Genomic DNA, 72,089 nt, shown 5'->3' on the forward strand with positions numbered 1-72,089 from the left:
TTGTATTGTGGTTGTGTGTGGTATTGCAGCTAAGCCCCTATTCAAGTATAAACTGTAATACCAGACACAGCCTATGGACAAAAGTGGCACTGTTTTTGGGGGAAAAAAAGCATACCCTTTTTTGTAATCTTTTTGAGTCAAGGCTGGCTGAATAATTGGGCACTTATTTAGTTCAGTAAGATCTGTCAGCTGAGGGTACCTACAGGCTTCTATTCCTCCCCGGGCAGATGAAGAGTCAGGTGGTGTTCTCCTCCTCAGTTTCTTAGAAGAGCCGTTTTAATTTCTTCAATGGTGACCGTTTTGACCCACACAGTCAACTGGACGACCCCTATTCAAAAGCAAGCCGTCTCAAGTGATCGCTGCAGGTCTGGCTACAGAAATCCCTGGGGATCAGGTAATGTTGCCAGGGGAAGCAAATAGGTGACCATTCAGGATACCCATGCAAATTAATGATATAATATGATGTAATATATGGTCGCATCAAGTCCAATAGGGAGGGAGACACACTTTGTAGTGACTATCCCTTATAGCTTATAGAGGATATCCCCAAATCGCAGAACATTTGTTACCCCACCCATTCCACCAAGGAATGCCCTAAAACAGTCAAAAACATCACTTTCACTGCATCATTTGCATAAACCACCAATTTTTTGTGGGCCGATTCATGACACAGTGTAGCAAAATTCAGGACTGTTAGGTCACATGACTAATAAAGTTACATAGTTGCATAGTTGACAAGTAAGAACACACAGGTCCATCAAATCCAACCTATAAGCCTACAGTGTTGATCCAGAGGAAGGAAAAAACCCCAATGGGGTGGATGCCAATTGCCTCACATTAGGGGGAAAATTTATTTCCGGACTCCAAATATGACATCACAATAGATCCAAGACTCTCATATTACAAAAAAACAAACAAACAGCTGAGAGGTAAAACGGAACGGTCAGCTTTCCTGACATGTCTATTTTAGTAAATACTTGTATTTCCCATTAAATAATAATTCTTCCTGGAAATGTATGAATAAATTAAGAAGTGGGTGTTACAATTTCCCTTGTCAAATGGGCGTGTCCCTACACAATTTAACATTGTCCAATCAGTGCTAACACTCTCAGACTGTGTAGAGACACACCCATTTGACAAGGGGAGTGGTAACGCCTAGTTGTCAATTTATTCATACATTTCCAGGAGGAATAACAGAGGAAAGGCACAATTATAGCATTCTAAAAAAAAGGTTTTAAAAAATCAGATATTTCAGGAGAGTGTACTGGTCCGCTTTACAAATGAAGGTATATTTTAGTTGATGATTAGGCTTACATGTTAGCTCTGCTCCTCTAAAGCTTACTGCTGATAAAGTGTGATGCAGCTCCAGAATGTCAATAACCTGTAGTGAAGAGGTTCACATCTTTACTTTAATCTTATTATTTGCTTTTGTCTTTCAGCAAAGCATAAAGTTAAGACGTCTTTCGAATGCACTATCCTGAGAAATTCAACGTGTATTGGTTGTGGGACCTGCTGAGAGGGAACTACGGAGTCCAGCTGTTATTCCGACTGCTTGTGTAGTCTCATTGTCGGCGTCCAACGCAAGTCAGAACTGAGGTTAAAATACTGTTTATAGACCTACATCTGCTCTTGCATTAATACTCAAGACAAATATCATCCTGATATCCGTAACTGTCCATTGTCTGTTAGCCAAGTCTAATACCTCATAACAGGGGCCTCCGACTGGGTGCTTTACAGCCGTTGCAAAACTGCAACTCCCAGCATGCTGACAGTTTAGGCTTTGCAATGGCTAGAGAGCCACCGGTTGAGGTCACTGTATTATAATATGCTTTATTATTATATAGGGAAAATGATGAGCTACATGCTACTTTCCCCAGTAATAACAGCGGATCGGCATTAGGGGCTCTTTCTTTCAAAAAGGGATTTTTTTTACTTTAAAGGGTCTGTCCACTTTCACAACTTTATTGCATCATTGCATCTAAACTTAAAAAAAAGATGCAACTTCGCAAAAGTCTTAAATTGTTGTACCGTTTAGTGTATACAGCTACTATGCAGACCTATGTGTCTCCATAGTTACAGACTAAAAAACACAATGTATTTCGATCCTCACTTCGTCCCATCTATCCCCCACTGTCACACTTTCTACCATCTGTAACCTACGGAAAGTTCTGAATCCTCTACTGTAGCTGAGGAATAGTTATAATGGAAGGGTTCAGACTACACAAGTTTGGTTTGTAGGATTTTATTTTGGGCCACCTTTCTTTTCATCTGCTATGCAGAGTGGATAATACCAGAAGGATTATTCCAATATAGTGTAGCGTTAAAATATTTAAAATAAAAAGTATCACCAGAAATACACAGTTACCCCATAATCAATAGCCAGAGTGCCCTGATAATAGTGCTGTCAGAATGAGTGCCCTAAAATACTGATGCCAGTCAAAGTATACACAGTGCTGCCAAAGGGCTCCCATACACAGTGATGCCAATGAGTGCCATTATACACAGTGCTGACAATCAGAGCACCCGTATATTCAGTACGGTGAGTCCGACTGTCATAATGAACAGTGCTTCCAGAGCCCCCCCCCATATACAGTACTGTCAGAGTGTTCCTATTCAGAGTGCTACAAGAATGCCCTTATAATTAGTGATGTCAGAGTGCCCCCATACACAGTACTGTCAGAGAGCTCCCTACACAGTGCTGCCGGAATATAATATTCTATTGTACTGCTGGAGACTAGATAGGCAGGATAACACTACAGACAATAGCAGAGGGGATAGTATATACACACTGATTTTTTTTTCTCTGAGTGGTTCAGAAATTAATCCTTAAAAATTGGACCCTGAAATCACTGATTTATAAGAGGATTTAGAAGGAATTCCCTAGCATCAGAGCAAGTTTTAAGCAAATTTTAGTCCTGTGCCCAATAATAAAGAAAATATTACCGTAACTAATAGTGATAATGATGGTGACGATCATAGTGTAATTATTTTTTGCACCCTTTTTAAACACATCACATGTCATCTAACACTTTACACACAGCGCAGCATTCTTTTACGTAATATCAGATTTTACATACTTGGGAGGTAAAAAACAAAAATGTCACCCGAGGTTAGTGGAAACAGATTATTCTGACATGATTATTTTCATGATCCATCATTCCGTTCTTAAAAGAAACCAACAGGTTCGTAACATTTACCAAAAAGGCTTGACATTTCCAGAGCATTTTCCCCTTCTTGATGGGAGCAGTTATACAACTCTTATTACAAAGATTATTAAAAAACAAAAATTACAGGGAAACAACCATTATGTGCACTATAAAGGTCTAAAAAAAAACTGGAAATAGTAGAGTAGAAAAGTAGAAAAAATGGCAGCAGAAACACTTACCACGAAGACAAATAAGATTTTTTTCAAAATCCCATTCATACGTCACTGTAATACAGATTTTGGGGCATGGTTTTTGTGACACTGTATCAGCAAGGGTTCCCAAACTTTTGCCCAGTCTGCTAAACCCTTGTAAACCCATGGACCTCACAAATTGTAAATGGCAGCAACAATATCGATACATGATAATGTCACTTGCAGGAAATTATTTATAAGCTGTGGCCACAAGTATGGGTGGGCAGTTAATCATGTGGGCAGTCATGTATTGTTGTTACTTAAAGGGATGGTCTGCTTTGGGAAGTCCCTTCTATTTTGAAGGATCCCCATGACAAATAGCTGATCACAGTCTGTTCCACTGCTGGGACCCCCAGCGATCAGTTTTAATCTGTATGGGAACCTTGCAGCAAGTATTTCATTTCCCTGCAGCGCAACCACAGGGGAAATTAAGCATTACACCGTTCTCAGTGAAATCAATAGGCTGGCCATTTAATGTATGATCATGCAAAGTCCTCCAGAGCGAGAGACACTTTGTAGCTGCTCTCCACTCCACTCTGGCTCATTGACGATGGATCTCAATGGATTCCCTAAAAGGGTATTTGAAAATAGTTTTTCTAAACCACACTGCCCCTTTACGGGTTGACCTCCTCTATTAGATTGACAGGGCAGGGCACCATGCCTTACTTAATACAGAGCAATGTCTAATTAGCTTAAGACTAGCTGCCAATGTAGAAACAAACCTCAAGATATTGTTAGCATAGATGTTTACTAAACACTAGGCTCTACAAAAAGGACATTTACACCGAAAAAAATAAATCCCCCAAAAATATCCTTAAGATTTTCTCTTTTGACAAGTTGAATAAAAATTATATTCTTCCATTTCTTATTTATGGCCGTTTTTGCTTATTTTACTTTACTTTATTTTTGCATTTATGACAATGGAGGTTCAAAAATAATCCGTCTTAAAGCCTCGGTTGTCTTCAATGGTACAAATACAGCTCTGCAAACAGAAATTTGTTACTCTACTAATTAGTGAAATTGCTAATTTTTTGGGTTTACCTCATCTCTAGTTGGGTGGCAACCATTAAAGTCGTCTTCGAATGAGTTAGTCCCCGTGATTTTCTAGCATAGCTGCAATTAAGAAGCTTACCCAAAAACAAATCCAGCCTAGACTGTTAGGACTATGTACATCATATACCGTGGTGTCCTGCTCAGGACCATCCTCTGATAGCCATAGTAGAAAGCCATTGAAAAAAGGGACTCCCACTCTGGAGGACTCAGCATAACCATATATCCGATGGTTGCCCTCCCATCCAGTGTACTACATTTACCCTGCAGAAATATTTGAACGCCCATTGCTTTCCCAACAATATCAACTGATTGCCAAGAGTTTCAGCAGCTGAAACCATGGCACTGAGTAGGGTAGTATTTTAAGAAGTGATTGTCCTTAAGTACAGATGTAGCAGAGCGGAGTTTCTCATTTAGCTCATTGTAAAATGATATACAGTTATCTGTAATTTTTCTCAGTACTGCAGATAAACCTACAGTGTCAGAAGGAACAAATGACAAACTCAGCTCTACTTCGTTTACACAGTATTATTTATTCTTGTACTATACATAATGAGTTTGGAAGCCTATAGATGTCAAAAGGGTCAGTATTACATATATCCGTCCGACTAATACCATGATCTAATTAAGAAACGATTACTTAATGTTGCTGGGACAAAGCGTCCCTGTGGGGTTTTTTATTAGCCTGACCTACAGATAGCCATCACCAATATGATCCCTGTTGTCTTTGCTGATTCCCACCACAACGCGTTTCGCTGCTACTGGTTTTTTTTCTTGAATTCTCTCTGAATGCAAACATAGCAGCAAGCTTCCTAAGGAAGAGTACAATGTCTTTCTAACCTCTTATTGACTTTGGCTCCCAAAATCAATTTCCTTTATTAGCTGATGAATCTCTTCAAAGGCTTTCTGTACAGAATCTAGATAAATTATTTAAGCAGTAAATTGTTTCCACTGTAACTGTTTTACACTATAGTGATTTAATAGGATGCAGCACAAAGGAAAAGGTTTTGGAACAAGGTCACCCAGTGTGGAATAATTGGGCATTAACACAGCAACTTCTAAATGACTGCAGGGTTTAACTTAAGGAACACAAATAATAAACATTGTATCGGAATGTAGAAAAGTTCTATTAGGTTTCTAAGATTTATTTATGAAGAGGCCAAATGAATGTTTGACTTTGCAGTTTCCGACAGGTTTCATTTTAAGATAAATTGTTGTATTGCCTCATGTAGGACTCGCAATAACAAGAAATTAATAACCTGTATAAATGTATCAAACTAAGATTCTACAATTAAAAAAAAAGGCTAGTACTTTGCTACATGATGGACTTGAAACCTTTACCCGACTTTCAGAACTTTCTCTAACAGGTGTTAAGTTTACCTTAAAGAGGCTCGGTCACCACATTATAAGTGCCGTATCTCCTACATAATGTGATGGGCGCTGTAATGTAGGTGATAGCAGTGCTTTTTATTTAGAAAAACGATCTATTTTCACCACGTTATTAGCGATTTTAGCTTTATGCTAATTACTTTCTTAATGGACAACTGGGCGTGTTTTTACTATTGACCAAGTGGGCGTTGTACAGAGGAGTGTATGACGCTGACCAATCAGTGACCAATCAGCGTCATACACTTCTCTCCATTCATTTCCTCAGTACATAGGGATCCTGCTAGTTCACCTTCTAGTAGCCTGTAGACCTTTCAATTCGCAAACTCTCAATGTAATATAGTAAGTAAAAGAAAGGGAGGATGAGTAGGAGGGAGATGTAGTTGCAGCTTTTATCTTTGTGGAAGCGAAACCCCCATTGAGGTGTTCCTCGGATAGGAAATTTGTCATCATGTCTACCATAGGTAAATAACATTATTATCGACATCTATATTATTTGTAATACTAAGTATATATACATTTGTTATGTAAAAATACCTATGTTATATGAGGGAGATCAGATTCTAGATTGCAGCTCTCTGTTCAATACTTTGTATGTAATTACATGGTTATTACTATGGATTATGGTGGACATTCCTATCTGGGGTGTTTTTAAATTATTTGTTTTTTAATTGTATGTATTCTAGTGGGTAATTTTTCCCTAACGGGACAATAAAGATTTAAATTTTTCTAATCAATGAAGATTTGATGTCATTTTTAAATCAGACATATTTTGGAGAGTTTGATAAGAGATAGTTATGTTCTGATTGTACAGTGTATGCTCAGGATACGTTTTCGGTTGAACATTTCCATATCTTAGTAGATTATTTAAGTATTTTAGATGCTGCTACGTATAAAATTACTGAAATAACTTTTTAACCAAAACATATTCATGTTGCTCTGAAATAATAAGATAAATGAATATGTGTGACACATTCAGATTTTTCTATGTTTTCATTTCAGCTTCTTATGAATGAATTATTCTACATTTGGTATCTTTTTTCTTCGACTTTGAATCTGTTACATTTCCAAAATGTCTTCCTGGTATTTGCTAGTCAGTGCACATGCTGTACACATGCTGAAAATTGCTGTTTGGGGCATATTGCAATAATAGGATTGCTTACTAGCTTAGCACTTGCAGAAGAGTTCAAGGCAGATGAAAAATTTGTAATAAACCAGTAGGAAATGCAGGTCGGCATAGCAAAGAACTAAAGAAAACAAATGGCAAACAAATGATAGAAAAAGAAAGTAAAATTATTGTAGAGTTTTTGAAAAAATTTTGAAAGGAAAAATATACATTAAGGGGTAACTAAACTTTCAACCAACTTCTGACATGTCATAGTGACAAGTTAGAAGTTTTAATTGCTGGGGGTCTGAGCACTAAGACCCCCACTGATCACTAAAATGAAGCGGCAGAAGTGCTTGTGTGAGCGAGGAGCTGCTTCGTTCCTGTTCGGCTTTTATTGGAAAGCCGATGTAGCGGTGTACGGGCTCACAGATTTTCTATTGAGTCCGTACAGCAACTGCTCGGTTTTCCGAGAAAAGCCGAACAGAAAGCAAGCGGCTCAGCGCTCACCCGAGCACTTCTGCCGCTTTGTTTTAAAGATCGGTGGGGGTCTTAGTGCTCAGACCCCCAGCGATCAAAACTTCTGACATGTCACTATGACATGTCAGAAGTTTGTTCAACGTTTAGTTACCCTTTAAAAATATTTTTGGTTCATTTCCTAACGTTGAAAGATTGGTAAGTAGGCCTCATGCACACGACTGTATTATGGCTCCTTCTAGGATTGTTGAGAGCTGTATGGAATCGTAATATAGTATTTTATTTCAGTTACTGTGAGCCCCATTGAGGCTCACAATCTAAATTCCCTAATGGTATGTTTTTGGGATGTGGGAGGAAACTGGAGTACCCAGAGGAAACCCACGCAAACACGGGGAGAACATATAAACTCCATGCAGATGTTTTCTTTGGTTGGATTTGAACCCAGGACCCCAGTGCTGCAAGGCAACAGTGCTAACCACTGAGCCACCGTAGTAGCCTATGGGCCATACTGTACCACCTTATGCCTCTGTCGGATTTCATATAAATCATGGCATGTTCATCGGATGCCATATTACCGAAGTACTTTCTAAGGCCGGATTCACACGAGCGTGTTCGGACCGTGATATACGGTCCGTATGTCGGCCGCCTTTCCCGTACCAAACACGCTGCACGCTAGGTGTCCCTGCCTCCCCGCAGAACCACTGTCCCGTACTGAAAACATGATTATAGTATGAATCTGTTTACCCGCAGCGAGGCAGGGACTCCTAGCGTCACAGATAACTATGATACTAGGAGCCCGGCTCCCTGCAGCGTGTTTGGTACGGGAAATGCGGTCGACATACGGACCGTATATCACGGACCGAACACGCTCGTGTGAATCCGGCCTAAGACAAATATACTGTGCAATGCTTTAAGGGGAGGATATCTATATATGTAGTACGAGGGCACCATACACAAGTCCTTACTAGATAAGAGTGAATGAAAATAATTTTTTTAAGACTCAATGTGGTAAACACAAAATTTTTACATGTGACAAATTGATTATTTGATAGTTTTGTTGTATGTACCTAAATCTCACAAATCATTGGTCCATCAAAACTTTGAAATGTTCTTTAGCAAAATTTTGATTTCTACAATTTATTTTACTTATATATTAAAGGCTATGTACACCTTTGAAAATGGTCGTTTTTTATATATATATATATATATATATATATATATATATATATATATATATATATATATATATATAAATAATGTGTATCAGTGTGTTTTGTGCAACTTTTTATTTAGTTTTTATGAAAAATAATTTTTACTTTTTGAGATACAGCTGCTTTGTATCCTGTATACAGAGCAGCTGTATCTAGTGCTGAAACCTGTATCAGCGGGACTGACGGGTTCAGCGACAGTGGATCCTGCGTGTCTCTGTCACACAGGATCGAGCTGTTACTGATCACATCTATGTTCATAACTGCTGCTGGCCCAGAGGCTCAGGGGGCCCATTCCGGTACTGAAACTTTGTTCCCTTTTGTGCAGAAAGAACATAAATGTGGTATACTGCTGTGTAGGACTATGTGGATTCTCTTTTTTGTGCAGAAGACAAGCTATATGGCACTACTAGCAACCCACTCTTGCCATTGCTATGGGGCCCCATAAAATACTAGTTATTCCCTTAAAGGAATCGCATTCAGTTTTCACAATAACTAATACACTACTATGCCTCTCACCTCTCAGAGTATTTCCACCAGTGCGTCGATTTTCTTTCTTAGGAATTATCTGCTTTTTGTTAGAAAGGTCATTTGATGATAAGCTGAACCTCAGCTATAATCTGCTGGGAAACTGGGTAGAAAGTGTAACATTTTAATTCAGCACCCCCACAGGACAATTGAGGCATTACAGAGTGACCATCAAATGTCAGATGATTTTGCAATGATCGCAAGGTTACTTGCAAACATTTGAGGTCACAGTGTTGCCACAATTATACCGCAACTCAAGGGTGATGCCATGTTGTCGCCGAGTCGTAGCCTTAATCCAGGGGTTTCCAACCTCTGGCTTTCAAGCTGTTGCGAGAGATGCAGAGAGCCACACGTAAAAGACCACTGCCTTAAGCGGGAGGGGGAGCGGGTTTTGCTCATCCTTTGCAGTATTTCAGTTCATTAGTAACAGATCTAAAAATTATACAGATTGGTTGTCAAAACGTATTACAACTTCATTTTTCACATTGGCCCCGATACTGTGTATGTAAATCTACAAGCCGCCATAAACTGTGTTTTATTAGCTTTAAATGTTCTGAATGCCTTACATATGTATAACATTATTCTAAGAAATGTTTTCCCTGCACCTAATGTAACAGAAAATGGTTTATGGTCTCGCAGCTGATGAAAAGTAAATTAACAGATCTCATCTTCTTATATTTGTTGGAATTTGTATTGCTCAGTAAATTTGCCTCCCTGTTAAAATCGAAATCTTTTTTGCAAATTGCTTTTTCCAACATTAATGGAATATTTTCAGAAAAATAATGGATTGATTTCAACTATTTGAATATGATTATATAGAATTCAATAAATGATGTGTTTAAAGAGATTTGTATCTTCGTTTTTTTTTTTTTGTTTTTTTTTTTAGAAACAGTGCCAACCTTGTTTATTGGCTGTGTCTGGTATTGCACCTCAGTCCCATTTGATCAGAGATGCAATACTAGAAACTTCCCATGAACAAAAGTGATGCTCTTTCTGGGAAAAAAAAATAATACAACCCCTTAAAATCTGGGAAAGTTTAGTAGCCGGTATTAAGACTCCAGGGGTTGTTAGCTGGCTTTTTTTTTTTTTATATATCTGCTCATTTTACATGTAATATGGATGCTGGGATGGTATCTCTACATGACTAGGTAGATCGGCCAGTTAGGAATCTAGGTGACAATACCCACCAAAGCTGCCATGGAAGCGACATTGGTTGTTACATTGTGTTGTGCCCGCGTTGCTGACTGCCGGCACATTCTACTTATCGGCAGCCGCTACCGCAGAACACTCTCTTCATGCCAGCGTCTCCTCCCCCCCAGAGATGCTGGCACACGTGGCTGCAGCTCCCCTCTGAGTCCTGTAAAGTGCAAAGTTCCCCAGCCAATCCCTATGCACCCTGGACTTTAAAAAGTGCTCTGCCCTTCCTCTCCTTGCCTGAGCGTTGTTGTGGCTGCCCATGTTCGTTACTGCAAATGGTCCCTTAGTTGTATGCTGTATCCTGTGTTCCCATACTCTGTATCCTGTATCCCATATACACTAATTGTTTGTTCCAGTGCTAAGCCGAGTGTTATCTGTGCCAAGTGTCATCTGTGCCACATGTCTGCTACGTCACTTGTCTGCTACGCCGAATATCTGCCAAATCATCTATCCAGGTACTCTTGTCCTAGAGACTGTTATTGACTATAGTTTGGCCAGCTGCTACACCGATACGGCGGAGCGGCTTAGTGGGTCCACATACTTCATTGGTTGTCCCCTAAACAGATAAAACCGTTAAATACATTTTTAACATCTTGATAGAAGACAACCTGATTTTTTTAAGGGGTATAAATGCTTTTTCAATTAGTTTTCTTGTTTTAGGAAAATAGAGCTTAACCCCTATCCGCACCAGGACGTAACTGTCCGTCCTCGCGGGAGGTTACTTCCCGCACGAGGACGTAAAGTTACTGAGTTAATCCCGGTGCACACTGTCGGCAACAGTGTGCACCGGGAACCGGGAGGTCAGCTGTTGCCGACAGCTGACACTCCCCTCTTGCCGGCCAGCGGTCCTTTGCCGCTGATTTCGGCGCATTAACCCCTTAAATTCGGCGATCGGGTGCAATCTGTAAAAGATCTGCCAGGCACAACTTCTGTGGATACGCCCATAGGTAATCAGTCTGCACCTGAGTCTGTGTCTCTGAGACTGACTCCATCTTCCACCACTCAGGATGGCAGGCTTAGGAGTGGGAGAGCCTATCGCAGCCTGGCCAGACGGAGCTAGCTCCCGCCCTCTGTCTATTTATACCTGCCTTTCCTGTTCCTCCTTTGCTTGTGATTCTTTTCGTGTGGTTTCCTGGCCCAGCTACAGCTTCTGACTATTTGATCCTGCTCCATACTGACCCTGGCTTACTGACTACTCTTCTGCTCTGCGTTTGGTACCTCGTGCACTCCTGGTTTTGACTCGGCTCGTTCACCATTCTTGTTGCTCACGGTGTTGACGTAGGCAACTGCCCCTTTCCCTTTGCTTTGTGTTCCCTTGTCTGTTTGTCTCGTGCACTTACTGAGCGTAGGGACCGCCGCCCAGTTGTACCCCGTCGCCTAGGGCGGGTCGTTGCAAGTAGGCAGGGACAGAGTGGCGGGTAGATTAAGGCTCACTTGTCCGTTTCCCTACCCCCGTCATTAAACAATCACCGAATTTTAGGGGTTTCTAACATATCGGCAAACCCCCGTCCGAAATCGCAGGGTCTGCCGATAGTTAGTATGGAAAACGGAAGCCAAACAATGGCTTCCGGGTCTGCCATGGACGGAAGCCCATCAGGACCAACCTTCGGCTGGTCCTGATAGGCTTCCTGTCAGAGTGACAGGAAGTCACTGTGTCGTTCCCGATGCACACTGTCGGCGACAGTGTGCATCGGGAACTTGGAGATCAGCTGTCCCCGACAGCTGACACTCTCCAGTGTTGCCGATCAGTGGCTCATCGCCACTGATTTCGGCAATTAACCCGTTACGTGGCTCGATTGCGATCTCCGCATGTAGCGGGTTTGTAGCGCATCAGCAGCCCCCATGCAATCGTGGGGGCTTCTGATGCTTGTGATGGCACCCGGGGGCCAGACAACGGCCCCCAAGTCTGCCATGTATGTCAGCCTATGAGGATCAGCCTCTGCTGATCCTCGTAGACCAACTGTCAGAGTGACTGTGACGTCACACTGACAATTGGAATACATTACACTACCTAGGTAGTGTAATGTATTCTAGCAGCGATCAGAGCTGCAGGTCAAAAAAATAAAGTGTAAAAAGTAAAAAAAAAGTTAATAAACAAAAATATAAAGTGTAAAAAGTAAAAAAAAGTTAGTAAAAATGTTTTATAAAAGTGTAAAAATAAAAGGTTTTGTTTTCCTATAATAAGTCATTTATTATAGGGAAAAAATGAAAACGTTAAAAAAAAGTACACAAATTTGGTATCGCCGCGCTCGTAACTACCCAATCTACGAAACTATAATGCTAATTTTTCCGCACGGTGAACGCCGCAAACAAAATAAACGGAAAACTGTCAGCATCGCTATTTTTTGGTCACCACACCTCCCAAGATATAGAATAAAAAGTGATGAAAAAGTCACATTTACCCCAAAATGGTACCAATAAAAACTACAACCCGTCCCGCAAAAAACAAGACCTCCCACAGCTTTTTGGACGAAAAAATAAAAAAGTTACGGCTCAGAATAGCGTGTCCCAGAAAATAAATTATTTTATAGAAACGTAATTTTATTGTGCAAACGCTGCAAAACGTAAAAAAAACTATACACATATGGTATCGGCGTAATCGTACCGACCGGCAGAATAAATTAAAATGTAATTTATTGCGCACGGTGAACGCTGTAATAAATAAAGAATTTAAAGCGCCAAAATCGCTGTTTTTTGGTCACCTTAGCTCTAAAAAAGATCCTGAGGGGCCAAAATGCTCACTATACCCCTAGAAAAATTCCTTGAGGGGTGTAGATTCCAAAATGGGGTCACTTTTGGGCTGTTTCCACTGTTTTGGTCCCTCCGGGGCGTTGCAAACCCGACATGGCACTGAAAACCAATCCAGCAAAATCTGTGCTCCAAAATCCAAAAGGCGCTCCCTCCCTCCTGAGCCCTGCTGTGGGTCCAAACATCAGTTTCCGACCACATATGGGGTATTGCCGTAATCGGGAGAAATTGCTTTACAAATTTTGGGGTGCTTTTTCTCCAAACCCTTTTAAATGGCCAGTGTGTGCTAAATACCCCTGACTTCAGCCAATGCCAATGTAACCTAAGCTTCATAAGGACCCTTCCTCATCTCTCCTTGCCTGGGAAAAAATATCCTTTTCGTTCAATAAGTCTGCAAAGGTGTTTCGTTTCAGTTTTGTTTGGCATCAGCGTCTTGTCTGCTGCCCGTCCTGACCTCTACTCTGGCACTGCTACATGGAGTAATCTGCCCATCTATGCAAAAGTCGTTTGTCACGAAGATTCCAGGGGTGGCAATGTAGGAATTCCCTGTGGGAAAAGTCATACGCCGACTGTGAGGGTTAGGCTATGTTCACACCACAGCGTCCGTAACGGCCGAAATTACGGGGCTGTTTTCAGGAGGAAACAGCCCCGTCATTTCAGCTGTAACGGCATGTGCAGGCGCTTGAACGCCCCGTCCATTACGGACATAATTGGCGCTGCTTTTCATTGGAGTCAATGAATAACGGCTCCAATTACGTCCCAAGAAGTGACAGGACACTTCTTTGGCGCGGGCGTCTATTTACGCGCCGTCTTTTGACAGCGACGCGTAAATATACGCCTCGTGTGAACAGACAAACGTCAGCCCATTGCTTTCAATGGGCAGATGTTTGTCAACGCTTTCAAGCCGTAATTTCAGACGTAATTCTGGGGTTAATACGCCCGAATTACGTCCGTAAATAGGCCGTGTGAACATACCCTAATGGGTAAATAATGCAATATCGCTTAGAATTTGCTTCCTGGTTTGGCCCTTAGTCAAACCCAGTGGGCCTACATCTTCACTTGGTCTCATTACAACCGGCTATTTCAAGCTATAAAATAGAGCATCATGTAACGAAGAATTAAGTTTAACTTTCTATTCATTATACTTTACACTGTTGCCTCAATTATGAATTGGCTCAGCTGGAATTACAGTTTTGGGATCAATACTTCCTTTGTTAATATTTGTGATTGTTCTAATTTTGCTCGTTTTTGAATAGATATATTGACTTTTATAACAGTGGGTGTCCCTTAGCATGACCATTTATTCTGGCCTCACAGAGGGCACACTCTTCAGGGAGTACGGTAGATACTTCTATTTCGAGTCTGTATCATATTTTTCCTATAGTCAATGTACAATACTAGTTTTACTCAGCTGGAATATCTATTGATTTGCAACATATCATCCCGGTTTGATTCTACTAATGCTTCTCATGTTCCCAGTGTTTACATTGATCAATGCTAGAATTTAAAGTGAACCTGTTAGGTGATTTATTCAGCCCTATCCAACAGCGGCATATAATAGATGGAGGGAAAATGAGCTCCGTGATATATATGTTTATGTGATTTCTTGCTTTATTTCTGAGTAAAAAGCAGAGTAAATCCTAACAGGACTCCTTTGAGAAAGAGTAAGGGCACATTCACACGTGGCGGAATTGCTGTGGAATTCCGCTGTGGACAGTCCGCAGTGGAATTCTCCAGCGGCCGTTTTTTAATACATTTGTAGACAAGTTAGTTCAGACGTTGCGGAAAACTCAGCTGCGGACGATAGGCTGTGGTGCAGAATTTTCCCTCCGCAGCATGCACTGACTGTAGCGGAGAAGAAGCAGAATTTCATGGGGATTTCAGCCTTTGCAATGCAAAAACTGAAATCTGTGGCAAGTTCGCTGTGTTTTCTGCAACGTCTGAATTACCTGTCAAATATGCAAATGTTGGTGCAGATTTGTTGCGTAATTGCCGCAAATCTGCACCAACATTTGCAGCGGAAAAATTCCGCCACATCTGAACATGCCCTAAGAGTCCTTCTAACCCCGCCCACACAGGCTGATTGGCTGCTCTCCCCGTATCAGTGTGTGTACACAATCAGCCTCTGTGGCCGGGCTTAGAAGGACTCTCTCCTAGGAGTCCTGTTAGGATTTACTCTGATTTTTACTCAGAAATAAAGCACCAAACATATAAACCTATATATCACCTATATATCACTGAGCGTCACAGAGGTTTCTACTTGGTACAACCCAAGAAGGTGATATAAAGAAGGAATTATAGAATGAAAGCCATCTTACTGATTCTAATAATACTGTTAGAATAACAGCTTGTCGTCCATATCACAACTGATGGAAATGTTTTACTACTTTTATTATATTATTTGTTTTTTTTTTGATGTGTAGGTGTTTTTTTCTATAGATAAAAATGAAAGAAGAAAAAATAGCTGTTCATTTTCTATGAACAGTTTTTCTTACAGATTACTTTGTGCCCCTTGTTCAACATCTGCTTTGTTAGCAGCTTTTTTTTTTTTTTTTTAAGGAGACCTTACAGTTGCCTTGGAAACCACTTTCCCCGTATTTTCACAGTTTCAAAAACTCATCAACAAAATGTAACATTGTAACACTAAGTGATCGGAATATTGCATGAATTTTTTTTTTGTTATTAATTGTAAAAGCTCATTTTTTTTTTCTCAATGACAAAACTAAAGAATGCTTCCTGCATAGTGGACTATTTGAGATATGTAACTTTGTATTGTACCTTGTGATGATGATATGATAAAAGCAGAGGATTAAACATTTTTTTTTATATTATTATCATTTTTAAAGCATGGATTTGAGCGGAAAAAAAATTCTAAAAATGTCATTACATTTGGATTACTTGTTTTTATCCTGATACAGAAAGGTATAAACTACCAGAGAATTTCCCATTGAAATAAAAATAAAATCATCCCTGAGTTGTCCTCATCTGCCAGACTCATTATAAATGCTATTGAGCTGTTTACCTAATGTATTTTTCAGACTTAAAGGCGCAGCGGATGATAAAATACACTCACACAAGACACAAATTTAGACAGTAGATAATAAGGAAAAAGACTTTCAGACTAATTCACACATACCTGGTGGTGTTCAGCATTTGTGGAGTTAATGTCATCTTCCCTGGTAGTCTAGAATAGTGGAAAGTTTAATGTCTGTATCACTGGTGGTCAAGGACAGTGGTGGGTTAATTGCCACCAAGCCAAATAGGCAATGATAATTTATACTTTGTATCATAACCCTTAGTTATGTGAGTATGGTGTTCTAATCATTACGATCATTTAACCCCATAGGTACCAGCGCATGGAAGCGTGCAATCCACAGTGATTCTAATTTCAACAGCTTTTCATGACCAGATTTTACCTGCATTGATCCAGCAAAATTCATACAAGAAGCATCACTTCTGTGACATCCTCTTAGGGTAAGGCCAAAACGAAGTGTCGCTGACACGGTCGCAATGCAGCCAACAACCGTGCTGGCACTATGTTAGGAGCGGCTGTCAAATACCTTGTTAAGGGGTATTCTGGTTACAACAAGTTACCCCCTATCCGTAGGGTAAGGGGTAACTTGCTGATCGGTAGGTGTCCGATAGCTCTGACCCCCACCGTTTACGAGAACAGGGAGCCTGGTTTCCCGAACCCCAAGTTTGTACCGGGCGGCAGGTCGCTCATGCGCACTGCCGCTCCATTCATTCTCTATCGGAGCACCGGAGATAACCAAGTGCAGTGTTCAGCTTTTTCTGGTGCTGCCATAGAGAATGAATGGGGCGACCTACCGCTCGGTTCAAACTTGGATTTTCGGGTATCTTCGGGCTCCCCGTTCTCGTAAATGGTGGGGGTCCGAGCTGTCGGACACCCACCGATCAGCAAGTTACCCCATACCCGACAGATAGGGGGTAACTTGTTGTAACCTGCAAAATCGTGCGGCTATAAACGGTGTATTAATTTGCGGCTGCACGATTTTACAGATAAAGGGACGTTTTACCCGAATTACCGTTGTAGCTACTGACAGGCTGTTTGACAGCCGCACCGAAAATGGTACCGGCGAGGTTGTTGACCGTGTTGCGACAGTGTAAGGGCCGCTCTGTGTGGCCTTACCCTTATATGTTAAATTAAACGTGGGGAACCCTTCCCTGTGATAATAGATCTGCAGTGTTTCCTAAACCTAATAAATATAGGTCAAATAGTTTTGTCAATATAAAAGAAGTGGCATGGACACTTAATATAATATACCACATAATCAGTCCGGCGTGTAATAAAAGCCCTAGCTTCAGAGGCAACGGAGCCCACTTTTATACATCTATCCCTTATAATACATTCACAAAAGGAACATGTGCCACATCTATGGCTACCAGGAGACGGGAACCAATCCAACCATGTACCCTGACTCGAGACAAACTTGTTTCTGACCAATTCATCCCTCAGATTTATAGACTGTTTAAACGAGATGATAGGTTGGTTCTTTGCTATATCATGTAGGTCTGTACAGTATGTCTAATGGTGGTCAACATCGGACTATGTCTAAATGACAGAGCAAATTTTCTAGGCTGTCCAGGCTTGCTTCTACCATAAATTAGATCCCTTCTGTCTATTGATTTAGCTCTTTTCAGTCCTTTATTGATAGTATCCATAGAATATCCCCTCTGCAATAGTCTTTCTTTTAAATCGGTTGCCTGATTACAAAATTCTGCCTCAAAGTTAGCTATTAAAGTGCAGTAGTGAGTTGGTAGCAGTTGGCTTCCGTTACCCCTTCGTACGGAGTTCTCCTTCATGAACATATAGATGCACATCTCAAAAGTCAATACTCTTTCCCCCAAAATGGGATGTAATTCGCATGTTGACATCATTGTCATTTAAATAGGATTTAAATTCAGAGAATTCCCCTGATATTCTAGGGTACTGGAGGAGTTAATTCCTGTATCCCTAGGGGTCTATGGTAGTGGAAAAGTTAATGCCACCATATTTAATGGTCTAGAGTAGTAGAAATGTTAATGATATCATCCTTGGTGGTTTATGGTAGTGGAGGGGTTAATGCCACCACCTTCAGTGGTGTAGGACAGATTAACGTTCCTTCCTTTGTGGTAATGGGGGGTTAGTATAGTGGGCTCAGGACAAAGCTGGCCCCAGGTGTATAGTGTGGGAACTTTGGTGATGGTGTCAACATGGTGTCCTGTCTACACAACTGTTGGCTTGCAAAGCTTTGTTTACTCGGGTCACCATGGACCTCTCACAACGATGTATGTAGTAAAGAGTCAGTCCATGCTGCTATGGTGCCCCTTAAAAGAGGAGACCCAGCTCAGATCAGCATCATCCCATGTTGAAGGGGATCAGCACATGGATCATGAAACGATGGTCGGATAAGCAATCACAGTGTCAACCAGAACTAGATGGGGGTCACATTTTTTTCTCTGTAGGCACTGGCTACTGTCCAGTTTGCCCTGTGCTGACATTGACCCTGGCTTAGGTGACACCCAGACTCTAAAGAAGAACTTCTCACTCTGAAAAAGTCTAATGAAGCAGAAGGTCAAGCAGGGGTATCCATGGGTCCCTAAGGGGGGAGTTCCCTAAAAATGCCTGTAGCAGTCCATGCATTAGCACTTTGTGGGGGTCATTTAATAAGTTCTATTATATCCACTATCTTATAATATCACATAGATGCCCTTATTTAAAGGGGGTCTCTCTGGTTAAGAAAATTCCCTTTAATAATGTCCCAAAGTCTTGACCGATTTTTTTGTTTCTTGCCTATGATGCCGTTTGTCTATATGAATGCAGTATTCCAATCTTTAAGAATTACAAATGTATAAAGAATCAGAGGTCTGGAAACACGATTAAGAAAGTATGCAAAAATTAAAATGTGCTTCTTCAAATGTTGTGTCTACTTGCATTGCCTGGAGCAGCTGTCCACCATGATTTTGGGTTTATGTTGTACATTAGTCGGTAGTGCACAGCTGACTTACATAATTCACCGCCCAAGTGTGTGACTAAGACTCCAGCAATGACACATCCCTAAGCAAATTATCTGAGCATGAGAAGACGGGATTTCAGAATCTGGACACTTCTTACATTTATTTTGTTGACTTGCAAGAATGTGATCATTCTGAGGAGTGCAGTTCCCAAGCAGCGCTCTCCCTGTGCATGTTTAAAAATACAAAGGGAAGTCTAGATAGGTCAGCGGCTGAATAATAAAGAAGACATCAATAAATAAAATATAATATCATTTGCAAGTTTATTTTTTTCATCTTTATTTTATGTAGCTAGAAGTTTGCTTTTACTTGGAAATTTGGAAACTTCAGCATAATAATCAACAGATAAACAGGTCTGGTTTTTAATACTATTAAACGTATTGTGGGTGCATACATGTAGGTACATTGGTAAATATTATATCATATATAGATAGACAAATGTTTATCATTAGTAAAATGGTGCTACTGGGGTCATGTAATATTTTCCCTCTGGTCCCTCAAATGCAAGTTTCCAAGATGCTCTGTACACTTCAGGTCCTTAACACCACAGGTTATAACAAAATGTCTGCATGTTACTGGGTTGTACAGGAGAAGTGGCCAAAACGACGCCCCCTTCTCTCACATCTCTTCCTGCTCTTAAGCAATTGGCTGAAATGTCACCTCACTGACTTCCTGTTTCGCCCGCCCCCTAAATGCACTCTCCACAGTATACTCGTAACACTGAAATCTCTTTGCCCCCTTTCAGGTATTTCTCTTCTTTCTGGACCAAACTCAAGAAGAATCAGTGCAGAGTGTTTTCGGTTTTACTGGTATTCTGTGTAGACTGCATGAAGGGGTCGGGCAGAGCAGGAAGTCTGTGAAGTGTAGCTTCAGCCAATAGCTGCAGAGCAGGAAGTGATGTCAGAGCAGGGGGTGTAGTTTTGGCAAAATCTCCTGTACAGTACAGTAACATCCAGCCATTTCTTTCCTGTGGTATCAGGACCTACAGTACAATGTACAGAGCACCTAGAAAATTTATATCTGAAGAACCAGAGAGAAAGTATAACTGGGAGGAGAAAAAAGGTGCACAACGGCGCAGACATAGAGCATTATCTCACGTTAGAGGTTTGAAAGTGATTCAGTCAAGGTGATACCCACCTGGTGATGTTGTACTAGGAGCACGACATCCCTATGGATAAGGTCTTTGGGTTGTAAAAGTCCATGGAACTGAAGCCACAGGTTTCTCCAGATACAAGCGTTTGTCCGGTTTCGGTCCGCAGTGGTATTTGTGATGGTGCACCTCTGGTTAGACGAACACTTCAAAAAGCAGCCCTTAAATTGGCGCTGTTCCCTTTTGGCGAATTATTCAACTGGATTCTACTGTTTGCATATCCATTATTAAATCTAGGTAGTTCAAAGAAGAAAGTTTCTTTAATAATAGTGATGGTTCAGATACAGGCGATGCTTTTCGGAGCCGTACCAGCTCTTTCCTCAGGCAGTATCACAGGGGTAAGGAAGTATGGGGTAGTTACTCAGAGAGTGGCCACTACCAGAGGTGCACCATCCCAAATACCACTGCAGAGAGAAAGTATGTTACATGACCCTAGTAGCTGTATTTAACTAACTATAAAAATTTGCTCGGAATTTTAGATTAAAGAGAGAAAATATTACCTTTTCCTTCTAGTCATTTTAGGATCTGATTGCAGTAAATATACTGTGGAATTTTAGACCAGCTCCATGAGGGCGCATTTTTGCGCACATATTACAGCTGAAAATCCCGGCCCTATCAGATTGGTCTGATTACGCGAATTAACAGCGTCATACGGTAGGTTTGATGCTTGTGGCTCAGGTCATGATTTGCAGCCGTAATTGGGGTGCCAAAATTGACCGTATTATGCTCATGTGAAATAGTACTCAGTCAGTGGTTTTAGACTGTGAAAATAAAGAGTAAAAGTTCAATTAAGACTAGAACAAAGAAAATTTGATTAACTACAAACATTTCATCTCCAGGGAGAAAAAGCAACACAAACATTGTGCATTGTCAGTGTCATCTACAACATGATATTTTACATTCAGAACTGGGGGCATATAACATGTAATAACTTGTGCTCCACGTGTAAGTGCGACGCAGGTGCGATTAATTAATCTAAACTAAACTGGGACTTGTAATTATTAATAGTGATATTGAAAGATTGGTCTTCTATGAATAACATCTAATATTAATGATGCCTGGGAGGATATTCCAACATCTGTGAATGATTTACCCATTGAATAGGAATAGTCTGATTACGGGAGAATTACAGAATAATACATAGAAACGAAGCCAAAGGAATATTAACCATCACTTTATTACAAGACGTAATTGGCACATGTCACTATTACAGTTGTGGTCTCCAAATATTGTTGAGGATGATTGAAATGGGCAAAATATTTTATAACAATGGGTGTCAGGTATATAAAATAGTGCAGACAAAAAGTTAAGGCATTGCCCAACTTTAATGCTCTAAAAGCGAACCTGTCGTTGTAACTTCTTTTTACATGAATATTCATGGAACTTTGTAATATACGTTATTAAAGTAAAGGGGCGTCTTCCTCACCTTCCTGTAGCTTCAAATTCCTCACACAGCCATAGAGTTCAATGATAAAATGTTGTCTTTTGCAGCCACCACTAGGGGGAGCTGCCTGCATAGGAATTTAGGAAGCTCTTTCGAACTCCATAATAATTTCATATACATTGAGCTCCCCCTAGTGGCAGCAGACATTTTATTTTTTTACTCCATGGTATTTCCCTGAACGATTTAAGGTCAGTTCACACGTTGCGTAAATACTGCGGTTTATCTGCTACGGAATTCATTGTGGAAAATCCGCAGTAAATACAGTAGCAACAAAATAGATGAGATAAAACAAATCTCATCCACACGCTGCGTAAATACTGAGCGGAAAAAAACACTTAGAAGTTGACCTGCGGTGCGGAATTTTATTCCGTAGCATGTCGAATGTATTTGTGAAAGCGCTGCTTATTTGTTTATAGCAGTTGTTGCATTTTTTGCGGCTGTTTCGCAGTGATTCCGCCGCAAAAAAGAAACTCAGAAGAAAAAAATATCTCATACTTACCCAGAAGTCTGTGTTCCTCCCTCCAGCACGGTCTCCTGGGATGGCGTTTCATCCCATGTAACTGCTGCAGCCAATCACAGGTTTCATCCCAGAAGGCCGGCCTGCTAGCAGGCTGTTATTAAGTGCTGCAGTTTTCCGCAGTGGACATTCCTGTCGAAAAACTGCACCACAGTTTGGTGCGCTTTTTTGCCGGGAATTCCCTGAGGCGCACAGGGCGCATACGCTTTTACACAGCGTATCCGCCATGTGTGAACTCAGCCTAAGGCCTTATTCAGACGAAAGTAGAATACGTCCAAGTGACGGCCGTTAAAACAACGGCAGGAACACGGACGCATGTATTTCAATGGGGCCGTTCACACAGCCGTTGTTTCAACGGGCCGCGTGAAGGGTCCATTGAAAAATAGAACATGTCCTATTTTGTTGCATTTTCACAGATCCCTCCATAGACTCAAGTCTATGGGGATCCGTGAAAACGGAACCCGCAGCGGGGCACCTCGGATGTGAAAAACGTCACGTTTTTCATGTCAGTGTTTCCCCATGTTCGTGTGAATCTGGCTTTCGGTGCAAGGAAACTCTTCCCTAAGTGAATCCTGGCAGTGTCTTATCTGAGATTGGGATCCATGCTATCGTCAATGGGTGTACAGGGAGGCCATAGGAATTTTGAATTCCTCTCCTTCACATCTTGCTATAGATGTTACAGCCCTGCGGTGCAAAAGAAATAATAAAATTATTTTAAGGACTTGTTATTTTAGCAATTGCTTAAATGTGTGAGATCAACAAACACCTCTAATCTGTTCCCTATACAGAGTAATGGTAAGCGTTTTGTGGACTGAAGCAATATTTATATGTCTGCAGTTTATGTATCCACTGTGAACTAAACACTATGGAGGCACGAGGCACTGGGTCAGGCTCTGTTCACATCTGCGTTGGGGTCCCGTTCTGACGTTCCGTCTGAGGTTTTCTGTCAGAACGGGACCCTGAGCAGACACAAACTGACACCGATGGAAACCAGAAGTTTCCGTCACCAGCAACATTGATTTCAATAGTGACGGAGCCGGTTCCCGTGGTTTCCGTTTGCCTCTTTTGTGTACCGGACCCGTCGTTTTGCCGGAAGCAATAGCGTAGTCGACTGATCAGGTGCACAAAAGAGACAAACGGAAACCAGGGGCACCGGCTCCGTCACCATTGACGTCACTTCTGGTTTCCGTCGGTGTCAGTTTGTGTTTGCTCAGTGTCCCGTTCTGACAGAAAACCTCAGACGGAACATCAGAACGGGACCCTAACGCAGATGTGAACAGAGCCTTACCTGCGCCTTGACATAGTTTTTCCTTGACTAGCTTAATAGAATAGAAAGTTCATATTTTTCTTTCCTTTAATATCACTACTCTTTTGCTAAATACCAAATTAATCATTTGTAGGTTATAATGACTTTCTTTGCCCTATTTAGCTTAGACTATAATTTTATGCAGATTAAGCCTATTAAGGTTTCTATATTTGGACTATCTAGATACATTTCTATTTTTACTATACAATCCCATGTCAAGAAAAGTGATCTCATATTGTGCACATGAACGGCTCTGAATACGGCTATTATTTATTTCTTACTCATGTAGCGGCTACCTCATCATTATTAAAGGTGGACTGAAGGGATTCGAGAGTCTTTTATGGTCTTATCTCTTCTAAATAATGAGTCTCCGTCGGTAGGATCAGCAGGATGGCAGAGCCACTAGTGACAAAATATGAAAAAAGATCCCAAAGAAAGAAGAAAGTCACCTCTAAAGCGTCATTTATAGGGTGGTTACTATGTGCAATAAGATGTGTTAGAACATGACTCCAGTATTAGCTATTTAGAGAAACCGAGCTGTGGATGGGTCTGTTTCAGTCATTTGGATCTCATCAGTTCAGAGCATGAATCTAGTTAGTTCCTTATGTGGAATGACATGGTAACTCACAAATACATAAAGGCTCAAATGTATTAATGCAGTCATCCCATGAATCATTTTTATACCAAGAATCCAGAAATGCTGTTTTCAAGAAGTCTCTGCTCCTTCCCTGACAAGCAGGGCAGAAAGCTTTTTCTATTGGTTGCTCTGTAGTGAACAGCGGATAGCTATGCAGAGACTGGCTGTGTGGAGAGTAATTGCGGCTGCATGTCCACCAGCACTCAGCTCATTAGGTGGATCTGCACATTGCTATACACTTTGAACACCAGATGGCACCATACTATGTAAGTAAATGTAATAACTTCTCACTGGATCGGGTTTTAACAGAAAAAAATGGAAAACATTGTTCATTTCTAATGATGTATACAAAGAATATAATATTTAATAGTGGTGCAACCCTTTTAATACTCAAGCTAATATATATGTTGTTGTTTGGTGGGGTCCTTATTCTGTAGATTTGCTTTAACAGTCCGCATCTGTCTGTGACATGGTGGAAAATAGAATGTCGCCAGTAATCTATTCCTGACTGACAAATTAACGGCAATCAAGTTTATCAAGTCAAAATCAGGGAAATCAAATCACCAATGACCAATACTTTCCCCATTTTCATCTACGCAGGCACAGGCAAAGTTAAAGAACATCTCCAGATTTAAAGGGGTAGTCGACTAATAACAATCACTTTTTTTTTTTTTTTAAGGGTCTCCCAAAAATAAGCTGATCAGCAGCAAGTGTTCAATCTCACTGCAGTGCCACCACAGGGGAAATGAGGAATTACACGGTTCCTATTGAAAGCTATAGCCTGCCCTTGTAATGCACCGGCAGGCTGGGTCCTCCAAAGAGAGGCACTCTTTGTAGCCATTCTCTGCTCCAACTGTTAGGGAGAACCCAAATAAGGGACCCCCCATATTAAAGTGGTCATATAAGATTACAAAAACAAGGGCAAGGGGAGCGCTGTTCCTGGAGGAAAGCAGAGGTATTTTTTTTTTAATCTCATAAACATTTTAACTCATAGTGTCCCAATAGGGCATTTAAAAATGGGACCCTCCTCTATATGTCAGAACAGTGAGTCTCTTTGCAACAGCAGGTCTGCACGGGCGGACCCGGTGCTTCCATGCATTATATGGACGACCATTCATTTAAAATTGAATACTACATTTTGCGTGAAGCAACCGCTACAGGGGAAATGAAAAGCTGGCCGCAGCTTCCCTGTCGATAACAACTTAATAAGGGGTTGTTTTCATGAGACAACCCCTTTGACCTTGCCAAAAAAATCCTCATATCTCAGCTTCCTGGAGCCATGTGACTTTGACACGAGGAAGGGTAACTTCATTGACACCTTAATTTTGAGGGTGTGAGTGGAGTTACACTGTAATATACTCTAAATTGCTGTAATAGCCACTGAATCAATGCATTGTGGAACACAATGTAAAATCAATCATGTAAAATCAAGTTTTGTAACATTTCAGAAGGATCTGGTAAAAAATAACAATGACTAAGTAAAATGAATACTCTGAAAATTCTATTAACAAAAATAGTTATAATAAAAATGCCAAAGCAAAGCAAATTAAATTGTAGATATTGAAGTGTTTTATGTTTCTCGAAAATTATGTCTTTGTCATTAGAGTTAAAGTACAATTCTTTTGAAACAAGCTATTTTCCAATATTACATTACCCAGAAAATAGGAACGCATTATTTGCTATTTTAGCTATAAAAAAAAAGAAAAGAAAGGAAAACACAAATAGTTTAGAGTTAAATAAGTAAATAATAACTCACTCAATATAACCTACGTGAGAAGACACGTTCACGCAAAATTGTAATAAAAAATAGTCTTCTAGAAGGATGGTCTTCTCAAAGAAGATGTCCAGTATACATAGGATATAAGAGAATTCAAAATCCATATAGGAAAACTGGTCTAGGTCAAGGATGGTCTTGTCTAAGAGGTGGTCTTTTGGAGAAGTTTTACATATAAAATGGCTTTTCAAAACTATTCAACCCCCAAAAAATTTAATTTGTCTGGGTTACAAATAATACCTACACAGATAGTGTTGTATTGCTCAAAAAGTGAATTTTCAGACTCACAATTCATTATTTGTCAGCAAAAAAAAAAAAATGAGGTCATATTGGGGTACGTTTTTTTGTAGCTTTGCACCCTGTTTGGGAGTTATTCTCCCTGGCAGATTTGCTCCAGATGGTTCAGGTTGGTTGGATGACGCTTGTAGACTGAAATTTACAAATAGTGACACCGGTTCTCAATTGGATTGTGATTTGGATTTTGACTTGGCCATTGTAGAACATTCACTTCTTTGTTCATGTTTCGTCACTACTATATTGCTTTCGCCTAGTGCTTGAGGTCAATGACTTGTTAAAAGTTCAACTTACACCCAAGCTTTAGGGTCTGTTCACACGGTGGATTTTGGTTGGTGGGTCCCGCCGCAAAATCCGCTGTGGAATTATTCCTGCCGTCGGCAAGAAGGTTCCCCCTCCCATTCACTTTAATGGAAGCTTGCGGGAAACAGAAGCGTCCGGCTTCTATTGAAATGAATGGGAAGCAGAATTTTCCACTGTGTGACCCTTCATTTCTAATAGACTGAAGCAGGTTGTCTTCAAGTATCTCTTGTATTTTGTATCTAAGTTAGTCCTTCAATTTTAACGAGAAGCCAGTCCTTGCTACCATTCCAGTTCTTGTCACCATACCCACAACACAGGGCTGCCACCCCCATACTTTACTTTTGGGATGGTGTTTATATGTGAACCGAGTCATAAAGATAGATGTTGTTTGCAGTTTTAGGTTATGCAAAATACACAGTGGAGTCCCATTATTATGACCAGCAGCTAATATCCAGAGTAACCGCCAGATGCAGCACGGACCGCAGCTAGACGGGCTGGGGGTGACAATAAGGTGTTGTTCGGTTGTCTCAGGTATCTGGCGCCGTGCTGACTGCAGAGCATCCCACATTTGCTAGAGGGTGCGTGGGGGAGGATCCATAGCACGAACAAGACGATCGAGATCCCACAGATGCTCAATTGGGTTCAAGTCTGGAGAATTAGGGGGCCAGGGAAGTATTTGGAAGTTTTGGTCGTGCTCTTCCAACCACTGTCGGACATTTCTAGACGTGTGACATGTCGCATTGTCTTGCTGCAGGATTCCAAACAGCATGTATGGGTGGACATCATCTGCAATGATGGATTCATACCGAAACCGGTTCAGAGCCTTCCACATGGATGAGTGGCCCAGAGAATGCCATGAAACAATTCCCCAGACCATAACGCTGCCGCCACCGACTTGTGTTCCTCCAGCAATGGTTGCCAGGTGTTTGTTTCTCTGATGTTTCTCGCCTGACACGCCAACGTCCATCCATTCCATAAAGCAGAAAACGTGACTCACCAGAGAAGGCAACCCTTTTTTTCCGATGCAGCTTTGTTAGCATAGGAGCAGTGATCATCCGTCTGCTCCGGAGCCCCATATGCTGTATGGTTCGCTGAACTGTTGTTTTAGACACAAGTCTGGAAGCCCCCTGGTTGATTTTCACGGTGAGCTACTCCATTGTAGCGTTTCATTTGGCACTTCGCACCTTCGTAGCCGACATTCAACTCTCACATCAATGGCACGTGGTGCTCCGCAGTTTTCACGTCGGTTATTCCCAATGGTGGCATTTGTCCACTCACGATACACTTATACCACAGCAGCACGCAAACAGCTCACAAACTGCGCTGTGTGAGAAATACCGCCACCCTTGTACTGAAAGCCGCCAATAATCATCACTTTTTGCAAATCTGATAAAAAAAAAAAAATTTTCACATTTTTATCAATTTGTTAATTTTTATATTAGTAATGACTATAGGTCAATCTTCCCATGTACACTGTGCTGTTCCCTGCAATGTTAATAACACATGAATGCAGACATTTTTTTAGATCAAAGCCGGCCCACTGATCGACTGATCGTTGTGTATTTGGCTTTACAATCCCTCAGAGATCAGCTGTTATCACCATGGGAAGTGATGACCAAACCACTTTGGGTGCTTTTTGTTACACGGTCATAGTATTTGCATGCAGTGGACCATTTCTGTCCAGGAGACAGATTTATACAGCCCCTATTGAGTTCAGTACTAGCTGTATACAGAAAATCCATTTGCAGTGAGCTCCATCTAGTGGTGGCTGCATTCAGCGAGAAATTTTGGACAGAAACAGAGGATTCGGAGATCTGTAAAAGAAAAATTGAGCTGTGATCACCTATAATGATATTTAATTAAAGTAATTATAAATTCATGTTGAATTTAAAAACAGAATGATGGACTTTAATTAAAAAAAATTAAATATATATACATATATTGAGGACATTTGGTGGAATTCTCGGGGGGGGGGGGGGGATTCTGAGTTTTGCTATAGAACCCTACGATTTTGGTGCCCACCCCTAGAAACATTCTATATTCAACCATTTATTATTCGCTGTCTTGAGTTGAATGGCCAACCATTCACCTCTGATGGGTCATAGTAGGGTTATTCACTATGAACCTTGTATCATTTCCCCTGATCTCTCTCATGTTTCCAGAATTTGACACTTCTTCATTTACAAGACTAAAAAAAATGAATTAGAGCCGTCTTACAAAAAAGTTTGACAAATTGGGTCCTTACTCAAAATGCAATTTAAGCAGAACGGAAAGTTTGCTGCGTGTGATCTTGCACTTTGTAAACCTTGATAAATAACCTCCATTGTCTTCTTATCCTGAATTGTGTTGCATGGTCGCTCCTACAGAATCTGCCCTCATTGATTGACAGCCACTGATTACAACTGTCTGGATGTAGCGCAGAAGTTATTGAGTGCGTCTCGGATACAGGTAAATGGGAAGTGTCATCAAACAAGGCAAGAACTTAATTTAATACAAAATAAAATAAAAAATGCGGATAGCCAAGTCAGAGAGAATATATTTTCTAATATAGACATAATGTAATAATTGTTGTTATTATTAATAATAATAATAATAATAATACAAATAATATTAGTATTATTGTTATTATTATAATTATTATTATTAATAATCATTTCCTATTGCTGCTTTTTTGCTCAAAACGGTTTAAAAAAGAATCCTAGAAAAAAAATCTAAAAAAAGCTGTCAAAAATGTCCGTCTGCATTAAATTTACAGTCGGAATGCCTGGTCCTTAAAGAGGCTCTGTCACCAGATTATAATTTCTCTATCTCCTACATAATCTGATTGGCGCTGTAATGTAGAGAACAGCAGTGGTTTTTATTTAGAAAAACGAGTTATGACCAAGTTATGACCTATTTTAGCTTTATGCTAATGACTTTCTTAATGCCCCACTGGGCGTGTTTTTACTTTTGACCAAGTGGGCGTTGTGGAGAGAGTGTATGACGCTGACCAATCAGTGACCAATCAGTGACCAATCAGCCTCATACACTTCTCATTGTTCCAGCCCAGCTTCTTTCACTGCACAATCACACTGTAACAATGGGCAGGAACAATGAGAAGTGTATGACACTGATTAGTCACTGATTGGTCAGCGTCATACACTTCTCTGTACATCGCCCAGTTGGTAAAAAGTAAAAACATGCCAAGTTGGGCATTAAGAAAATCATTAGCATAAAGCTAAAATAGGTCATATCTTGGTGAAAATTGATCGTTTTTCTAAATAAAAAGCACTGGTGTTACCTACATTACAGCACCTATCAGATTATGTAGGAGACAGGGCACTTATAATGTAATGACAGAGACTCTTTAAACCCGTGCCATTGCAAACTTACGACGGAGGTTTAAGCTGGCTGCCTGAGTGATCAAAAATGTTGGGAACAATATTAATTTGTTATGTCTTCCTTTATTGCATTCAGCGCTCAATGAGATCCCAGAGGTTAGATGACCGATCACGTGATCGCCGGGATGCCTAAAGCAGGAAATCTATCTTGACCCAGCACAACCCAAACAATGACCATTTTCACTGTAGGAGGACTGATTTGCCATGTAAATGAACAAAAAAACATAAAGATAGAGAACAGACTATAATAATGAAAAAATACAAAAAAACTATAAAAAGTTCACAACGCCAGCCCTAAAAACCAACCTTCCACAAATCAATGATGTAGACTTAGCCCCAACCTCATTTTAGGATTACTATATGATTGCCAGAAAAATTAGCTTTGGCAGGGATATGGGGGTGCCCATAAGTCACTGTAAAATCGTGGCATTACTGTGAACCTCGCGTTCAACTTCAATGTTTCCCCATGCACGGCAATCACAAGAATTCCAACATTTTTTTTACTAGTTTTTCAAACAAAAAGTCTCAGAATTCTCCATGAAAAAATTCTAAAAAAACTGTTTTGATCACAAAAAAAGCTGAAAATTCACATCAATAGTCCAACAACTAAAAAAGTTACATCCATTAAACTAACATGTGCTAAAACTGCTAAACGGTGTCTGGTCCTGAAGGCCTAAAATGCCCGGATCTGAACTGGTTTACAAAATGCTTTTGCTATGTTTTTTTTGTGGATCAGTAGTTCTGTCATTTTGTGTTGCAGCACTGCCGCAAAGTGTGACCTCAGTAATTTCTCATATTGTACACAGTGCATGTTTCTCTATCACAGATGAACATGAAATATGACAGAAGATGACTAAATAAATTGGTCAATTTAACAAGGCCAGGATGTTTCTATAATGTAAACCTATAAGATCCTCGGGCTTTCCCTCCACTGACGGATGCCGCCGACACTTCATGTGATGGTATTAAAGCGACCCTCCAGTCCCAGGACCACACCTTAAATGTGATGTAGTATATGGAGTAATATTACCTGCTGCCCTCTAGTTTTGTCCCTAGGCCATGGATCCACTGTTTTAGGGCCCCCTCAGTGCTGTCCCTAAATGGTTGCAGCGCTTTTTAGACTAGAAGTCTGAGACACTCCCACTGTTCTCGGATTGGCCAGAGCTGCACACGTGAGCAGTTCTGTCCAATCTGTGAACAGAGGGATTGTCTTAGAGTGTCAGCGCTGTGGCCATTTTGAGACAACACAGAGGGGACCCTAAAACAACAGATCCATGGCAGAGGGGCACCACTGGAGGGCACCAGATGATATTACATCATATACACCATCACATTTATAATTTTGTCCCGAGAGTCGCTTTAAAAAAACATCAAGTACATTACACAAAGGAGATCACCGGAGCATACCAAGTTATTGCTTGGCTAATTTCTCTGGTAGCATTAGAGGTCAGAAGATGCATCACATCCTTTACTTTCTCTTGGCAATGTATCGTAAAAAGGAATTGCTAATAAGTTTGCAAAAGAAGAAAAGCCCATAGATAAAGAATAAGATTGGGACAAAGTGAGAACGTACCAGTTGTTAGCTATTCATATATGCGCTCTGATGTGGTGTAGCAGAGCTGAATATTAATGGAGCAGTATGGTGTCCTACCATAGAATACACATATTTTGCACCACCTCGTTCTTTTCACTATACATTTGGGTCACAGGGGATAAGGGCTGATTGTTGACTATAAGTAATACAGGATATAGGTTGATATAGGTTGTTTTATTGATATTACTGAATTCGTAGATTGGACATTATACCCAGTCTTAGGAACTATGCAACAATGAATGCTGTCTCTGGATTTAAAGAGCACATCACCCTAAAAAAAATCACCAGTAAATATACATCTTAAAAGGTTTTTCATCTTTGGACAATCCCTTTTTGTTAGAAGAGCCCCCAAAATGATAGGATGATGAAAGGATATCCCACTGTGGGGATCAGCGATCAGCTGTAATCTGTTGGGAAACTGGTAGCAAGTGTTGAATTTTCCTGCAACGCCACCACAGGGAATATAAAGCATTACAGGATGCCTATTGAAATCAAGGGGCTGACAATGTAATACATGGACATATCTGGTTTTACAAGTAGAGAAAAATGCCTGTAGCCACTCTGACTAATAGATGAGAAACCTCCAGGACGAGGGGTAGGCAGAGTAGGCAGGCGCCTAGGATCCCATTAAGGGGTGGAGCGCAACTTAAATGTAGAAAAACCCACACAATACTCTGACTTCTTTTTGCACAATTAATTGAATGCTGTGTCTGAGCTGCTGATAAATCTGTCGGGGCCAGGACACGAGGTGCATTGATGGGGGAATATTGTCAAATAGGACTAGATTTGTACTGTGCAACAAGCACCCATTTTAATCTGGACCGATGTGGGGGGGGGGGGGGGGTGGAATTCTTAAACCTACACCTTAAACCTGCACCAGGAGCCCTCCATCAAGTAATTGGAGCAGAAAATCTCTCTCTATCTGGAGAACCTAGTATCTCCATGCATTACACAGACAACTATTAGTTGCAGAGGACACTGTGTAATGCTTTACTTCACCTGTGGTGGCGCTGCAGGAGAATTGCACACGTTCTGCCAGTTGCCCTGCAAATTACAGCTGATCACTGTGGTTCCCAACAGCTGGACACCCTGTGATCACATTACTTTCGTAGGACCCATTTAATAAAAAGGGATTGTAAAAAGCTGACATTCCCTTTAAGACACCAGAGTGAGATCTAGCATGAACAACAATCCTGATTCCTGCGCTAAGAACTTGGTAAACTTCAGGGATTTCTGTCATTAAATCCAGATTTTTGCTGGTTTTATAAATTTCAGATAAAGTCCACATAATAACAAATAACCCGCAGCATAGCTACAGGGTGAGATTATAACAAGCTTTACTGCAGTGGATATTATGCTGGGTACATATTTTTATTTTTGATACTGAATTAAGTATGTGGGTGACACGGAAAGCGATGCTCCAATTTGGGTTAATGAGACTCAAAGAAAATGTAACTTATAAAGACAAAAATGTGGATAATTTTTTGATAATGTTCCCTATTTTTTATTGATTTCCTGTAATGACCGGCATATATTATTATATTATCTATAGAAAAACTGAGATCAAAGGCAAAATAGCAGAAACCTTTAGGCCATGTTCAGACATGACGGATCTGTCATCACAGATTTTCTTTGCAGTTTCCACAACAAAAGTCTACAACAACTTTACAGTACAATGCTGAGGAATGGGGTTTTTACAGAGGGTTATTTAGACTGAATACAATTGTAGCCTCTGATAATGTTTCCGCTCATTGACGGCAAACAGAGATCTTGAAAATGTGTATTAATTGAAACAAAACTATATTAGAACGTTGCAGAACTTTTCATTGTGTAACACCATATTACTTTTAAAAACAAACATTTTTGCTGATTGATTTCCTAATATATCTTTATAGCAGTCGGAGCTCCATATTGCTGAAACGGAGCACCAAATCTCCTGCATAGACATAAGGATCAATTATAACATTCTATCTGCCTGCAGCCACCACTAGGGGGAGCTTAGGAGCTTACTGCATACTGTTTAATGTATAAACAGTATGCAGAAAGCTCCTAAGCTCCCCCTAGTGGTGTCTGCAGGCAGATAGAATTGTATCACTTAACTCGCTGTACAGGGGATTAAAAACACTGTATCAGAAATACTGAGTTCAGACTGCTAAAAATATATAATTGTGAGCAGCTAAATAAATAAATAAATAAATAAAAACAGGGTGTGCCAGGGGGCGACATTCACTTTAAGCTTAATTTACAAAAAAAACCTGTTGAGTCTTCTCTACTTTATGCCCTCTATAGAAAAATAAAATGAGATGGACTTTTTCTTATCGGGCAGATTCTGTTTAATTTCGGAGTTTTCAAAAATGATGCCTTTCCTCATTCATTGCTAGGCTCAGTGTCCCCATAAAACCAAGGTAGAATTGAATTCCTATTTGAGTTAATAGAGGGGGGTCACTCATTTGAAACCTCTATCAGCTAGCCCAGAACAGAGAGAAACAACAAAGAGCATTTCTCTCTCTCTGGAGGACCCGGCATGTCTGTACATTACACGGACAGCCCAATTATTTGAATGAACACCATGTAATGCTTAATTTGCCCTGTGGTGGCACTGCAGGGATATGAAACACTTGCTGCTAGGTTTCCCCACAAATTATAGCCGATCGTTATATTTTGCTCAACTTATTTTCGTGAAATTCTTTTAAGAAGAACCCATAAATATAGCTCAATTACATAGCGAAATAAAGTGTTGCTGTGTTGATATCTACATGGCAGGCAGGGCCGCCATCAGGAATTTCAGGGCCCCCTACAGCTAAATTTTCTGGGCCCCCCTACCGTGGCACCGCCTGTTAACGGTACTCCGTCCAGCACCATATCATGGTACCCAGGGCCGCCATCAGCGGGGGTATTATGGGTACTGATGTGAGAGGCCCGGCCAAACCTAATTGAAAGGGGGGCCCGGCAACTGCCGCGACTTGCCTTTGGTAGAAAAAAAAAACAAACCCCTGCAATGGGGCTTGTTTTCTTCACCAAAAGAATGTCGTGAGCTGCGGGCCCCCCTTTCAATTAGGTTTGGCCGGGCCTCTCACATCAGTACCCATAATACCCCCCTGATGGCGGCCCTGGGTAGCATGGGGGTCGTCATGGGGGCCGTCAAACACTGCCGCCCGTGCGACCGATCGCGCGCACCCGCAAACTCCCGCGCATGCCCACCCGCGACCGCCTGGAACCGCGCACCGAATTTTGAGGCAGATTTTGACCTGCCCACACTATCTTGCCGCGTTTTTTGCCCGCGGTGATTGAGGACAGCAGACAAAAAACGCAGGGAAAAATGCATTTTCTACCTCCCATTGATTTCGATGGGAGGTCAGAGGCGGAACCGCGGCAAGAAAGGACGTGCTGCTTTTTCTTTTTTCCGCGACTGGCTCCCATTGATTTCAGATTAAATCAATGGGAGGCGGTATTGGAAGTTGTTTGGTGCTGATTCTGACGCAGTGTCCGAGTCAATATCAAGGCCCAAAAACTCTGTGAACTGGGCCTTATTGTTAGGGCTTATTCAGACGAACGTGTAATACATCCGTGCAATGCTCGTGATTTTCACGCGCCTCGCACGGACCTATGTTACTCTATGGGGCCGTGCCGACTGTCAGTGAGTTTCATGCAGCGTGTGTCCGCTGCGTAAAACTCACGACATGTCCTATATTTGTGCATTGTTCGCGCATCACGCACCCATTGAAGTCAATGGGTGCGTGAAAATCACGCCCAGCACTTCCGCAGCTGTATAAACTATGAATGAAAACAGAAAAGCACCACGTGCTACAAACATACAAACAGAGTGTCATAATGATGGCGGCTGCGCGAAAATCACGCAGCCACGCATCATACGCTGCTGACACACGGAGCTGTTATGGACCTTTTTGCGCACGCAAAAAGCACACGCTCGTGTAAATCCGGCCTTAGGGTAGGAACACACTAGGCATGAACGCTGCGGATTTTATGCAACACATTTTATTGTGGAAAATCCGCAGCGTATCACAGTCGCAGCAGAGTGAAAATCACTGACAGTCCGCACGGCCCCATAGAGTAACATAGGTCCGTGTGAGGCGCGTGAAAATCACGCGCGTTGCACGGATGTATTACACGTTCGTCTGAATAAGCCCTAACAATAAGGCCCAGTTCACAGAGTTTTTGGGCCTTGATATTGACTCGGACACTGCGTCAGAATCAGCACCAAACAACTTCCAAAACCGCCGCCCATTGATTTAATCTGAAATCAATGGGAGCCAGTCGCGGAAAAAAGAAAAAGCAGCACGTCCTTTCTTGCCGCGGTTCCGCCTCTGACCTCTCATCTAAATCAATGGGAGGCAGAAAATGCATTTTTCACTGCGTTTTTTGTCTGCTGTCCTCAATCGCAGCGGGCAAAAAACGCAGCAAAAAACGCGGCAAGATAGTGTGGGCAGGTCAAAATCTGCCTCAAAATTCTTTAAGGAATTTTGAGGCAGATTTTTTCGGCCTGCAAAATACTCTGTGTGAACAGGGCCATACATGATCAGCACTTTGAGACACTTTACTCACCGTGTCAGAAGAGCTGCTCCCACTCCAGTCCTCTTCAGGCGATGTCTTCGGTCCAGATGTCGTCCTTGACCTCCAGGCTCCAGAAAATGGCGGGGATCGTAGAACTCCTGCCGCCGCGCAACAATTAGACTCCTCCCCCTCTCCTTACGCAGCTACGCTCTGGAGAAGGAGGATGAGGCGGAGTCGGACGAGGAGGACGACGAGGAGGCGGAGTCGGACGAGGAGGCGGAGTTGGAGGCGGGCCAGCAGGTAAGTAAACTGTGCGCCGCTGTCCCTGTGTGGCTGTCCTTCCCCGTAGATCGGACTTGTGTTGCGGGCGCACCGCCTCCCTCTCGGCGGCGCGCCTGGTCGTTCGCGCGTGGGAGCGCGCTTGCGGTCCTGTGCGCGCGGGTGCGAGCTTGCGGTCGTTCGCGCGCGGGTGCGAGCTTGCGGTCGTTCGCGCGCGCAAGCGGTGTTTCGCGGCGGTGATGAGAGGGGGGCCCGCAGCTCACGGCGGTGTTTGACGAGAGGGGGGCCCGCAGCTCACGACATTGTTTTGGTGAAAAGAACAGGCCCCATTGCAGGGGCCTGTTTTTTTCTACCAAAGGCAAGTCGCGGCAGTTGCCGGACCCCCCTTTCAATTAAGTTTGGCCGTGCCCCCTACACTAGTACCCCTAATACCGCCTGATGGCGGCCCTGTGTAGCGCGAATCACGTGCGTCACCCGGAAGTGCTTCCGTGTGCCGTGCACGATTTGCACGCACCCAATGACTTCAATGGGTGTGTGCTGCGCGAAACACGGGCAAGTATATGACATGTCGTGAGTTTTACACAGCGCACACACGCTGCGTGAAATTCACTGACAGTCTGAACGGCCCCATTCACTAACATAAGTCCGTGCGACGTAATAAGTATCACGGACGTATAACACGTTCGTGTGAATAAGGCCTTATATTGTCATTTGTAGTGAATTTTCAGTGCACAATCCGCACCAAAAATAGGAGGCAAGTAAGTGGCTTATTCAGATGTCCATGTTCGGTCTGTGATATAAGGACCGTGTATCGGCCATATTTCCCGGACCGACCACAGTTCAGGGAGCCGGGTTTCTAGCATCACAGTTATCTATGATCATAGTCCCTCCCTTCCCATGGGAATACTGTCCCCGGTCCCGTACTGAAAGCATCATTACAGTATGGGACAGTATTCCCGCAGAGAGGCAGGGACTCCCAGCAACACTGATAACTATGATGCTAGGAGTCCGGCTCCATGAATTGTGGTCAGCCTGTGAGATACAGCCGATACACGCTCCGTATGTCACGGACCGAATGCGGCCGTCTGAATAAGGCCTTAGTCTAGTTACACAGTGCGGTGAAATCCCATTTTTTTGCCACAATTTTTGCAAAAAAACGTGACTTGACCGCACTGTGAGAATATAGCCTAACAGCACTTTTCATGTTTTGTATCTTTTTTTTATGCAATTTTCGTAATTGCGGCACAAATCACGCGGTTTTGCCGCGATTTTTATATAATCGCGGCAAAACTGCGCCATTTTTGCCGCGATTACGAAAATCGCGGCAAAAAAGCGCTAGGAAAACGAAAAAATACCAAAAAACTTTTTAACCAACTTTATACAATCTACAAATGGGGTCAGGGGGATGGGAATCAGAATGGATAGGGGAACATACTCACCAGCCTGCATGTCCTGTCGGCAGTGTAGAGGAGCTGGGGGGCGGGATCTCCACACGCAGCTTCAGCACATGCTGCATCTTCCTCTCCAGTGAAGCTACAACAGGTATGCAGGGGCTGCCGCGAGTGTTGCTAGGGGAGTGTCGCTAGGGGGGTGTCGCTAGGGGGGTGCCGCGGGCGTTGCGAGGGGGGCCCGTGAGCGTTGCGAGGGGGGGGCAACAGTCCGAAGGGGGGGCAACAGTCCGAGGGGGGGGGGGCGACGGCAGCCCGGCGGGCCCCTTTTACTTCATTCATGTGGCCGGGCCCCTGACGGGAGTACCAGTAATACCCCCCTGATGGCGGCCCTGATGGCAGGGCTTATATTATCATTAAAATTCTTTTAAACGCTCCCTCCTGCTGTTTGGAAATGTTCTCTGTCACATAGAGAGTTACAAATTAGATTTCAAGAATGACATTCGTGTGGAAAACACAGCACAAGGAAGCCTGTGGTCTTGTATCATTTTAACAATTTTTGATATGTTAAATATGCATAGTTATTACTCCAGATATAGGAATCTGTCACAGGCTCATCTGATCTGAGTTCTTGGATCATGAACACTATTCGCATTGTCCCAGTTTATTTGTAAAATGAAAAAAAAATGTAAATTGTTAGAATGTAATTTGCATCAAAACTCTATTTCATTGTGTCTCTCTCCCACTCAATATTTAGAGGTCTGATGCGGGATCCAATTATTATTTGAATACATTTGTAGTTTATTATATACAGATGTAACAAGTTGTAATCTAACACCAGCAGATTTTTTTTAACTTTGTAGAAAAATGTAAAGCTTTAAAGTAATTGCACTATATGTTTCGTGCGACGAGCTGCTTAAAACACAGGTTTTCTGTTACAGCACACCATGTGGTCAGGAACGGTATTGCAAGAAAAACGTACCAATGTTTTTACAGCATTTTTTCTCAAATTCAGTTCCAGGGACCCAATCAGAAACATAGTTATAGGGGCTGCAGCGGCAGTAGTCACACTAAAAGGTCCCCTTGCCACATCAGAATACACCAGTATTGGAAATGATGCATGGTAGTTACAGATTTTACATTGGTACCCAGAAGCTTTAAATTATTCTTCTGTACCCCATAGAATTTATCTGAGATTAAAATAGCTAACCAAAGAAGAATAGGGCATGACACTGGGCACGGAGTTAGACTAATTCCTTATGTAGAGGGAGATTGAAGAGCCAAAGTGGTTTTTTTAGGAACTTACAGAAGGCTCCTTTTTGCATAATATTGTTCCTAGAGGGAAGATGGTTGGGCCCATAGCAAAAATAAAAATTAGGACTTTTTCTGGTGCTGCTTGACACCACCAAACTCTTCACCACCCGCGACAAGAGGTCCTGGTGCCCATATCTTATTTTTACTTTGTCCTGACCTTGCAACACCTATGGGTACAGATTCTCACCACTCATTAATATCAGAACAATACCAACCTGAATGGGATCTCCTTTTTTCCAGGGTCCCATAGTCTCCGCATGTTGTACCCCTATGGTATGTAAGTCGAAACACAGAAGGATTATGATTATGCAAAATCATAACTATAGGAGGGTCCAGCGGCAGAGTCGTACTGAGGCTTTTCTTCATTGGGCAAAGATTTAATTTGCAGACCTAGTTTTGTCGTACCCTGACCAATGTAATGTGGGGCCGGTTGGTTGATAACCTGGTACTCAGAACCCGGGGCAAATGCCCCACCAACAACTCCCAATACATTATGTCCCTCATGAAAAAATTCTGAATTTTTTGTTGTAATTTTAGAAATTGCTGTAGACTTTTCTTAGAGACTTTTCAGCCGTACATAGAATTATCCCAAACTTAGAGGAAAAGAAGAGGATCCATTCACAATGCAAACCCCTTGAACAATGAGGAATATTATTGAACCGCAGAAGCGTATAGAATGAGGAGAACATCCTGTAATTGGAAGCAATTTAGTGCATAGATACCAATAAAGTAGAAGCAAAGCAGATAATATATAAATAAAAGAACAGCCAAAATATATAGATTTCAATTTGCTCAATAGTTTAGGTAATTATAGCAAACAAAATGAATGGACGCAGTTGCAATTTTCTCAGCGATATTGCTGTTCTCCTTTAGATTGTCCTTCAGAATTTATGATGTAAATAACACCTCGAGTCCACCCTCGCCAGCGCACAACGGACGGTTTTAGAATAATTGAAACATTTTATCTTTCGAGCTTTTATTAAACAGTTTAACATTAGCCAAGAAGGTCCCTACCTTATCCAAGTAAAAATACATCAAATGCCTAATAACGCTCCCAACTACAGTATTATCAACTCATTTACACGTTTTCCCAAAAATCCCCAGTAAGCATTTTATCTGTTTCTAAAAAAAAGCTGGGTAACAGCCAACATGACCCTAAAATACAAAAATCACCAGTGATCTGTTTGTGAGAAAGCGGGGTAACAGCCAACATGACCCTATAAGGGTAAGTTCACATGTAGCGTAAATACTGCGGATTTTCCGCAACGGATTTTGCTGCCGAAAATCTGCAGCATAATATAGTAGCAGCAGAGTGGATGAGATTTGAACATGCTGCAAAAATCACAACTCAGAAAAAAAAAAAATCTTATACTTACCCAGAATTCTGTGCTTCTTCATCCAGGCCGGCCTCCCGTGATGGCGTTTCATCCCATGTGACCGCTGCAGCCAATCACAGGCTGCAGCGGTCACATGGGATGAAACGCCATCACGGGAGGCCGGCATGAAGGACAGCATGGGGACACATCACCATGGTTATGTACGTATGAAACTTTTTTACTATTACGCAGCATATCTGCCCCGTGTGAACATATCCTAAAAGGGATGAATTGCAAACAAGATCTCTGTGGCTGGGGGAAGCCGAATGACAGCTGAAATCGCCCTAAAATAACTCCCAGAAAATCCCTGTTAAATAATATATCTGTTTTTGGAAAACTGTGTGATAGCCAATATGACCCTAAAATCCAAGAATGAATAGTTTACATATATCTGATTCTGGGAAAGCTGAATAACAATCATCATAAACCTAAAATCCTGACTTGTCTATTTTAGTAAATACTTGTATTCCCCATGACATAACAATTCTGGAACATATTTTCTTAGAACTCTGTGTCATGCTGTTCCTCTGTTATTCCTCCTAGAAATGTATTAATAAATTGACAACTGGGTGTTACCATTCCCCGTTCGAAGGGGCGTGTCCGTACACAGTCTCACTCTGTCAGCACTGATTGGACATTGTCAGTTTGTTTAGGCACACACCCGGTAACACCCTGTTGTCAATTTATTCATAAATTTCTTGGAGGAATAACAGAGGAACAGCACTACATAAAGTTCTAAGAAAAGATGATCCAGAATTGTTATTTCATAGGGATTACAAGTATTTACTAAATCAGACATGTCAGGAGAGGTCACAGGTCCCCTTTAAGAACTGTGTCTGTCCGCCCCCATCCTGTCATAGACTCTATTAGAGCATGTGTAGATAATATGACCTAAAGCCGACAGCCACATCTACCGGAGCTCCTGACGGTTCAGAACTGATTGAAATCAATGGATGTGATGGGCACCCATTCATTTTAATGGTCACTATGTAAAGCTTCATTTTCCCTTGGGGGAGAGGTGATAACAAGCTCATGCATCACAGTTTCCCCTGCAGGTAACAACTGGTGACAGCAGAAAGACGCCAGCACATCGCTGCTGCTATAGGGGGTGCGGGGATTGCAGTCACTCCTGAACCCGCTACCTGAATGGCCCCAAAAGTGTTGTAGTGGGACGTGATAATTGGGGATAGTCCCTGCTACAGATCTTGCATTGAGGAAACCCTGATATTACAATTTCTGCGGGAGATGTGTATTATAAGAAGCAATTTAAACAATCCCTTTACAACTTGAAACAATTCTGGTAGTCATGTATGGTGCAGCCTATGGGCATCGGGTCAACATAAAAAACAATACCAACATTTAAAACTGGGGTCAGGAGCAGAAGGGGATTATGTTTTTGGGTGCATTATATTGTCATAAGGTCACATAGACTTAAAGAGGCTCTGTCACCAGATTATCAAATTCCTATCTCCTATTGCATGTGATCGGCGCTGCAATGTAGAGAACAGTAACGTGGTTTTTTTTTTTTTTTAAACGATCATTTTTGGCCAAGTTATGAGCAATTTTATATTTATGCAAATGAGTCTTTCTAATGGACAACTGGGCGTGTTTTCTCTTATTTCCAACTGGGCGTGTCTTGTGGGTGTAACATCTGAGCGTGTTTACTTCTTTCACTGCACAATCACACTGTGCTGTGGATCATGCTGGGCTGGAACAATGAGAAGTGTAGGACACTGATTGGTCACTGATTAGTCACTGATTGGTCAGCCTCATACACTTCTCTGTACAACACCCAGTTGTTAAAACATAAAAACACGCCCAGTTGTCCATTGAGAAACTCATTAGTATAAATCTAAACTAGCTCATAACTTGCTCAAAAATGATCGTTTTTCAAAATAAAAACCACTGCTGTTATCTACATTCAAGCCCGATCAGATTATGTAGGAGATAGGGCACTTATAATCTGGTGACAGAGCCTCTTTAAGGCCGGATTCACACAAGCGTGTTCGGTCCGTGATCTACAGTCTGTATTTCAGCCGCATTTCCTGGACAGAACACACTGCAGGGAGCCGGGCTCCTAGCGCCATAGTTATCTATGACGCTAATGGTCCCTGCCTCTCCGCGGAACTACTGTCCCGTATTGAAAACATGATTACAGTACGGGACAGTTTTCCCACAGCGAGGCAGTGACTCCTAGCGTTATACATAACTATGATGCTACTAGCCCGGCTCCCTGCAGTGTGTTCTGTCCAGGAAATGCAGCCGACATACGGACCGAACACGCTCGTGTGTGGGAGGCCTAAAGGGCAGGACTTGAACACAAAGCAAGGAAAGATATTAGAAAGAAAAAAGTTCCCAAGTTAGTCCATATGTGTACAAGAATAGGTAGCACTCCAATTCAAAGTGAAGAAGATAGATATGAGATAGATAGATAAATAGATAATAGATTTTTACTGTAGATAATTATTAGATAGATAGATAGATAGATAGATAGATAGATAGATAGATAGATAGATAGATAGATAGATAGATAGATAGATAGATAGATAGATAGATAGATAGATAGATATAAGATAGATAGATAGATAGATAGATAGATAGATAGATAGATAGATAGATTTTGAGTTAAGAGAGTGGGGCCCTCCCATCAATTAGCCAATGCAAAGAGCAGCTACAAAGAGCGTGTCTCTCTCTGGAGGACCTAGCACTGAGCATCATGTAATACTTCATTTTCTCTGTGGTGGCGCTGCAGTAAAATGTAATGCTTATTGCCAGGTTCCCCTACAGTTGTCCGCTGGGGGTCTCAACAGTGGGACAACTGTGAGCATTCATTTTTCTAATTATTATTATTGTCCTTTTAACAAAAAAAAGGACAATAATAATAATAATATTAATAATAATAATAATAAAACCGGACGTCCTCTTATACTCTACCATTACTTTATCTTGTAATCAGATTTATGACTAATTGTCTTCTGCTTCAAGATTATATCGCTGTGCTGAATTATCAGACTATCGGATTATCTAATGTCAGATTCAAGTTATATATCTACAGTATATATATTTGTGTGAGTATAAACTTTATCTCCACAACAGAAAATATCTCTCAGAGGATAAACCACAAATATAAAAGTGAATGTCAGCAGCGATCTAAATGAAATTCTAGAGGCGTAAGAACAAATAAATAATCCGTCAGTGCGGCTCCCTGTAATCCACGGTTCTGTGCTGGGCTTTGTCTTTACTGTTTCTACTGATAAATACTATCAATCTTTTCCATGATTTGTCAGAATGTCTCTTCTGTGTAATCTAGATTAATGAACAGTGATAACCGATGATATATTCTGTGGAGGATTACATCTATGTGAGGGCGAGAAAGAATGGAAAGGATGCATAGAAGATTCCACAAATTATATCTTCTGGGATTGAGACATTTCGCATTTGTGGAAACTATCGGACCTATAACCAGACACAGGAGATTACAGGATGTTCTGTTTCCATGGACGGCATACAATGTATTTTCATATAATATCGACCACAAGAAAGTAATTTAGAAACATTATCATTATTTCATTATTAGAATTCTCTAAACCCCATCACCCCTTTGCCCCACATTGAGACATTATATTAATCCAGGATCAATGTGTGCGGCTTGTGGTACCCCAGAGAAGCAATGTGATCATGGAAAATAAGAAGCCCATTCCTGCTATCTATCTATCTATCTATCTATCTATCTATCTATCTATCTATCTATCTATCTATCTATCTATCTATCTATCTATCTATCTATCTATCTATCTATCTATCTATTCTATCTATCTATCTATCTATCTATCTATCTATCTATCTATCTATCTATCTATCTATCTATCTATCTATCTATCTATCTATCTATCTATCTATCTATCTATCTATCTATCTATCTATCTATCTATCTATTCTATCTATCTATCTATCTATCTATCTATCTATCTATCTATCTATCTATCTATCTATCTATCTATCTATCTATCTATCTATCTATCTATCTATCTATCTATCTATCTATCTATCTATCTATCCCATATCTATCTATCTATCTATCTATCTATCTATCTATCTATCTATCTATCTATCTATCTATCTATCTATCTATCTATCTATCTATCTATCTATCTATCTATCTATCTATCCCATATCTATCTATCTATCTATCTATCTATCTATCTATCTATCTATCTATCTATCTATCTATCTATCTATCTATCTATCTATCTATCTATCTATCTATCTATCTATCTATCTATCCCATATCTATCTATCTATCTATCTATCTATCTATCTATCTATCTATCTATCTATCTATCTATCTATCTATCTATCTATCTATCTATCTATCTATCTATCTATCTATCTATCTCATATCTATCTATCTCATATCTATCTATCTATCTATCTATCTATCTATCTATCTATCTATCTATCTATCTATCTATCTATCTATCTATCTATCTATCTATCTATCTATCTATCTATCATCTATCTATCTATCTATCTATCTATCTATCTATCTATCTATCTATCTATCTATCTATCTATCTATCTATCTATCTATCTATCTACTCAATGTGTTTTCCTGGTCATTTTCATGTACCACTGGCACCACACATAATACGGCATATGTTCTACCACGTAGTTATGTTCTAAATTATTTTTTTTAATGCAGTTTTACTAAATCCCTGAAACTGACGTTATTTTAAATGGAGCAATATGCAGCGAAGAACAGGCTGTATTCTCTATGAATTGTCAGGAGAACACTGTGTAGGACTTTTGTAGTCCTGTCACTTTGATGAATGTCTTGATAGCATCAGGTTTCAAAAGCAAAGCAACTCCAGTTTTTTTTCTATTGCGCTCCGTCACTTAAATGCCATCTGCAACAGTATTTGTCAGCATCAGAAGCCTTCATTCCTCTGAAGAGCTGAGCGTAAAGGCTTGGGATGTGATTCACCCTTGGAGAACAGAAAAGTGTTACATTAATAAAAGAGAATTAAACTGTGAAATTTGCAAAAACGTCAGTATCTGTGTGAAGGAAATTGTCAGCTGCAAACGGAATTGAGGGATGAAAGATGAAACCTTCTTTTCTCTTGCAGGCTCACCTAAAGGTTCCGCATCCCTAAGGGTAAATGGAACGTGCTATCCTACTGATGATTTGTAGGGTACAGATAGAAGAGCTTTAATCTTTCTAAATAAGTCAATGAGAAAATGACGTTCAATAATGAAGATGAATTGTAACAATATTAGCAAAACAATAATATCATGGCCATTGTTTTCCCAGGACTATGCCAATAAAGTTTTTTTTAAGAGAAACCCAATAGTTTATATTATATTAGATGCCTATATTCTTGATGACCCTCGTATAACAGGGCTATAATTGCTTATATGGATGCAGTGGTGTACCCATCATAGAGGCAAAAAAACACCACTGCTATGGGGCCATGGTGAGAGGGGGGGGGGCAGCATTGAACTGTATCCGTTACTCCACTTTACGCTGTCATAAAGTTAAATGATACAATTCTGATTATATGCAGCCACCACTAGGGGGAGCTCACTGCATACAGATTCATACTACTGCCACTGTATAAATCCATAGGCAATGGACTCCCCCTAGTGGCAGTTATTTCATTCATTATAGGAGTTTTCCTACCACAGTTAGGCTAATCAATGACTTAATGGTCATGGTGGTCTTTCTGCCTGGACCCCACAAATCCATTACTGATTTTCTGATTACAGTGAAGGTCATGGTCACTTGCTGTGCAGAAAACGGAAACATTGCCCTATTTAGTTGGGCACAATATGATGCACAGCGGTTGGCTGGTAACACTGCAGTGCAGAAGAAAAGCCAAAGATAACTCTGTCCCTTCGTTTTCTGGATTGAAGGGGGTCCCTGATGTCAGCCCCCAATGTCAGAATGTTATTGCATAACCTAGCGATATGCCAGAACATCGATGGGAATGCCCCTTTAACCCCTTAGTTTAGGGTCCTGTCTTTTTTCAGGTATCACAGCATATATTGAGACCATAAGTTTTTCATGACATAGATTAAGATGGTTCTAATTGTGTAAGTGCAGATGTAGTAGAGATGACTATGTCATATCGCACAACCGATACCACAATTTATTATCTAGGATTTTCATAGAATTGACTGCTTCATCAGGAGGATATTATCATAGAGATCAAAAGAAATGACAAATTCAACTCTGCTACATCTGATTACTTCATAAAAAGACATATAATAATTGTTATATTTTTGCACTTTCTTTCATATATACTGCTCAAGACATTTATGACATATACAAAGTAAGTCTTCATAAATGGTGACAGCAGCTTCATCATGTCTTATGATCCGAGACATCACCAGGTGTAAATAACAGAGTCACCTCCGCATGACTTCTGAGTCACTTTCACGTTGCGAAGAGGTAACAATCCACACTACAACCAGAGTAACGGATGTGCAAATGTTTCATTATATAATTCAAACAGACAAAAGTGTCAAGTCTATTAATATTTTTTTTTTCATAACACCCCTCCCCCTTTATGTTTCCTGTAGGTGAAACATTCAAAACTTTTGACAAGCCAATTGATTGGATTTGATGGGGAAAGATACCACATTGCATGTGCATGGCACCACAAAAGTATCTGTATACCACTTTGAATTAATAGTTTTAGATACGTCACCCCCTTTATTCCTATTAGGTGCATAAAATTCAATTCACGGCTGTTTAATCCCTATAGATTGGGTAAAATTTACGGAAACTGTAGCTTGTATAGCATCAACCTCATCTGTCCTTAGGTGTTGCACTCCAAATAGCCTTTGGAAGCAATAACGGTACAATAACTGCTCATTGGGAGCTTCATGGATAAGGTTTGAAGCATGTGCACAATGCCAAGAGGTGGCTTAGGTTGTGTAAAGCAAACCACCACTGGACTCACAAGCTGTAGAAATGCATTCTACAGAGTGATGAATTGCGCACCATCATCTGCCTGACAATCCGGGTTTATGGTTATTATGGTTTGCAGGGTTTGGACTGGAAAAACTGGACTTTAACCTCATAAAATATTTTTGGATGATTTTGAATGCCAGCAGATAATGTGGCACCTACATTCAAATTGGATAGAAATAATTCACGCAAGAAAGCTGAAAATGCTGTAACCTCTTGAAATAGTTATCATCTGGTTTTAGATCATGCGACAATGAAAAACACGTCAATGCGTGAAAGAAGTTAGGGACTCCGCGGAAATTTCCCTTTTTTTTCAAATTAAAGATTTTATTACACGAAAGGGGACATATATGGATGGATGGATAGATAGATAGATAGATAGATAGATAGATAGACAGACAGACAGACAGACAGACAGACAGACAGACAGACAGATAGATAGATAGATAGATAGATAGATAGATAGATAGATAGATAGATAGATAGATAGATAGATAGATAGATAGATATGAGATAGATAGATAGATAGATAGATAGATAGATAGATAGATAGATAGATAGATAGATAGATAGATAGATAGATAGATATGCGATAGATAGATATGCGATAGATAGATAGATAGATAGATAGATAGATAGATAGATAGATAGATAGATAGATAGATAGATAGATAGATAGATAGATAGATAGATAGATAGATAGATATGAGATAGATAGATAGATAGATAGATAGATAGATAGATAGATAGATAGATAGATAGATAGATAGATAGATAGATAGATAGATAGATAGATAGATAGATATGCGATAGATAGATATGCGATAGATAGATAGATAGATAGATAGATAGATAGATAGATAGATAGATAGATAGATAGATAGATAGATATGAGATAGATAGATAGATAGATAGATAGATAGATAGATAGATAGATATGAGATAGATAGATAGATAGATAGATAGATAGATAGATAGATAGATAGATAGATAGATAGATAGATAGATATGCGATAGATAGATAGATAGATAGATAGATAGATAGATAGATAGATAGATAGATAGATAGATAGATAGATAGATAGATAGATAGATAGATAGATATGCGATAGATAGATAGATAGATAGATAGATAGATAGATAGATAGATAGATAGATAGATAGATAGATAGATAGATAGATAGATAGATAGATAGATAGATAGATATGAGATAGATAGATAGATAGATAGATAGATAGATAGATAGATAGATAGATAGATAGATAGATAGATAGATAGATAGATATGCGATAGATAGATATGCGATAGATAGATAGATAGATAGATAGATAGATAGATAGATAGATAGATAGATAGATAGATAGTTAGATATGAGATAGATAGATAGATAGATAGATAGATAGATAGTTAGATAGATAGATAGATAGATAGATAGATAGATAGATAGATAGATAGATAGATAGATAGATAGATAGATAGATACATACATAGATACATAGATAGATACATAGATAGATACATAGATACATAGATAGATAGAGCTAAATGTGTCATTTGACACTATATATGATGATATCACAATGCCTTTTTGGTGGTTTTTCATCGTTATCTTAACTTAGTGCTAAATTCAGCTCTGCTACATCGGGTTCATAAATATTAAATATGAATTAATTCAAAGTTTGTTATAGCTGTGGTATTCTGACATTGTGCCAGTTTGTAGCAGATTTCATGTCTGGCAACAGGATCAACATTGAGATTACTCATATGGTAAATAAAATAATGTAATATATGTATTTAGGGTGTCGGATGAACACAGAAACGGATATGACTGGAGTGTACAATTAAGCAATCAGTATAATGACTGTTTTTTAAAAATGACGTAAGATTAAAAAATTCATTGCACTATGGATAGAATAGCGGAAACCTAATTGAAACTATACTGATATATTAGAGAGCAGTTCTGTCATGTATATGTATTATTCCAATTGTGGATTACCTACCTCAGAGGCAGGGCACATAACTGCTATTGGACCTTTGGTGGAGGGTGCCCCCAGCTTTCCATAACACTATCATAGTAGCTATCTGTAGCCACCACTAGGGGGAGCTCACTGCAAACAGACTTATACAGTCCCATTGACTGCAAAACCAACTGTATGAATCCATATGTAGTTAGCTCCCCTAGTGGTGGCTCTGCTATACAGCTATAATATAGAAAATTAATCAACACAAAATGTTGTTTCTAAAAATGAAATATTGGGAATAAACTTTAGTTCAGGCATAGTACATTCGGCCGAACTCTCGATTGTAAGTAGGACAATGAGTTTTGTAAGTCCATAACAGATAGTTAAAATGAAATCCATGGAGTGCCCCTTTAAACAGAGTTTCATTAATTAGGCTTATGTTTTGGATCATCTACAATCAACCTTCAGGAGCCACACCACCATAGTATGAGCCATAATGAGCGATGTTTTAGTAATTATCCACTTACGTTCTCTACATTGCTCCTGTGTCACTATTCAAGCTCCAATGGACTGTGTAAGGCTTAACAAATGGGAAAAAGGAAATGTCAATAAGAAACGTGTAGACGTGGAATTGATTATGTAGTTCCCTGATGCCCCGTTTGAGGAATTTCAAGGAGAAATATCCTACATAATAAGGTGCTCTTGGATTCGGAGGACTCACTCATATTTGGAGGCAGGTGTTTAATGTTAGTTTTATACCAATTATTGTCCGAAGATGAAAGATCTTAATGTTCTACTAGAGAAGCTTGGAAATTAACTCTTCTTGTGTCTCCTCTTATGTTTTGTTGACCAATGACCAATGTACAATATCGTCTATCGTATTAATATATTGTCATAGTAACAACCATAATAGGCAGCTCCTTCTCGACCCTTAAAGTGGAACTTGTCAACTCTCCTGACATGTCTGGTTTAGAAAATACTTATATTCCCCATGTTAGAACAATTCTAGGGCTTTTTTTCTTATAACTCTACCATGTACCATTCCTCTGTTATTGCTCCTAGAAGTTTATAAATAAATTGACAACTGGGTCTTACCATTCTCCTTGTCAAAGGGGCGTGTCCCTACACAATCTCACTCTGTCAGCACTGATTGGACATTGTCACTCTGTGTAGGGACACCCCTCCAAGTGGTAACACCCAGTTGTCAATGTATTAAAAAATGTGTAAGAGGAATAACAGAGGAACTGTACATCGCAGAATTCTAAGAAAAGATGCTCCAGAATAATTATTTTATGGGAATACAAGTATTTACTAAAACAGACATGTCAAGAGAGATGGTAGGTCCTCTTTATTGTGATCTTGTTGCTGAGCTTTAATTAGGTAACCTCTAAGATATCTTTTTATCAAATGCAAACTCCCAATTTTGGGAGTACACCCATTCCATTAATGACTTTTGTTACTGCCTTTGACCGCGCTCCAGCTCTGCCATGTCTTTCTGTAAACCGGTGTCCAAAAATGTGCTCAATATTTCAAATGTGTTCTGATTTATATATGGAACTATGTTCTCATCATGTTCATCTATCCATTTATTATGCATCCCATGATCTTATTTGCCTTAGCAGCAGCTGCCTGGCACTAGTTGCTACAGTTCAGGTTGATCAACGAAATTAGATCTTATTACGTAAGCTTGCTGCAAAGATCCTTGATGATGGCTTCACTTTTACGTTATAAAGAAAATGGGACGTATAGACTCTACTGTGCTTTGTAGCCGACAGGTCTTTGGTCTTAGAGAACAATGTCTGAAGGCAACAAGACAGAACGAGCTGAACAAAATGCAAATCCATAGATTAATTAACAGCAGGAAACGCCTTTCTGTAAATTAAATCAATCAACCTACAGAGGACAAGTTTCATTATTAATGAAACGATTGATTTGTATTAGTCCAGCTGGTTGTATAATATATTATTTATAAAACTCCCTGAGGATAGAAGGCAATGAGGAATTTGTACTGGCCATAACCTCGCTGTTCATTCTGTACTGGCTTAAGGAAAAAGACTGAGCAGAAAACTTATTTTTGTCTGTATTTAATACTATGTACTAATGTAGTTACCGCAGCTCTAAATCCTCTTTTTCCCACAGCCATGGAGGGAAATTATCAAATTCTGCCTGCCTGCAGCCACCACTAGAGGGAGCTAAGAAGATTACTGGAGATTAATTTATTATTGGAGCTATAAAAATCTATGTTGGCTAAGCTCCCCCTAGTGGCCACTACAGGCAGCTAGAATTTTGTCATTTAACACTATGGCTGTGGGAAGCAGGGGATTTGGAGCTCTGTATCAGACAAATTAAGCTTTGAGCCCTAAAAATTTACATTATGAAATTAATAAGTATAAAATTTTGGACATAATTAGATTAGAAAAAATGCTAGGTACACTTTAAAGATGTCAAAAGCTATTTTTATTACCTTATTCCTTTGTGGTATAGCCTACAATGACCGCTTGAATGTCCCCATGACAACACTTCCTGTTGTGTTCTCAGGCGGTTTTATTTTGTCAGGCATAATGTAGGACATTGATGTGGATGACAATTTAGATTCAAAACTGTCTTTGGGATGAGGGAAGGGGAGCCCCGCTAAGGTTCACACCAGATATGGGTAAGTGAATGGAGGTCAACCTGAACTAGGGTCCCTCTCTATAGGCTGGGACTACCTCTACCATACAAGCCTTTACACTGATACACTGAAAAAGTCAAATATTAAGTGACAACCTTAATACCATGTGATAAACAGTCAAGTTATTTTCAGGATTTTCATCAACCAGTATTTCCTAGTGTGTCCATCAATAATCGTTGTTGTCGCTCAATCACGATCATAATAAAATGCTGCGGAAAAGGCTTCCTGTATATCCCAGAGGTAAAATTCCTTCCAAATGAAACGTAAGAATTAAAAAAAATTTTTTAGAACTTTTTGAATCATGGACATTTCTAATCAAATGGTGCAAGCATCATTTATAATGCAAATCCTGCATTATTCTGGCAGTATTATTACAATAAGTTCTAAACCATTCCAAGATTAAACCTTTTCATGCCAAGCCAGAAAATTCAGCTCCTTAGCGAACAGACGCCTTTATTATATTCGGCTTTTTAAAAACGTTTGTCTCTTGTAAATACTGGCAGCTTCATTTCAGTACATGGGAGACTGAAATATTTAGCATTACGAATTTGAATGATGTAACACAAGAGCGTCCACATTCTCGCTTTCTTTTCATAACTGAAAGAGATGTTCTAATCAATGATAGACTAACAGAAATGTCAGTGCTCCATAGACAGAATATTGGCTGTTCTGTAAATCATTGTCACCGAACTCACCGAGATAGTGGAACCTCTATGCCATAAGTGGCATGGCACTGGCTAAACCAGGGTGCTGAGTCCAAGGAACAGTGCCGTTCTTCACCCTCACTATGGACTTTTCCAGTTGGTGGCAAATCTGGTGCAGAGAATATAAGGCAGAGACGCGGTGCAGAGCGGAAGCAGAGGTCAGGATAGCCAAGGGTCAATACCAGGACAGCAGTGCGAGTCGGGCACAGGTACCAGGGATGAGGAAGTCATAGTAAAACAATGAGCCCTGAGGAATACATAACAGTAAGGCACCAGGTGTAGCTCGGCAAGGTAGGAGCATAGTCAGAACGTAGCAAGTTAGTAACCATGGGCAGGTCGTAAAATACACAAAAAACACTGGATGGCATTGAGGCGCCTCGGTTAACATGGAAATCAAACGTGACCGAGAACGCAGTTACAAGGACCACTGCTGGAAAGAAGCAAAGTTGGGCTGGAAAACACAAGGGTTGCCATCAAGCCTGGAGTGGAAGGGGGCCGGAAGATGGCCCAACTGGACCCCCACAGGCAGCCACATCAGGCCCTGACACACAAGGTCTGTGCCGTGGCGCATACAAGGTCCTGACGTCTTGACCTTGTATACGCAATGTGACACACATCCTTGTGTGCCAGGGCCCAATTTGGGAGTCTGTGGGGTCCAAGGTGGGTCCTGAAGAAGAGAGAATCCAGAAACGGTAAGTTAATGTAATGGCAGGAAGGAGGTGAAGGGAACAAGTGAGCCCTAATCTACCCACCGCCCTGTCCCTGCCTACTTGCAACGACCCGCCCTAGGCGACGGGGTACAACTACGCTGTCTAAGTGCAATGGAGTACAAACAGGGAACACGCAAGGGAAGGGGCAGTAGCCCACGGAACGCCGCGAGGAAACGGAGCGGTGAATGAGTCAGTCAGGATCAGGATGTAGTGGAGTATACCAACGAGAGCACGGAGCAGGAAGCAAGCCAGGGGCAAAGCGAAGCAGGATAAGCGGAACTGAAGCAAGGCAGAAGCACGGCAGAAGCAGGCTGGAGCAAGGCAGCAGTGGGGCCAGGAATACAAGAAGAATAACAAGCACTGAGGAAGAGAACACGGCAGGTATAAATGGACAGGGGGCGGAGCTAACTCCGACTGACCAGGCCGCGATAGGCTCTCCCACTCCTGAGCCTGCCACCCTGGTTGGTGGGAGCCGGTGTCAGTCTAAGAGGTCTGGCCTCAGGTGTCGACTGATTAATCCCGGGAGGGGGCAACACCTCGGAGGCCTCCTTAGAAAACACATCAGCGAAGTCCTGAACAAACTCAGGAAGCGTGTTTACCTCCTCCCGGGGAGAAATAGAGTTAACCGAAAGACATGACATCAGGCATTCACTACCCCATTTGGTGAGATCCCCAGTATTCCAATCAAACGTGGGATTATGCAGCTGCAACCAGGGAAGACCTAATACCAGATCGGACGATAATCCCTGCATCACCAGTACAGAGCACTGCTCCAAATGCATGGAGCCCACAAGGAGTTCAAAAACAGGAGTATGCTGAGTAAAATAACCATTAGCAAGAGGAGTGGAGTCGATACCCACTACCGGGATAGGATAAGGCAAATCAATAAAAGGCATTTTTAGAGACAGCAAATTCCACAGACATGATATTAGCAGATGAGCCAGAATCCACGAAGGCACTGCCAGTGGCAGACCGGCCAGCAAACGAGACCTGAAAGGGAAGCAAAATTTTATTGCGTTTCATATTAACGGGAAATACCTGTGCGCCCAAGTGACCTCCCCGATGATCACTTAGGCGCGGAAGTTTTCCGGCTGTTTATTCTTGTGCCTGGGTCAGTAGATGCTTGTCGTCCCCACAATAGAAGCAGAGACCATTCTTCCTGCGAAACTCTCTACGTTGTCGAGGGGACATGGAGGCCCCGAGTTGCATAGGTACCTCCGAGTCCTCCGTGGAAGAGCGAGGAGACGGGACCTCGGGGGGAATCGCAGGGAAGTCAGAGGGGAACACATTGAAACGTTCAAGCTGACGTTCACTGAGACGTCGGTCAAGTCGTACTGCTAGGGCCATAACCTGGTCTAGGGAGTTAGAAGAGGGGTAGCTAACCAGCAGATCCTTCAGGGCGTCAGATAATCCTAACCTAAACTGGCACCTTAGGGCCGAGTCGTTCCACCGAGAAGCTACGCACCACTTTCTAAAATCAGAACAGTATTCCTCAACAGGTCTCCTACCCTGACGTAAGGTCACCAGCTGACTCTTGGCTAAGGCGGTCCTGTCAGTCTCGTCGTAAATGAGTCCGAGGGCAGAGAAAAAACGATCAACGGAGGAAAGTTCAGGGGCGTCAAGAGCCAAGGAGAAGGCCCACTCTTGGGGCCCTTCCTGGAGTCGGGATATAATGATACCCACCCGCTGGTTCTCGGAACCTGAGGAGTGAGGTTTCAGGTGGAAATAAAGTCTGCAACTCTCCCGGAAGGAGAGAAAAGTCTTACGGTCCCCTGAGAACCGGTCAGGTAACTTGAGGTCGGGTTCTAGAGGTGAGGTGAGGGGTACTACTAAGGCAGCGTCACCCTGTTTGACCCTCTGAGCCAGGGCCTGGACCTGTAGGGAGAGGCCCTGCATCTGCTGGGTCAGGGTCTCAAGGGGGTCCATGATAGCGTCAGCGTAGGAGAAATGGTAGACTAGGTATGGGCTTGTTATTATGTAGTGGCAGGAAGGAGGTGAAGGGAACAAGTGAGCCCTAATCTACCCACCGCCCTGTCCCTGCCTACTTGCAACGACCCGCCCTAGGCGACGGGGTACAACTTGGCGGCGGTCCCTACGCTGTCTAAGGGCAAGGGAGTACAAACAGGGAACACGCAAGGGAAGGGGCAGTAGCCCACGGAACGCCGCGAGGAAATGGAGCGGTGAATGAGTCAGTCAGGATCAGGATGTAGTGGAGTATACCAACGAGAGCACGGAGCAGGAAGCAAGCCAGGGGCAAAGCGAAGCAGGATAAGCGGAACTGAAGCAAGGCAGAAGCACGGCAGAAGCAGGCTGGAGCAAGGCAGCAGTGGGGCCAGGAATCCAAGAAGAATAACAAGCACTGAGGAAGAGAACACGGCAGGTATAAATGGACAGGGGGCGGAGCTAACTCCGACTGACCAGGCCGCGATAGGCTCTCCCACTCCTGAGCCTGCCACCCTGGTTGGTGGGAGCCGGTGTCAGTCTAAGAGGTCTGGCCTCAGGTGTCGACTGATTAATCCCGGGAGTATACACAGACGTAGTACCTGGCAGATCCTTTACAGTTAATGTCTTTTTTTTATGTCTGTTGTGGGGTCTAAATTTAAGTGTCTGGAATCTGATCTTGGGCGCTCATGCTTGGGTGATGTCAATGCTTGGAGGGGTCAATGCTAGAAGGTCCATGCCGTGAGGGACCCATTTAAGTGAGGCAGTGGGCCCAGGACCCTCTAGTTCACCCCTGAGATTACAAATTATCAGCAGGGAGCAGCACTGGACTGTGTGGTGTTGAAAAACACTTAAAACAAGATAACTTCCTCTTAGGGTAGAAATTTTGATAAGTAAATATGAAGACAATGCTGTTTCTGCAATTCCCTAATTTATTTATATATGTTTAGTAAATATAAATTAACAAAGTGATTCTTCACACTGTATTCCACCTCTTGAGAAATTTAACTACAATGTGAGAATGACCTGAGGTAATCCAGGTCATTCTCACATTGCCTATAATGTGTAGTTCACCCTTTGTTCACCCTTTTAATGATGCCGAGATCAAAGTGTTAAACAGCTCCTCTGAACCCTACTGTTAGAGCGGAAGATGAGATGTCATTAGATAGTCAGGTATCTGCTGCAGGGTGGCATGGGACACCCATAAAAAGGTGGTGCTGTAAAATAGGGACCCTTAATGGCCTTTGTAAAAAAAATAAAAAATGAGGGTTAAATAACTTGTCAAAAAATTGTATAAAAATACTGTTTTGTTTTGGATCTTTTCCTTTTTAAAACATTTTGAAAAATGCCTCTAAAATATTAAACAGAGATCCAATTTTATTGCAATTTTCCCCAAGGTTTTAATCTATCTTCAGAAATTTCCAGTCATAAAATAAAAATGCCTTGAAAAAGACGACAATGACTTTTACCTCAATTCAAGAATAGTTTCCTTGCTTCCAGGTAATGTGATGGATGTAAAAGCAATTTATAAGCTTTGAACCTGTGATTTAGTATGAAATCTCCGCTGCTCTTTGTGAGAACAGATCAGCGGGTCAGACATTGGCTGATATCCTTTTATTTAACCCTTCATGATGAGCGGGACAGGGGCGTGAATAGTTTTTTTTACCGCTGTTGGATATATTGATGAATAATTAGAGATGACTCCTTGTTTTAAAGAAGATATCAAGTGACGAGTGCGTGTTTATTTATAATGCAGATATTTATCATGAACTAGTTGGGTGGTAGGTAAGTGTAAACGGAGGAAGACATGTATGGGGGAATTTCATCTACTTCTAGGGGTGCCTGTGGCAAGGACTTATGGGAAAATCTGAAGAAGACACTTCATGGGCATCTGAGGCAATCACTTATGGGCATAACTCTCAGCCGTCCCGTTTTTCGCAAGATTGTCCTTCAAACTAGTCACATAGTGGGTGGGGCTTATGTAAATTTCCATCAAGGTGGGCGTCCTCGGGATGTTTTGTGGGTGCTTCTGGGCGGATTGGGAGTATAAAAGTGTACTGTGAATGAAGATGCAAATGTTTGGAGGTATGCTTATTGGGGTCTATCTGAGGTGGGAACTGATGGTTGAATCTGTGGCAGATTTTTATGGGCACGTGAGGCATTTTATAGGGGCATCTGACACACTTATAGGGGTATGTATGGCAGGCTCTTATGTAGACATCTGTGACAGGCAATTATCGAAGAATCTGAGGAAGCCATTTATAGGGGCACCTGACTGAAACTTATGGGCATATCTGTGGCACTTATTTTATGGGGCATTGGACACACATAATTATCTGTGGCAGGCATTTATAGAGGCATGTGTATCAGTCACTGGTGTGGGAATCTGAGGTAGATATGTCATGTGACAGTGCATGTGCCACATTTATTGGGGCATCTGTGGCAGGCACTTATGGAGTCGCCGGTGGTAGGCATTTATGGGAGCATCTGTGGTAGGCACTTTTGGGGGAAACAAAATCACTTATGAATGCATCTATGGCACGTATGAGGCGTCTGAAAAACTTATGGTGGTATCTGAGTCACATTTGGGACTGAGGTAACAAAGGGGGAAAAAATATAGCTGGCACCCACTGTTATGGGCACAAATAGATTTTAAAATTTTGTGGGGGGGTTTCTTCATCAGGAAAGGATACTACTACTTCTCCATTTATATTTTGAGTTCTTTTTTTTCATGATTTAATCACTGCTTCACAATATTGCTTTTATCACACGTCTGAGATGTCATTTGTGTTTCTGCATCACATTTTGAGGGGTTTTATTGGCTTTGGAATAGTTGAAACCAGACTGTGATTCGCTTCCACTGACGGCTAGGGAACTTTTCATGTGATTCTTTCGTATAATTATGTATGTTTATAGCTTATGATTAATGCAAAGTTCTCTATCAAAAGGTCACATTAGCAAGTAATTTATTTTATGTCTTTTTTTTCCTTTGTTCTGTAAAATTGCTGAGGCCTACAAGGAGCTCTAGCTATAAAATGTGAGAGCAAATTCGGGAAAAGGCCATAAAGGCGAGCATCGAGGGTGGGTACGATGCAGAGATGACACGTTCATTATCATAGATTTCACTTTTATTTTGAAGTATCATTTAATTAAGATATGATGTAAATCTCTTGGGACCTTTACCATAGATAAACCGAAGACCACCACCTACCAGCTGATCAGAGGTGCACAGATGTAGTAGAGTTTTGTCAACGCTCGTTTGCCCAATAATTGGCCTGTGTAAAAGGCCATAAAGGAGTTTTCCCATCTTGGACAATTATGGCATATCCACAGGACATGCCATAAAAGTCTGATAGATGCGGGTCCCACCTATATTTAGAACGGGGCCCCCTAAACCCCATTCTAGCTTACTCCGATCCCGCTGCCTTCCGGGTTATGTGGTCGGGAGTTACGTAAAAAGCCGAGCTCACTGTGCTATGCTGTTTCCGTAACTCCCATAGAAGTAAATGAGATTTACGGAAACAGAGTAGCACGGCGAGTTACGCTGTTTCCGTAGCTATCGCGTTACGGAAACAACATAGCTCAGCGAGCATTCAGCTGTTTCCGTAACCCCCAACCACCTAACCAGGAGGTGGCCGGGAGGCAGCGGAGCCAAGTAAGCTAGAACAAGGTTCAGGGGGCCCCGTTCTAGAGATAGCTGCGGGTCCCAGAGGTGGGACCTGCATCTATCGGACTTGTATGGCATATCCTGTGGATATGCTATAATTGTCCAAGATGGGAAAACCCCTTTAATAGATGAGGGTGCTGAAGACAGGGCTTCCTCGAATGTGTTTTCTAAACAGGACAACTCCTTTAACCTTATCGCCCAACTGTCCCGTTTTTTGATGGATTGTACAACAAATGGGTCACAAAGTGGGTGGGGCTTATGTAAATTTCCATAAAAGTTGGCGTTCTCAGCATGTATTGTGAGCATTCTTGTACGGGGTTTAAAAGAGTCTCGTGAATGGGGGTGCAAATGTTGGGATGCATGCTGTTTACAAAAATGTGGCCACTAGTCACTGGTGCTTCCCGTCACACAACTGGACATTAAAATCAAACATTGCTGGTCTTATTCATCTCCAAAAGCAGATTCCCAAAGGGGTCTAAGAGTCCCCATCGGTAGATCCTAATACTACGGCTAACACTTAAATTTAACAAAAATGAGATGCACAACCAGTAAAGAGAACAGATGCTTCTGAACATCATTTTTTTTTTTTATTCGGAACAAATACTTTCTAGAAGTGAATTTCAAGGGTCCATGGATCACTCTTCAAATAATTGGTTTTCTTTTACTTTGTGTCTAAAGATGAGGAGCTGAGAGGAGCGATAGACGAGATCTGATACAGGATTGAGCTGGAGAGGCCGGGCTGCCGAATGGAAGTATATTATTAGTGAGTCATTTAAGAACGAGTGAATGATGTCTAACAAGACTTAAATCATTTCCATGTGCACCTAGAAGAAGACGTGATGTGAGAGGCCTATTTATTAAAGGCGACAATGGTGTTCCTGACGTTTTCAGCCACAACAAAGCACTTCACCATTAGTCATATCCTTAAAACTGGGATGTGAAGAATACTTAGGAACATTGATATGTTTATTGTAGATTTGGTAGAATACACTATGGACCATCAATGTTCTTTTTGGAACTATATCCTTATGTGACAGTAACAATTTCTTAGCGGTTACATATCAGAAAATGCCTTACTATATTATATGTGCAAATTTGGTCTCCTCCAGAAGAAAGAAAACTGTTTCTCCTTACGGATGAGGGCTAATTTGCATATTTTTTCCCAGAGTGCACTGCCTGTAAGACTTCCTACACCAGCTGGATCTCCCCAAGGAGAAAGATTACAACCTCAGTGCTATATTTTATGTGATTATCTATGTGCAACAGCATACATGGAAAATTTCGAGAAGATCCTCTGGTGGGTCCCAAATGTCCAGTAGAAGACAACCCAACTTACAGCTAATAAAGAGCCTGTCACTTGCTGCCAGGAACAACAGAATGCATGAATGATATGAGCTCTGTGCCCAATGATAGTGGCACAGGTTAGGATGCAGATAAAAGTGGGCATGCACATGTTTACTAGGATAGGCTTTCACTTGCTGATCGGTGGGGGTCCGACCACTGAGATCCCTACTGATTGTTAAGTAAATGTGGTCCTGTTTCCGCTTGCGAAACACACAATTTTGTAGCATTTTTTTTATGTGTAGTAGTGGAGTGGCACCTTGTCATGCAAATTATGATCTAAACAAAATGTTATGATAAAAAAAAATCACATAATTATAAATATATAAAGTTGTTCGATTTTATAGAGGTATTTTGGTTTCAGCAAATAAATGTTCATTTTTGTATAGTGAAAAGTAAAACAATTTTCCAAAATATTTTCTGTATCAATTTCTCACAGTTTTTAAGATATTTGCTTACTTGAATTCAGTAAGAATCTGATTTGGTAACTTCTAGGGGATAAAAATCGCTCCTGGTCATTTTATGATGGTTTAATGATGGACACAGAGGATCCCGGATAAACTTACAGTACGATACTAGTAAATGGGATTTTAGAAACTGTAATCACACATAGCACATTTTTAGGGTGTGCAGCAGATTTTCTAAACCACAGCATGCTCTTTATATCGCGGATTTGCTGAAAATTTTTGCAATGCAAAGGGTGAAATCTGCAGCAAAGTCAAATCCGCTGAAAAATCCACAAGTAACACTATCAAATGTCATGAATACCCTGAGGATTTACAGCAAAAGCTGCATTGGAAAAATCAAGTCAATCTGAACAAACACTTAGGCCTTGTTCACACAGCGGAGAATTTTTTAAGCATATTTTTTATGCATTTTTTAAGCTGAAACCAGAATTGGATTCAGGACAGGAGACACTTTAAGGCCTTCCTTTATATATTTCTTCTGTTTAGGTTTCCGGTCCTGTTTTTAGTCTAAGAAATACATGCAAAATCTGCATCAAATCTGCACTATGTAAACAAGGTCTTACAGTACAGTGCATCACTCACAGTAAATGTAACGAGTCGTGCACCTCTGTGTTTATCACATGACCAGGACAAATTTCTATTCACTGTAAGTTAAAGTTATGTAGACCTGTGAAAACAAATTGTTATTATTTTTATTTTTTTTAATAAACAGGTCAGTCAGTGTGTTTGATGCAACTTTATAAACACTTTTTGTTAAAAATAAATGTAACTTTTTGAAATACAGCTGCTCTGTATTCTCTATACAGACCAGCAGTCCGTGGGACTGACGGGTTCAGTGAATGGCGCTAGATACAACTGCTCTGTATAGAGAATACAGAGCAGCTGTATCTCAAAAAGTAAAACTAATTTTTAATAAAAAGTATTTAGAAAGTTGCACCAAACACACTGATAAATATTTTTCTTAAAAAAAAAAAAAAAAAAGGAATCATTTTCCTTTCAAAGGTGTACAATGCCTTTAATAATGAAGACTCCTAATAAATGATAGCAAGCAGAGATCTTGAAAACCATCGTATCTCTTTGAGCTTGAATAGTAAAAAATGAAAATATATATCACCAATAGAGAAACGTCATCAGGAAAATGATGGGCGTACAAATATGTTGAATTTACCTTGTCTTAGTGAAACATTGAATCTACAACTAAAAACAATTTACAATCTATATCCTGCTGTTTGTGAATAATACATGTCCAGAAAGACAACGCAAAGCTGCAAAGTCTATGGAAATAAGATTTATGATCTCTTGTGTTATAGCTTTAAAATAATAAGTGTTGCTTTTCCTTTTATTGTGTCATCGTTCATAATAAGACGCAGGAAATCCAGAAAATGCTGATGGTGATACATTTGTATAAAACACATTCTATTTGACACATTGTATGGGCAGAGTGTGATGCAGAGAATATCACCGGGTTTCAGCATCTTGGCTCTTTTCCTCTGTTTTATCTTGGTTGTCAATACTTGGGTTTAGATATAATAATATAATTTCTTAGACAAAGGAGAAAACAATAGTAGAAAACACAGCGTAGTGTCAAATTGTGTCATGAAAAACAGCATGGTGGGTGGACGCATTAAATATTCAAGTAGTGCAAAGCATTTGTCCTATAGTAAATCTGACCAAAACTAACAAACAAAAGCGGGGGAAAATGAATAAGCACACACCTCCGATTTGCTCCATATTGTTCATAGATGCAATTCTCCCTAACAGCACACCATGTGGCCGAAGATAGTATTACATCTAAAACTTATTAATGAGTTATGTGGGGACCGAAAATTATTAGCAGTGTACGCACTACAGTATGTGAGTACACTCGCTAATATACATTATGGTCCCCCGTCACATTGATTATGAGATTTTAATAGATTTTTATAGCGCTGGCGGGGTACTGGTAGTCTAGTAGCACAGTCTTACTTCATGACGACATGACTCTTCGTCATGTGACCGGCCCCGCGGTACTCTATGTAATCGCTGTATTACTGCCACTGCTTGTATATAGAGTACAGCACGGTCGGTCAGAGTACACGCAGGTTCCACCTTATGAACTTAGATGTGATCAGTAACAGCTCGATCCTGCGTGTGCCCGCTGTCACGGAACCTGACGGATTCAGGTCTCAGCACAAGATACAGCTGCTCTGTACACAGGATACAAAGCAGCTGTATCTCAAAAAGTCAAAATCATTTTTAATAAAAAGTAATTAGAAAGTTGCACCAATCACACTGATTTAAAAAACAAACAAAAAAAAAAAACGATTTGAAAGGAGTATATGGCTTTTAATTTTAAGCTTTCCGTATTTAAACAATTATTATGATGCAAATAAATAAGCACGCATCACCGATTTGTTAAAGTACAATACACATTATTATTACAACTAAAATAAAGTCTAAAAAATACTGTATACAGACATGCGGAAATAAGATTTGCTATTTAAGGGGTTGTCCACAAAAACTATCAAGCAATACTAATTAAATATTTATTAAAGTATGTTTTAAATATACTTACCCTTTCAAAGTTGCAGTGGCTGTCCGTGAATGGAAACATCGGAGAATGAAAACCTCTCCTGATCATATCCAGCTGACGTAGCTGTACGGCTCACTAGAAGTAACACTGTAACAAGCCCATGATCACAACAGTTATTTTTACCTCTGGATGTTAAAAAGATTGTTTACATTCAATTCCAGCAAGCAGAGATATTGCAAAGGTGAGCCATTGAAGCTCAAAGTATATTAGAAAGTTGCAGAACTTTTCCTTTTGCAATGACTAAGCTTTATTTAATGAAATCTTATGTAAGCTACGACAATGCTCCGCAAGGGGCAGCATACTTCAGCACTCTAGCTGTTGGGAAACTACAATTCCCAGCATGCCCTGACAGCCTTTTTTATTGGAATAATGAAGGCTTTGGCTGTCAGTGCATGCTGGGAGTTGTAGTTTCAGAACAGCTGGAGTGCAGTAGGTTTCTGACCCCTGCAAGTCTAGTGTGTAAGGGTCAGTTCACAAGTTTTTTGGCAATGATTTTGAGACGAAAACCGCATTGGAACCAGCGCCAACAAACAGCCCAAATCAGAGGTGTTTTTTTACCCAGGCAGCTTTTGACAGCTCGCGGAAAAATAAAAGCGGCATGCTCTATCTTCAAGCTGTTTCTGCCTCTGACCTCTTATTGAACTCAATTGGAGACAGAAAAAAAACCTACGGCACTCGTTTTGAGCGTTTTTTTGCAGCGTTTTTACCCACGACTACACTTAGCTGTCGCAGGCAAAAAAAACGGCGCAAAAACGTGGACAAAAAGCATCAATACAACTCTGGCAATTCTAAATATGCCTCACAATTCCTTAAGGAATTTTGAGACCGATTTTTTTCTGCCGGCAAAAACCTCAGTGTGAACAGGGCCCAGCACTTTTTCTATATGACCCTTTGTGTCTTTAGGTGATTCAGTTTTCTGTCCTAGTCCTATTTCTCAATACCCTGGCCAAAACAGACTGGCTTCTTATCACCTCCTCCGGCATCAAGAACCTGCCCTCCCCCATTGAGGGGTGCCCCTGATCGCCCACATCAGCTGTTTACTATTATCTGTTACAGGAACCATAATAAGTAGTACATTGACCTTCTAACACATCCATGATCGTCTCCAGATTGTTTCCCATTCGGATGTATCTTAGATTGCCGGTATGGGTAATAAATCTGCAATTATCATAATCCGTGCGGTACGAGATCTAATAGAGCGCCATTGTTTTCCTTGTGATCGGCAATGCCTCATGTTAATAGCTAATAACATATCACTGGCGAATGGCTAATTGTGAATGTGGAAATAACGGAGCCACAATTAAAATGTTTGACCCAGAAACAAAGTAGGATCAGCTCATCAAAACTAATTTGCGCTGAAGGATGTGCACGTCTTGAGAACACTAAAGATGCTGATCACATCGTTCCCAGATAAAGTAAGAGATACCGAGTAACTTCACGAAGAGACCGCCGCCGCCACCGCTTTATGCAAATGCACCACTTGACCTCTATGACACCAGCTTTAATCTCGTAAGAGCGCAGATTGGGTGAAATTAACCCCGATTTAAACAGACGACTCAACTGAAAGAGATGGAGATAATGAATTTGAGGCTTACATGCGGTTAACACGAAGAATGTTAAATAAGAGGCAGAGTTGAAATAAATACATTGGTTTCTCATTAATAGTAACACGGGGTAACGCGAGCCGGTGTCATATGAAAGAAGAGTGGATCTGTTATGAGGACGCAGAATTTCGGATGGTGTATATTTGGAAGAAACAGGTGAAGATTGACCACTATGTGCCCTGTCCAAGGTACCAGAGTGGTAGGATGCCCACAGCCTGACACCCAAGCTGTGCACCATAAGCCCAGTGGGGCAACTTACCATAAATGCCCTGCTGTCTCCCCCCACCGGGCACCTTCTCACCTTTGGCAGGTCAAACTCTCACCTGTGTCACAGGTTTCATCACATATGACCCCTGCAGCCAATCGCAGGCGGTGGCGGTCACATGGGATGAAAAGTCATGACCGGACACAGAGCAGCAGGAAGAGCAGGGACTTGTTTCTATATCAGCGCCGCGAGAGGTGAGTATAGGCTTTGTTTTTTTCTGACGGCTGTTTTCTGCATCAGTCAATCCGGCAGAATATACGCACCAAATTAAAGCACCATTTGGTGCAGATATTCGGCCGAATTTCCCTGTGTGTTAATAGCACCCCAAACTCCAGATAGGCGATTGTCTCTGTTTTGCTTTTGATGATTGCATCAATGTGAACTAACGTCTATAAAACAGCGAGCATGTTTATGCTAATGAGACGTATAATTAGTTATCGCCGAACGTGACAGAAAACAAAGGATGAAACACAACGACTTGGCGGGTGCCTTTTTCTGATGCAGACCGCACAGCCGTCAGCCTTATCTGCTCACGGAGTCGAGCAGATAATAGAGAGACAGGTTGCCTTGAGAATTACTATCTTCAGAAAGAAAAAGGTATACAGCTGACAGCATCAAATGCAAACTGGTGGCACAAAAATACACCCAGCTGACCCCTATCTGTCTTCCCGATGCTTTGTCGCCGGTGATAATGGATAGAACATGTGTGTGAACTGCAGATAGGTGACTGTGTACATCGCCTGTCATATTCAAATCTCAGATAACGGTGTCATCCTGCTCTTTAATCCTTACTTACAATTACATGAAAGAACTATATACAAGCCAGGGGGAGAAAAACAAGTATAATAGACTCCCGGAGAATTCTGATATGTTTCCAAATTGCTACATTATATACATAATGGTATAATCTACTGTATAATTAAAACTATTATTCCAAAGATTGTATGTCTTAAAGGGGTTGTACAAAATGAGAATAGAAAATAGACTTTTTTTTTTCAGAAAGAGTGCCACTCTTGTCCATGGCTGTATCTGGTATTGCAGCTCAGCCCAAGCTGCAATAGTGGATATAGCCATAAATAAGATTTTCTGAAATGTTAAAAAAATTATTTTTTCCTAATCTTTTTTTTTTCCTTATATTTAAAGAGGATTTGTCACTAGTTTAGTAATGCCCTATCTCCTAGCTAATCTAATAGCTGCTGCCACACTGATAAATCTAGTGGAAATTGTGTCCCAAAATGTTAATTATTTTAAAAGTTATGATGTTTTTCTAAATATGCAAATGAGGCTATACTAGACAAGTGGGCGTCAACACCAGCGATTCTCCTGAGGTGGAGCTATCTCACAGCCTCTGACGCTGTCCAATCAGCATGAAGCTGCTTCACACAGTGTGAGAGACTGAGGCTGGAGGGAAGGGGGATCACTTCAAATAGCAATATCTCCGGCTGTGGACCACCTAGAATAGCCGTTCTGGTGGCATATGAAAGATGAGATTATGGTCTTTCATATGCCACCATGATTGCAGTTCTAGCAGTTCTAGCAGTTCCGGAGATATCACCAGTTGAAAACACACTCGGGAATGGAAGCTGTATAATATATGCATATGCAGTTCCCATTCCCGACTGTGTCTTTAACTGGTGATACCTCCGGTTGTTTCACAGCTAGATTAGAATCTCATATTTTATATGCCACCAGAACCTGTTCTAGGTGGTCCACAGCGTCAGAGGTTGTGAGGTAGCGCCACCTTAGGACAATCGCTGGTGTTGACACCCACATGGCAAGTATAGGTCATTTGCATATTTAGAAAAAAGCTCATAACTTTTAAAATAATAAACATGTTGGCAACAATTATCACTAGTATTATCAGTGTGACAGCACCTATTAGATTAGCTAGGAGATTGGGCATTACTAAACTAGTGACAGATCCTCTTTAATCCCTTTAATTTATTTATACAATTTCCTGCCTGACTGACCCTTTCATTGAAATGACTAAAAAGAGGAGGATTTTGCATTGCTAGCTCCTAAAACATGAAGGTGGGGAGTAATTTACCTAATCAAAAATGAGATTATACTGAAATAATCCAGTTGACGCATGTGGGCTGTTGTGTGGATGTTCCTACCACAGTATAGGAGTACTAAGGCTTTATCCAGACGACCGGGTGTCAAATCAGGTGTGAAAAACAGCTGTTTTTCACAGCCGATTTGCACCCGTGCTGGACCTGTTTTCACAGATCCCTCATAGACTTGAGTCTATTGAGGGATCCGGGAAAACGGGCAAAAATAGGACATGTCCTATTTTTTCCCAGGCCGTTCACACGGTCCGTTAAAAGAACGGCCGTGTGAATAGCTCCATACACATTGATTACTTTTAATGCAGCCCAGTTACTGGCAGTTAAAAAAACATCCGTCACACGACCGGCAATCCCTGTCGTCCGAATACGGCCTTAGTGTAGGAATCCAAGTAGGCATAGAGAGTTTAAGAAGCACGGAAGAGTTTGTATATACTCGGCCCTTTGTCCTGGGTGACATCTTTCTGCAGTTTGCGTTAATGATTGACTCCAGTTGAAACTTCTTGTTCCAGTTACAGTAGGAAGAGCAGCTCTGAAGCACAATTTTGTTGGTATCCAATTCCTTATTTGGCTCCATTATTTATCCTTGTGAAACAAAACTTAGAGAAGAGGGTAGTGAACACTTTGCTCTTTAACTGGTCCATGAATGAACAAAAGAGTTTTTAGTTTTCATAATCATAACTATCGCAGGTGTCTGCCGGTCAGCATCGCACCATGTACTGCAATGTGTGGCAGCGCCATCTGTTGGCTGCAAAAAAAATGCCTCACAACTGAAAATTGACGGCTTCTACATCTGTATCCAACACCTTTTCATACTTCTGAATTTTTAGAAAATATTTTTGAAGTGAGGGCAAGGACAAGTCCTTACATCAGGTTCTAATTGACAGTCCTGACCATGTCCTACAATGAGATAAACATAATTCATACTTTCCGACATTATAATCCCAAATTAAACCCCATCCCGGTTACATCTGGTAATGCCCTGAATTACCCAGCAACACCTCCTTTAAGGCAAATTAGAATAGACTCCACCCACTTTGTGATCCGATTTGCGATACAGACAAAAAATTGGGACTTCTGGCAACAATGCATAATTCATGTGAAACACATAGAAGATTTTTACTTTGTCGTAATCGAAAAAAAATATATATTGTTATTTTTCTCACCTTTTACTTTAAGCTCCGGCAGAATAAAAATATAAGGGTTTTCTCTGACATAGAGCACTGACGTGCCACTTCGAATTTAACAACCCGGCTCTTATAGGACTGATGTATCCCTGTCTAAATGATGGGACTCAGAAGGTCAATTGTTAACCTGTAAGCGAAGAAATATCAGGTCACAAGGTCTTTAAGATATTGCCGAGCTTATGCTCATAACAGAACATGTACGTCCTGGCAGCTCGCGCAAGCAATTCATTCCACATCGTTATAAATGAGGGAACCAGTGCGGAGATATGAAATATTTTATTGTTACTGTAAAAAGAACTTTATAATTCAAGAAGTTAAAAAAGTTATTTTTTGATCGCATTGCCCTAACATAGAAGGATGTAGCTAAGCTGAATTAATATATTTTATCCATATTGTTAAAGGGGTTGTCTGATTGTGAAAACCATTATCAAATACCTTATTATTGGACTTTGAGTTAATACAGGGGGGGGGGGGTCCATCGATAAGTCGGAGCTGGGAGAGGTTATAAACTGTATCTCTTGCTCTGGATGACCCAAGACGAGTAAGCGTTGCACAAACTGCACATTGATTTCAATGGGAACTGTGTAATGCCTCATTTTTCCTGCGGTGGCGCTGAAACTGCATTGGAATCACTGCCAAAATACGGCCCAAATCACCCCCCGTTGAAATGGGAGACAGAGGCAGTTTTTTTTCCCGGACAGGTTTGGCCGTTCGCGGAAGAAAAAAAGTGGCTTGCTCTTTCTTCGAGCAGTTTCTGCTCCCATTGAAAGCAATAGGAGGCAGAAAAAACACGCGGCGCTCATTTGGGTCATTTTTTTCAGCAGTTTTTGCCTGCGGTTTGGCATTCAATTAAACGTCTGCGGGCAAATAATGCTGAAGAAACACAGGGAAAAAAGCGTCACTCAAAGGCAGATTTTTTCTGCTTGCAAAAAAACCCAATGTGAACTAGGACTTATTTTCCAGAACTCTGTACATACAGAAGGGTTTAAATACATAGTATGAGCTAATAAAAACAAGTAGAATAAACATAAGCTTACCGAATAACAAGAGGTGAGGGAAGCAGCTGCTTGTACAGTTGATAGTAGCAAGGGTGAAATGAACTATTGCCCGTGGGCCTGACATTTTTTGGAGATTGCTGCCCCTCACTCTATGGAACTAGAATGCTAGATTTGTATGGTATTGTTAGGTTTGCACCATATGGCGCTCACTGTATGGCGACATCATTTAGGCTCCCACGCGTTTTGCCCAAGGGCACCTACTGACCTTGATCCAACTTATTGCCTTAGTATTTTTACTAAAGCTTCCTCTTTCGAAAGACCTGAAGAGGTAAATATAATATATTTGATTGTTACGTAATTGATCTTCCGAGTTTTGAAGAATTTGTTTACATGTTAAATCTAATGACGGATAATCTGCAGCGCTGATCGTACAAACACATACAGACCGCAAGGTTTTCTTCTACCACAACGTTTCTCTGCAGGATTTACATAAAAATAAGGATATTTCCCTGACACCATTTCTATTTATAATGATTCCCGGCACACAACATGCTGCCTCCAGTTATTTATTAAGCTTTTCACTGGTTGCCAATAACAACCCACAGACGTTCTTCATTTTTCAAACTCTTCCCTATTTCCAAGTCTAATTGTTCTTTATAATGTATAAAACAGAAAAGCCCCCAGATTGAACATAAAAGACTTCAACAGATCCAGGACTAAAAGGAAAACCAAAGAACTATTGTCTAAATGTAGATTACAGATGTAGATGATAATCTCGTGAAAAACAGGTAATCGGGGCCCTATAAAAAAAAACTTGAAATGCCCAAATCTAGTTAAGGTGGCCATACACATTAATTGAAAGTCACCCAAATCCGTTGATTTAGGCAGGACTAGCCAGCTATCTAATGTGTATGGGGGTGCCCCAACCTTCTAACGATGGCAGATGTCGAGGGAAAGAAAGTTCGGACATGTTGCATTTCAACATGCCCGATCCTTTGTTTTGGCAGGAGATAAACCGCTGCCAAAAGTGTCAACTAGAATTACAGTTTTCCTGATCGCTTTGCATCCATTAGAGATAACAAGTGCCTTTGGTGTCTGGTAGCCACTCATCTCCCTTTTGAAAAAGATAATTTAGCCAACACTCATTCTATGTCTATAGAGTCTAAAGAAAGAACAAAAAATATATGGTGCTCTTATAGTTTCATCAAAAAGTAAAGGAGGAAGCAATGATGAGATCACCAGTAAGAATTGTGCGACCTTAGACACAACTATCTTCAAGGGTAACTAAACGTTCAACAAACTTCTGACATGTCATAGTGACATGTCAGAAGTTTTGATTGGTGGGGTTCTGAGCACTGAGATCCCCACCAATCACTAAAACGAAGCGGCAGAAGTGCTCGTGTGATCGCTCAGACGCTTCGATTCTCTTCACTTCCTCTGGAAAGCCAATGTATCGGAGTACGGGCTCCTAGACTTTCTATTGAACCCGTACACCGATACATTGATTTCCGGAAAAAGCCGAACAGAAACTAAGCGGCTCATCGCTCACACGAGCACTTCTGCCACTTCATTTTAGCGATTGGTGGGGGTTTCCGTGCTCGGACCCCCACCAATCAAAACTTTTGACATGTCACTATGACATGTCAGAAGTTTGTTGAACGTTTAGTTACCCTTTAAATGCTTGTGGATGAGTTGCCGCTGCTTCGGGACCCAGGTGGCATGCAAAGATCTGCTGACCGTCAATGTAGATTTGGACATAGGGTAGAAACACAGGTCACTTCTGGGCACTACAGCATGATCCTCATCTTGCCCTCACCTGCCAGCGCCCAGAAGTAACCAGTGTGTTTACCCTATGTCCAATTCCCGTCTAAGGGCAGCTTTACTTGACTTACCATATTTACCAAGAGGGTTGGACTGACCATGTTAGCATTAGGGCAATGCCCAAGGACCAAGTCCAGAAGAGCCTGACCGAATAAAAGAGCAACTTGAGAAAAATGCTGCTCAAATGTGTTGTATTAACCAAGCTCAGGTGTATTATAAGTCTTTCTCAAAAATATTTCAGCTTTTATGTGCTGGAAAATGTAATCTTCAACATTTGCAAAAGAAACGGTCATTTTCCTTTACATATGAAAGGAGTCCCGAAATGTAGCAGGTCATTTGCAGTAGGCAATGGGATCAATCTTTAACTTTAAAGTTTGTAAAATTGCAGAAGAAAGACCACACTGTCTTTCATAAACTTTTAATGGAATATTTAAAATGAGTTAGCAAGTGTGCTTAAGTCCGGAACAGACAAAGTGTAATCAATCACTTGTGTCAGCCAAAGATATGCAGTAATTCAATATTATCTACAATGTTAGCCAAAACGATTTGCAATTCTGAGACCAACATAAAAGTTGATGTGGCTTACAGTGAAAGACAACAAAGGAAAGGAGAAGCTTCTGAGAGAGTTTTTGAAGAATTGAAACTATTTTTGAGTCTATCGTGTAAATAAGCACAAGGGCTTAGACTGAAAAGAAAGATACAATACAGAAAAACTACTTTCACCTTCTTTAAAGGCATAGATGAAAAAATAAAAAAAGATT

This window comes from Rhinoderma darwinii, chromosome 10 (assembly GCF_050947455.1).
Source record: "Rhinoderma darwinii isolate aRhiDar2 chromosome 10, aRhiDar2.hap1, whole genome shotgun sequence".
Taxonomy (NCBI): domain Eukaryota; kingdom Metazoa; phylum Chordata; class Amphibia; order Anura; family Rhinodermatidae; genus Rhinoderma; species Rhinoderma darwinii.